We start from the raw sequence: 72,089 nt of genomic DNA, 5'->3' as shown, positions 1-72,089 counted from the left end.
GAGCCACTGAGGAGCAGAAGTCTCAGCCATTACTGCTGCTATCTGAGGCCTGATATAAGACTTGAGAGACAGTGCTGGGCTAGTGGACCAAGCTAATGTCTTGGTTGATGATGAAAGAGGGAAGATACGGTGGACTCAGGTCACTTTTTTTCCCCCCTGTGTGATGGTAGCAATGCCATTATGGAGGCCTTACGAAGCCAGAGAGATTGTTTTGTCTTAACAATCTGGACCAATCCTAAGGAATCATCAGTGTCCCTGTTTATTCAATCTAGTATCGCAGAGCTGTGATGAAACATTGATGTGAATTATCAACAATGAGCTTGGCTAATACTGAAACAGTTTGGCAAATGTCAACTCCTGTGACATTTGCCAGGATATGATGACAATCTCTTTCAAACTATTGCAGAGATGGTATTTATTTTAATTGCACTGTTCATTGTAATCTGCCTAAATCCTCCAACTCAACTAATAGCGAACGACAAAAAAGGCTACCTGGCATAAAACTCTAGAATACTTTGCCCAAAACAACAGTTCACCCTTTCATGTTGATCATGAAGAGACTTGTAAGAAGTAAAGTCTCTCCTGACTCTTGGTAATATATTTGAGTTGGGTGAGGACCAGAGAAAATAAAAGGGTGAGGACCAGATAAAATAAAAGACTGTGGCGATTTCCCATCGAATGTGTCAGTTGGATTTCCAAGCCAATGGTTTTACATCATCACACACACACACACACACACACACACACACACACACACACACACACACACACACACACACACACACACACACACACACACACACACACACACACACACACACACACCATACTTTTGTGGCATGACCTTCTGATCTCAAGCGATTTGACATTTGACTCCTGACCAGAGAATGTGTTTGTTCCTCAGAGAGAGGTCATCCTCTCCAGTGGTGGCTGGAGAAACAAGTCTTCACCAAAAATTAAATAAATAAATATAATCTTCTTTTGGGGGGACTCTTACAGAGAGGTCAGGGGTGTGAGACAGAGAGGGCTTCCTGTTGACGCTCAGAGGGTTGAAATGGAAATAATAATTTCTGCATGGGCGTTGCTAAAGAAAGTGTATGAACGTCTCGAAAGTGTTTTGTATGTGCATACACTGTGTGTACAAAACGTTAGGAACACCTGCTCTTTCCATGACATAGACTGACCAGGTGAATCCAGAAGAAAGCCCTTATCCCTGTTACATCCAATTCAATCAGTGTAGATGAAGGGGAGGAGATTTTAAGACAATTTAGACATGGATCGTGTATATGTGCCATAGAGAGGGTGAATGGGCAAGACAAAAGATTTAAGTGCCTTTGAACGGGGTATTATAGCATGTTCCAGGTACACCAGTTTTTAGAGTGTCAAGAACTGCAATGCTGTTGTTTTTTTTCTCAATATCAACAGTTTCCCTCATGTATCAAAAATAATCCACCATCCAAAGGACATCCAGCCAACTTGACACAACTATGGGAAGCATTTTTATTGTTATTTCACCTTTATTTAACCAAGTAGGCCAGTTGAACTGTGACCTGGCCAAGATAAAGCAAAGCACAAACAACAACATGGAGTTACACATGGAATAAACAAATGTACAGTCAATCACACAATAGAAAAAAATATATATACAGTGTGTGCAAATGAGGTAAGATTAGGGAGGTCAGACATTGGAGTCAACATGGGCCAGCATCCCTGTGGAAGGCTTTCAACACCTTGTAGAGTCCATGCCCTGACAAATTGAGGCTGTTCTGAAGGCAAAGGGGGGTGAAACTCAATATTAGGAAGGTGTTCCTAATGTTGTCAACATTAATTTTGTCTTCACTTTCATGATCCATTCCAATGGTGAGTCTAGCAAGAGCCTCTTCATAATAGAAAACATCATTGATGTTTTTGTATCCAATATGTTATGTGATAATGATGATTGTCCTCTGACAGGCCTATTATAATTAGATGAATCAAAGTGGCGAGGTAATTTCATTCACAACAAGTGCTGTTTTGAAGGTAGTTACACACTAGTGGAGAACTTGGGTTTCCAGGATCGTCTAATGTGTTGCTCTCCAACAAACGCTAGACCCAGGGTGGTGGTTCCCTGATGTCTTTGTTTTTATACGACCACTGTGGCAGTTAAAATCTATGGCCTGTTTATACTTAATTGCATGTTTAGAAACCACAGTGGAGAAGTGGAGAATGAAGCTTTGAGCCTGTCAGAGACAGATAGAGAAAGTGGTGTACTGTATGAGCCAGCTGGCTAGGTCTTGGTAACCGTCTTGCTTCAAGAACATGTTCCAATGTATAAAAGTCACAGCCCAGAGGTTATAGTAATTCGGCAGAATATATCAGGCCTCTTCATCTTTCCACAGTCCTTCGGTTTCTGGATTCTTGCATTATCATTTACTCTGGAGTTGACCACAGACACAAAACAGAAAACAACTACCCACAAAACACAGGTGGGAAAAAGCTGCCTAAGTATGATTCTCAATCAGAGAAAATGATAGACAGGTGCCTCTGATTGAGAACCACACCCGGCCAAACACAAAGAAATAGAAAACATAGAAATAAAGAAACTATAATTCCCACCCTAGTCACACCATGGCCTAACCAAAATAGATAATAAAAGCCTCACTATGGCCAGGGCGTGACAGTACCCCCCCCCCAAAGGTGCGGGCTCAGGCCGTAAAACCTGACTCTAAAGGGGAGGGTCCGGGTGGGCCTCCTTTACAGCGGTGGCTCTGGTGCGGGACGTAGAGCCCCCTCTGCCTCTGGCTCCCCCCACCCTCTCCGACGGCCCTGGACTGGGGACCCTCGTTGCGGGCCCCGGACTGGGAACCCTCATAGCGGGCTCCGGACTGGAGGCCGTCTCTGGAGGCTCCGGACTGGAGGCCGTCGCTGGAGTGGAGAGACACACAGGAGGCCTGGCTCTGGGAGCAGGCACAGGATAGAGATTTACTGGAGGCCTGGCCCATGGAGGAGGCACAGGATAGACCGGGTTGTGGGGGGAGCACTGGAGATCTGGTGCGTAGCCTTGGCACCACTCTTCCAGGCTGAATGCCCACTCTAGCCCGGCACCCCTAGAGCGCAGGCACAGGTTGATCCGGGCTGTGGGCGAGCACTGGAGCTCTGTTGCTTAGCACTTGCACCGCTCCTCTTGGCTGCATGCCCACTTTAGCCCGGAACAGGCCGCACTGGGTTCTCCTGGCGAACTGGGGAAACCGTGCCTAAAGCCGGCGCAGGACTCCCCGGGCCGTGGAGGCGCACTGGAGGTCTGGAGCGCCAAGCTGGCACAAGACGTGCAAGGCTGGGGAGGCGTACAGGAGGCCTGGTGCATGGGGCTGGCACAGTCTTCACCAGAAGGCTAGCACACACCTCAGGACGAGTGTGGAGAGCTGACTCAGGTGACATCAAATCGAGGACACACTCCGTAGGGCGAATGTCGTACCTCATGCATCAACACAGCAGCTCTCTCAAAGCTCTCTCCTCCAATCTCCCCATCAACTCCTTCACTGTCTCTGCTTCCCTCCCTTCGCTCCACTCCAATTTCACCCCGACTGGCTCTGGTTCCATCCTCGGTTCCGCCGACCGTCCCGTGTGCCCCCTCCAAAACATTTTTGGGTGATGCCTCTCCTGGCCACGCTGCCTGGTCCTTTGGTGGTGGATCGTTCTGTAACACTCATCGTATGAAGTAGAAGGAGACCAAGGTGCAGCGTGGTAAGCGTTCATGATATTTAATCAAACTGACCACTGAAACAAAGTAGAACAAAACAAAACAGTTCTGTCAGGTGCAGAAACTAAACAGAAAACAACTACCCACAAAACACAGGTTGGAAAAAGCTGCCTAAGTATGATTCTCAATCAGAGAGAACGATAGACAGCTGCCTCTGATTGAAAACCACACCCGACCAAACACAAAGAAATAGAAAACATAGAAATAAAGAAACTAGAATGCCCACCCTAGTCACACTCTGGCCTAACCAAAAGAGAGAATAAAAGCCTCTCTCTGGCCAGGGTGTGACAATATGACATCTCACTCTTGAACTTATTGAACCTAGCTAATGGCTTCTGAAATTACATCAAGCTTTTTCATAACCGCACATGATTATCCAAATTAACAATGAATTTAGCCTTATGATGCTTTTGGGAAACTGGCCCAGATCAATTAAAGAAAATTGATGGGTGGATTTGGGGGAACTTAACCCATGCACATTATTTGCATTGATACATGGACCCATTGACAGAAGAGATCAGAGAAAAATGCTGTTCGTTTGCAGACAGGCAATATTTCAGATTTGAAGTGGAGAACGTTGAGAATCTAACAATAATTTAAAAAAATAATCATCCTCTAATATCTAAACCACCTGTTCCATGAACTGAAGCGACATTGATTGGTAGCCACATGTAGAGAATGCACCCCAAGGTGCTATATCACCAGTTCAGCACAGACATGGACATAAAACATGAGCTTTCTAGAAGGGCTACAGTCCACCACACTGTGATACAGTGAGCTCCAAATGTATTGGGACAGTGCATGTTTTGATGTTGTTTTGGCTCTGTACTCCAGGGATTTAGATTTGAAATGATACAATGAATATGCCGTTAAAGTGGAGTCTGTCAGCTTTCATTTAAGAGTATATTCATCCATATCGGGTGAAACATTTTGAAATTACGGCACAAATACAATACCCTCAAGACATACTAACCTCTCACCATTACAATAAAAGGGGAGGTTAGAATTTTTGGGACGGGTATGATATTTGTGTTTCTAACTTTCTCACTCATTATTCACAATTCACTCTGGATTATCGGTAATCATGGTAGCATCCACATTCATGTAGAAGAGTTTAGAAACATTCTATTCATATTTACAATAAATGTGACACCAACATTACACAATACATTATTTACCATTAATTTCTACTGTGCACAAAATAATCTGAAATACAAATACAAACAGCAAATGTATCCAACAAATTTGTAGTCACAGGCTTGATGTAATCATTGCATGCTATGAATATGGGACCAACTATATGCTAAAGGTCAAAGGTTTTAGAACACCTACTCTTTCAAGGGTTTTTCTTTAATTTGACTATTTTCTACATTCTAGAATAGTAGTGAAGATGTCAAAACTATAAAATAACTATCAGGGATCAAGGTAAGACCCACATGCAGACTGTGAAGTAACAATGTTTATTGTAACAACAGGGGCAGGCAAAAGACAGGTCAAGGCAGGCAGGGATCGATAATCCAGAGTAGAGGCCAGAGTACAGGACGACAGGAAAGCTTAGGGTCAGGTCAGGCAGAGGTCGGTAATCCAGAGGTGGAGCAAAGGTACAGGACAGCAGGCAGGGTCAGGGACAGGCATAGTAGTCAGGAGGGCAGGTACAGGGTCAGGACAGGCAAGGGTCAAAAAGGAAGACGAGACTGTGGAAAACAAGGAGTTGAGTCAATCTGCTGGTAGGCTTTCACAAACAAGACGAACAGGCACAGACAGACAGAAAACACAGGTATAAATACCCAGAGGATAAGTGGGGAAGATGGGCGACACCTGGATGGGGTGGAGACAAGCACAAGGACAAGTGAAACAGATCAGGGCGTGACAATAACCTATAGGGAATAATGTAGCAACCACAAAAGTGTTTAACAAATCAAAATATATTTTATAAGTGAGATTCTTCAAATAGCCACCCTTTGCCTTGATGACAGCTTTGCAACGTCTTGGCATTCTCTCAACCAGCTTCACCTGGAATGATTTTCCAACAGTCAGCACTTGTTAGCTGCTTTTACTTCACTCTGCGGTCCGACGCATCCCAAACCATCCCAATTTGGTTGAGGTCCGGGGATTGTGGAGGCCAGGTCATCTGATGCAGTACTCCATCGCACTCCTTCTTGGTAAAATAGCCCTTACACGGACTGGAGGTGTGTTGGTTCATTGTCCTGTTGAAAAACAAATCATAGTCCCACTAAGCCAAAACCAGATGGAATGGTGTATAGCTGCAGGATGTTCTGGTAGCCATGCTGGTTAAGTGTACCTTGAATTCTAAATAAATCACAGTGTCACCAGCAAAGCACCATCACACCTCCTCCTCTATGCTTTACGGTGGGAAATACACATGCTGAGATCATCCGTTCACCCACACCATGTCTCACAAAGAAACAACGGTTGGAACCAAAAACCTCCCATTTGGCCTCCAGATTCAAAGTTGATCCAAAGTTGATGTTGAACGTTTATTTTGAGATGTGTCTGTTACTTGAACTCTGTAAAGCATTTATTTGGGCTGCAATTTCTGAAGCTGGTAACTCTAATGAACTTATCCTCTGCAGCAGAAGTAACTCTGGGTCTTCCATTCCTGTGGCGGTCCTCATGTGAGCCAGTTTCATAACAGCGCTTGATGGTTTTTGCCACTGCACTTGAAGAAACTTCAAAAATTCTTGAACTTTTCCATATTGACTAACCTTCATGTCTTAAAGTAATGATGGTCGGTTGTTTCTCTTTGCTTATTTGAGCTATTCTTGCCATAATATGGGCATGGTCTTTTACCAAATAGGGATATCTGTCACGCCCTGACCTTAGTTATCTTTGTTTTCTTTATTATTTTGGTTAGGTCAGGGTGTGACGAGGGTGGTATGTGTGTTTTCCATGTCTAGGGTTTTTGTACATCTATGGGGTTTTTGTATATCTAGGTCAAATGTAGGTCTATGGTGGCCTGAATTTGTTCCCAATCAGAGGCAGCAGTTTATCGTTGTCTCTGATTGGGGATCCTATTTAGGTTGCCATTTTCCAATTTGGGTTTTGTGGGTTATTGTCTATGTGTAGTTGCCTGTCAGCACTCGTGTCGTATAGAGTCACGGTTGTTTTGTTAGTTTGTTTAGTGGTCTTCGTGTAAATAAAGAATAATGTTTTCTTATCCGCTGTGCCTTGGTCTACTCGTTATGACCACCGTGACACTATTGTCTGTATCCCCCCCCACCTTGTCAAAACACAATTTATTGGCTCAACGCATGAAGAAGAAAATAAATTCCACATGAAGAAGTTAACATTTTATTTGTATTTTTTTAACCTTTATTTAACTAGGCAAGTCGGTTAAGAACAACTTATTTTCAATGACGGCCTAGGAACAGTGGGTTAACTGCCTTTTCAGGGGCAGAATGACAGATTGGAACCTGTTAACTGAAATGCATTCCAGGTGAATACCTCATGAAGCTTGTTGAGAGAATGCCAAGAGTGTGCCAAGTTGTCATCAATGCAAAGGGTGGCTATTTGAAAAATATATATAATATAAAATATATTTTTATTTGTTTAACACTTTTTTGGTTACTACATGATTCCATATGTGTAATTTCATAGTTTTGATGTCTTCACTATTATTCTGGAATGTAGAAAATAGTAAATATTAAGAACCATTGAGTAGGTGTTCTAAAACTTTTGACCAGTAGTACTGTAGTAGTAATACTGTTTTACTACTTTAATACACATATAAGTGAATTTGTCCCAAATCTTTTGGTACCCTAAAATGGAGGGACCATGTACAAAAACGGTTCACCAGGTATGGATGAAAATACATTCAAATTAAATTTGACAGACTGAACTTTAACCTCACAGTCATTGTATAATTTTAAATCCAAAGTCCTGAAGTACAGAGCCAAAAATAATAATAATTGTCACTGTCCCAATACTTTCAGGGGGCTCTCTGTATGTACAACTCAGATCAATCATGCCAATTCAGCTCTGTGGGAGTTAGTATCTAAATGAGCTTTTAAGTTAGTAGTTACACAATTGGATCAACAGAGACCTACTATATCTGCAAGGGGTGATGGTTGCACAACAATAGGGGAGATGCCCAGTTCTTCACATAACACAGTCACAAGTCCTGGTTTCAATTGAAAGAGGGTGGGTGGTTGGGACCCATTGTGTTGTCAGTGTTTTGTTACGCCAAGGGTTGTGCGTTCATTGTGTCAGTGCCATATCCGTTGGATTGGAGAGAGACTGGAGATGTGTGGGGGGAAAGCAAACATCTCACATCTCGGAAAACCATCTCGTTAATAAAAACTAGATGACATTGAATTGCTTTTGACTTATTGCTCATTGTGGATGACAATTTGGAATGCTGCACTTCAATGATTGTTCTTATTGAGTTCATAAGTTTCACTGTTTACACTAACATTTCACAGAACAGTTCAAATGTCTCTAAATATCAGCGTTACCTATTGAAAAACACGAAGCTTGTGGTATTATGTTTCCGTAAGATATCTGTTTTTTTAGGTGAACTTAATGGACATTATTTATCAATGTGTTGTGTAAAAAGGGACTATTGTTTAGCTTCCAAGAGAAAAGGCCTGGACTGAAGTGACCTCTTTCTGCCAAAGCTCTACAAAAAATAGCTTGGAAAAGAGGGGACTTGGACACTGAAAGTGTGGAAAGCAGAGGGCCATGGGGCATGTGTCTCTAGAGACCTATGCTCATCTCTCTCTCCCACCTGTGGAACTTTCAAAATGGTATGAATGTCTTTCCTATTATGACGGTCCAGTTGGCAATTGGGTTGGGTCAAAATGGAAAATATGATTGGATGGCACGAATAAACATCCAGTCATCCATAACACTCTGGCAGCTACTTGGTCATTTGAGGCACTGTGTTGAGGACACAGTGCTCCCACACTGCTCTCTGTAAGCTTAAAGTTCTTACATTTGACTAGTAATTGTTCTGTCATGAGACTTGGTTTACACACCCTGAAAACCCGAGCGCTGTAGCTTCGGCTTGTCCAACTGTGTTCCAAGGGGATAATGATATCCTATTATTTTTGTCATGACGGAATGATCTCTTCAATCTGTCTCTTCTGCTGTTGCAGTTTGAGGAATGAATTATGATGCTAATCAAATTACGTCACCAACCTCTAGTTAGCAATCAGAGTTGTGTCAAATAGTAGATTAGCTTTGTCTCATGGACAAAAGACCAGTCATTGGTTGTGCTGCCCTGTTAGCATGTCAGTGTCACATGCTGCCGCTCCTTGTTTTTCCACTAATTGGAGACCAGCCCTTGTGTGTATGTATTATTCATTTTGCATTTGCTGTGACTTTTAACTGAGTGTGTGCCCTAATATACTTTTTTTATGGTTTTCTGGTTGTCTTTGTATGTCCCTCCTTTTGTGTGTATAATTGATTAATTGCAGACTCCTCCTTGGCTGGTCTCCTTGGAGACAGGAGTTTGCCTGATTGACATACCGAGCTACCACACTACTGAAAAGGGAGCTTTCAGCTCCGCTTTGGGGTCTGTTGATGGTGTTGAAACACTACTGCCGTATTGCAGCGGACTGCTGTCACCGCTGCCTCTACTGGGACCACATCACACTCCCCTGCCGATGACCTTGCAACCAGAGGGGGCCCATACATTTGAGTTTTGTTGTATGCTTCTGTTCAGATTGGCTGCCTTTATCTATATCACTCGACTATCTGACAGCCTTGAGTCAACCCAGTGAGCACTGTCTGACAGTGATGTTAAAATTTGGTCTGGCCGTGACTTCAACGTCCACAGTAGTCGTTTTCATGAGCGGCCTTTATTTCAATGTCCACAGACGTCCAGACTGGACAAAAATACTTCTATGATTGGTTCAGACTTGGTCCAAGTTTAGACGGTACAGTATAATGTTTTGTATTCTACTGTACTATATTATACTGTGTTGTCCATACTTGTGAAACAGACGCATGATTGTTTTGGATTTGGTCCAGACAGATCATGTTTGTGCTCAGACCTGATTGGAATAATACCTAGCATGCGTTGTAAGTGTTCATATTTCCACTTCTATCATTTAGTAGATGTTCTTATCCAGAGGGACTTAGTCAGTGCATTCAATTAAGGTAGCTAAACAGTCCACAGTCATGGCAGGAAACGTTTCTGTAACGTTACTTAGACTTTTACAATATTTGACGTTTTCTGTTGTAAGAAACGTTGAACAAGAAAATTATATAGCTATAATTTATGCAATTATGTAGCACAGCTGAAAACTGTTGTTCTCATTAAAGAAGCAGTACAACTGGAATTCTTTGGACTAGTTGAGTATCTGGGGCATCAGCATTCGTGGGTTCGATTAAAGGCTCAAAATGGCCAGAAACAACGCACTTTCTTCTGATACAGTCATGGCCGTCGTCGGAATGAGACCAAGGTGCAGCATGGCGACCGTGCAGCTTACAAAGGCAATAGTGCCCCTAACAAATGCAACTTCCCACAATCACAACAGGGAAAAAAGGCTGCCTAAGTATGATTCCCAATCAGAGACAACGATAGACAGCTGTCCCTGATTGAGAACCATACCCGGCCAAGCACAAAGAAATAGAAGACATAGAAATCCGAACATAGAATGCCCACCCAAATCACACCCTGACCAAAAATGCCATGCGAGAAATTGCCAAGAAACTGAAGATCTCGTACAACGATGTGTACTACTCCCTTCACAGAACAGAGCAATCTGGCTCTAACCAGTATAGAAAGAGGACAGAGAGGCCCCGGTGCACAACTGAGCAAGAGGACAAGTACATTAGTGAATAGTTTGAGAAACATACGCCTCAACAAGTCCTCAACTGGCAGCTTCATCAAATAGTTCCACAAAACACCAGTCTCAACGTCAACAGTGAAGAGGCGTCTCCAGGATGTTGGCCATCTAGGCAGAGTTGCAAATAAAAAGTAATATCTCAGACTGGCCATTAAAAATAAAAGATTAAGATGGGCAGAAGAACACAGACACTGGACAGAGGAAGATTGGAAAAAAGTATAGTCCGGGTAGCCAATGTGCGGGGGGGGCACCGGTTAGTCGGGCTAATTGAGGTAGTGTGTACATGAATGTATAGTTAAAGTGACTACACATAGATGATAACCAGAGACTAGCAGCAGAGTAAAAAAAAAAATTGGGAGGGGTAGGCGGAAGGGTGGACAATGCAAACAGTCCGGGTAGCCATTTGATTACTTGTTCAGGAGTCTTATGGCTTGGGGGTAAAAACTGTTGAAGCCTTTTGGTCCTAGACTGGCGCTCTGATACCGCTTGCCATGCGGTAGTAGAGAGAACATCCTATGACTGGGGTGGCTGGGGATTTTGACAATTTTTAGGGTCTTCCTCTGACACCCCCTGGTGTAGTAGAGGTCCTGGATGGCAGGCAGCTTATCCCCAGTGATGTACTGGGCCGTACGCATTACACTCTGTAGTGCCTTGCATTCGGAGGCCAGGCAGATGCCATACCAGGCAGTGATGCAACTAGTCAGGATGCTGTCAATGTTTCAGATGTAGAACCTTTTGAGGATCTGAGGACCCACGCCAAAACTTTTTAGTTCCTGAGAGGGAATAGGATTTGTCGTGCCCTTTTCATGACTGTCTTGGTGTGTTTGGACCATTCTAGTTAGTTGGTGATGTGACACCAAGGAACTTGAAGCTCTCAACCTGTTCCACTACAGCCCTGTTGATGAGCACTGGGGCATGCTCGGTCCTCCTTTTCCTGTAGTCGACAATCATCTCCTTTGTCTTGATTATGTTGAGGGATAGGATGTTATTCTGGCACCACCCGGCCAAGTTTCTGACCTCCTTCCTACAGGCTGTTTTGTTGGTGATCAAGCCTACCACCGTTGTGTCGTCTGCAAACTTAATGATGGTTTTGGAGTCGCGCCTGGCCACGCAGTAGTGGGTGAACAGGGAATAGAGGAGGGGACTCAGCATGCACCCCTGAGGGGCTCCAGTGTTGAGGATCAGCGTGACAGATGTTGTTACCTACCCGTCAGGAAGTCCAGGATCCAGGTGCAGAGGGAGGTGTTCAGTCCCAGGGTCCTTAGCTTAGTGATGAGCTTTGAGGGTACTATGGTATGGAACACTCACCTGTAGTCAATGAGTAGCATTCCCACATAGTTCCTTTTGACCAGGTGGGAAAGGGCAGTGTGGAGTGCAATAGAAATTGCATCATCTGTGGATCTGTTTGGGTGGTATGCAAAGTGCTACGGGTCTGTAGTCATTTAGGCAGGTTGCCTTACTGTTCTTGGGCACAGGCACTATGGTGGTCTGCTTAAAACATGCTGGCATTATAGACTCAATCAGAGAAGGTGAAGTCAGTAAAAACACTTGCCTGTTGGTCAGCACATGCCCTGAGCACACGTCCTGGTAATCCGTCTGGCCCTGCAGCCTTGTTGACCTGTTTAAAGGTCTTACTCACGTTGGCTACGGAGAGCATGATCACACAGTCGTCCGGAACAGGTTATTCTCTCAAGCATAACTCAGTGTTGCTTGCCTCGATGCGAGCATAGAAGTGATTTAAATCGTCTGGTAGGCTTGTGTCACTGGGCAGCTCGCGGCCGTGCTTCCCATTGTAATCTGTAATAGTTTGCAATCCCTGCCACATAAGACGATCGTCAGGGCCGGTGTAGTACGATTCAATCTTAGCCCTGTATTGGCGCTTTGCCTGTTTGATGGTTCGTCGGAGGGCATAGCAGGATTTCTTATAAGCTTCCTGGTTAGTCCCGCACCTTGAAAGCGGCAACTCTACCCTTTAGCTCAGTGCGAATGTTGCCTGTAATCAATAGATTGGGGATGATGTCCTGAATGCACTTATTGATAAAGCCAGTGACTGATGTGGTGTACTCCTCAATGCCACTGGATGAATCCCAAATTACATGTTATGTTGATATGATTTTCAGTTTTCTTCCATATTGTAACAATCTTCGTCTTCATCGGATGAGGAGTAGGAAGGATTGGACCAAAACGCAGCGTGGTAAGTGTCCATGATTATTTATTATAACAGAACACGAAAATACAAAATAAAGTGAATGTAAGAAATGAAAATCGAAACCGTCCTGAAAGGTGAAAACACTAAACAGGAAATGACTACCCACAAACACCAGGTGGGAAAAGGCTACCTAAGTATGGTTCTCAATCAGAGACAACGATAGACAGCTGCCTCTGATTGGGAACCATACCAGGCCAAACACATAGAAAAGAAAACATAGAAAAACAACATAGAATGCCCACCCCAACTCACACCCTGACCAAACCAAAAGAGACATAAAAAGGGAACTAAGGTCAGGGCGTGATACATATTATTGGTTTCACACTTGTCTCCAAGGATCATAAGGAAAAATCATCTATTTACAAATCCCATTTCCAAACAGATTGCTCATTGACCTAGCGCAAATCAATGTATAAATTACAATGCATGGGGAATGCTTTTATTCTATAGAAACAATAAAGTAAATGCTTTTTCCACCGAATTTGCTCAAACTTATTCATGATTTCCTCATGCGTAAAGGTGGTGGAATTATGAGTGAATTAAATCAAGGTCAGAATATGGAATATCTGTAGACGCATCCCCGCAAAACCTTAATTTCTTTGATCTGCACCCCAAATGAATAGCGGGCGAATAGCATGATATTCTCAAGCTTAAGTTCAAGGTCAGAATATGTGCAGAGAGAAGTGAATAAAAAGGGAATTAGGTTCCATTTACTTGCGCTTAACTCGGTCAGAATTGCCTCCACAGTGAGAGGGGGAAGGCCAGGGGAGCCTAGTGGGTCCAGTCTACAGTGCTTTGACATCCAGCCACCAATCAACAACATTCAACAACATTCAGCCCACAACAGAGGCCAAGCAATTTTGCTGCATATTTGAGCTCTAGACATGTGAATGAACCACAGTTCGATGCAAACTACAGGCTGAAACCCTTGTCCCTAAATATGTAAATGGGATATTCTGGGATCTTATGTCACAGGTCGGACATGGAGTGATGTCAGTTATGGACCAACTAAACCCCAATGACAGAGGTCAGGATACCCTGGGAAATAGGTTGGGAATATGTGATACAGTACAGTACAAGAATTCAGTTACTCACTTCAAGCTTGTTGTTTTCTTTGTCTGAGAACAGTGAAGGCTCTGAGTGAGTGTTGTGTAATGAAATTAGCTTTAGGGCTTGTCTCTTTCACTTTACCCATAAGAAATGAGGGAATTCCCACTGCGATAATGAAATTGGGTTTTTGATGGATTGTGCTGGTTGTGCTTGTATTTGAGAGTAATACGCTAATATACAGAAAATATTTTCTGTTGGGGATAAACACTACTTTGATTAAAATCCTGACGCTTTGACCTTTACAACATCTTCTACACTAATTTGATAGTTTAGTATCACACTGTCACACTGTTAATTCAATTACATTTTGTTTGTCAACATGAAGCATCTTTATTGCTCGGCTGAATCCCACAAACTACCATCCATGCCCATGGGTGGGGCTGGTATGTGACATGGTGAGGAGAGAGTGGTTCAGGAGGAATTCTGTCCCCCAGAAAGTGGTGAGCAACACTGGTGAGCAACACACTGCAGTTTTAATATGCGATACATTTCCAGAAAAGCTGCGTTAGACAGGGTGAACTAGACATAGTGACCAGCTCCAATAGACAGAAGCGTGCGCTATATGGCAGACCAGTCCAAACTCATCTCTCGCCATGTCCAGCCCACTAATTATCTTAGCCAATCACAGCTAGCGGGAAGATTGGTGTCTTTTTATGTGGCTAAACCAACTTAGCTCGTAATTTAACAATATTATTCTTATTTACAGATGGCATACAAGTTTGTTATTAAGGCTTATGAAAGTTCACATGTTCGAGAAGGTATTTCTGTACAAGAAAACACAGTCTGATTAAAAAACAGTTTGCATTCAAATGGCTCTACTGTGAAGTAGTGTGAATACACCTATTTTCCTGAAACTGAAGGTATTATCACTGGGATAGGGCCTGGCCTGTGTTAAGTGTTTTAAAGTAGCAAATGTTTTTTAGGTGTTAAGCCTGTGTTAAAATATGCTTCAAATGATTAAAATACAAAACAATTATTGCGATTGTGTTAAATTGTGTTTGGGAAATAAAGATGCTTTTAAAAAGCTAGTGGTAGTATTTAATTTAGTACAGAAATTTGGCGGTGACTTAAGTTACTGTGTCCAGTGGCTAAATTTGTCCCATAAATTGTGCCAAGTGATCACTTTTTTTTGGACAAGCTATGTTTTCAAAACGAATGTTTGCATGGATTCTAATTATTATCATGGATACACAACATCCTGAAATGTATGCAGATATCTTTGTTGGAAAAAAATACTATTTCCCTTGATGGTGATGCTGTGTGTAAAAACAATGGCTCAACTTACCCCACTCTCCCTTACATTCTACTCTGAGCCTTCTCACATATGACATATATATAGACTATCCTTGATGAGGACAGGTTAACACATGAAAAGCTCATTCCTTTACATTAGTGCTGATGTTTGAGGAGTGCCTCCTCAGATGTGTACTGTTTGCAGGCTCACTGAGGTATAAAAGTTTCCTCCCAGCCTCTCAGACACGACTCAGAACAGCTGAGTGTGACGTATCTTACTGAAGGGCCTCCCTCGCTCCACGTCTCCTACTAAAGAACCTCTGATAGCTTTGAGAGAATTATCTTTATGTAATATCAATAATTATTGCAATAATGAAACCGTCGACCCAACAGATGGCACTGGAGGGTAGGGCTAACGTCTTATCGGTTCTTAACCAAACATGCTATTTTGTTTGTCTTTTCGTGTTGTTCGTAACTTGTTTGTACATAATGTTGCTGTTACCGTCTCTTATGACCGAAAAGAGCTTCTGGACATCAGAACTGGAATTACTCACCTCAAATTGGACAAGGAGTTCTTCTTCAATGAGTCAGACAATAGGGATATACTACAGACACCAGACCAGGCTCCGATCCCCATGATTCGCTGGAAAAGGAAACGCAGGTTTCGCGGAAAGAGATCAAGATGCCTTGCGACGATCAGGTCGACGAGTGGCTAATCTGCCCTTGCCTTCCATTCTGCTAGCTAATGATCAAACACTGGGGAAAAAAATGTGACGAACTGTAAGTGCATATATCCTACCAACGAGACATTCAAAACTGTAATATCTTATGTTTCACAGAGTCGTGGCTGAACGGCGACATTAGGAATATACAGCAGGCGGGTTATACATGGCAGGACAGAAGAGCAGCATCTGGTAAGACACAGGGTGTGAGTCTATGCATTTATGTAAACAACAGCTGGTGCATGATATCTAAGGAAGTCTCAAAGTGTTGCTCGCCTGAGGTAGAGTATCTCATTATAAGCTGTAGACTACACTATCTACCTAGAGAGGTTTTATCTGTATTTTTCATAGCTGTCTACATACCGCCACAGACAGAGGCTGGCACTAAAACCGCATTCAATGAGCTGTATTCCGCCATAAGCAAACAGGAAAATGCTCATCCAGAGGCTGTGCTCCTAGTGGCCAGTGACTTTAATACAGGGGAAACTTGAATCAGCTTTACCTAATTAAATGTGCAACCAGAGGGAAAACAAACTCTAGACCACCTTTACTGCTCACAGAGAGAAGCGTACAAAGCTCTCCCTCACCCTCCATTTGACAAATCATAACTCTATCCTCCTGATTCCTGCTTACAAGCTAAAAATTAAAGCAGGAAGCACCAGTGACTCGGTCTATAAAAAAGTGATCAGATGAAGCAGATGCTAAACTACAGGACTGTTTTGCTATCACAGACTGGAATATGTTGAATTCTTCCGATGGCATTGGGGAGTACAGCATCAGTCACTGGCTTCATCAACATGTGCATCAAGGGCGTCGTCCCCGCGGTTACTGTACGTACGTACCTCGACTAGAAGACATGGACTACAGACAACATTTGCACTGAGCTAAAGGGCCGCTGGTTTCAAGGAGCGGGACTCTAACCCAGAAGCTTATAAGAAATCCCGATATGCCCTCTGAAGAAAAATCAAAAAGGCAAAGCGTCAATACAGGAATAAGATTGAATCGTACTACACCGGCTCCGCCGCTCATTGTACGTGGCAGGGCTTGCAAACTATTACAGACTACACAGCCAAGAGATGCCCAGTGACACGAGCCTACCAGATGAGCTAACACTGAAACATGCATGAGAACATCAGCTAACCCGGACGTCTGTGACCACGCTGTCAGCAGCCGATGTGAGTAAGACCTTTAAACAGGTCAACATTCACAAGGCCGCAGGGACAGAGGGATTACCAGGCTGTCTACTCCGAGCATGCGCTGTCTTCACTGATATTTTCAAAGAAGATAATTGTGGACTACAGTAAAAGGAGGACCGAGCACACCCCCATTCTCATCGACGGGGCTGTAGTGGTACAGGTTGAGAGCTTCAAGTTCCTAGGCGTCCACATAACCAACAAACTAACATGGTCCAAGCACACCAAGATGGTCGTGAAGAGAGCACAGCAACACTTATTCCCACTCAGGAGACTGAAAAGATTTTGGCATTGGTCCTCAGACCCTCAAAAGGTTTTACAGCTGCACCATCGAGAGCATCCTGACGGGTTGCATCACTGTCTGGTATGGCAACTGCTCGGCCTACGAACGCAAGGCACTACAGAGGGTTGTGCGTACAGCCCAGTATATCACCGGGGCCAAGCTTCCTGCCATCCAGGACCTCTATACCAGGTGGTGTCAGGGGATGGCCCTTTAGAATTGTCAATGACTCCAGCCACCCTAGTCATAAACTGTTCTCTCTGCTACCACACAGCAAGCGGTATCAGAGTGCCAAGTCTTGGTCACTTTAATAACTCTACCTATATGTACATATTAATTACCTCGACACCGGTACCTGTAGCCCCTGTATAGAGTGAGGGAAAAAAGTATTTGATCCCCTGCTGATTTTTCACGTTTGCCCACTGACAAAGAAATTATCAGTCTATAATTTTAATGGTAAGTTTATTTGAACAGTGAGAGACAGAATATCAACAAAAAAATCCTGAAAAACGCATGTCAAAAATGTTATAAATTGATTTGCATTTTAATGATGGAAATAAGTATTTGACCCCTCTGCAAAACATTACTTAGTACATGGTAGCAAAACCCTTGTGGCAATCACATAGTTCAGACATTTCTTGTAGTTGGCCACCAGGTTTGCACACATCTCAGGAGGGATTTTGTCCCACTCCTCTTTGCAGATCTCCAAGTCATGAAGGTTTCGAGACTGACGTTTGGCAACTCGAACCTTCAGCTCCCTCCACGGATTTTCTATGGGATTAAGGTCTGGAGACTGGCTAGGCCACTCCAGGAACTTAATGTGCTTCTTCTTGAGCCACTCCTTTGTTGCCTTGGCCATGCGTTTTATCAAAATAGTTCACATGTTCAGTTAAAACTCAGAAAATAAAAACTCCATGTGTGTGTGTGCCCCTTTAAGATACCTCAGCAGTGGGCCTCCCGGGTGGCGCAGTGGCTAAGGGTACTGCTGTACTGCAGCGCCAGCTGTGCCACCAGAGACTCTGGGTTCGCGACCAGGCTCTGTCGTAACCAGCTGTGACCGGGAGGTCTGTGGGGTGACGCACAATTGGCATAGCATCGTCTGGCTTAGGGAGGGTTTGGCCGGTAGGGATATCCTTGTCTCATTGCTGTATCACCGCCTGGTACGGCAACTGCTCCGCCCTCAACCATAAGGCTCTCCAGAGGGTAGTGAGATCTGCACAACGCATCACCGGGGGCAAACTACCTGCCCTCCAGGACACCTACACCACCCGATGTTACAGGAAGGCCATCAAGGACATCAACCACCCGAGCCACTGCCTGTTCACCCCGCTATCATCCAGAAGGCGAGGTCAGTACAGGTGCATCAAAGCTGGGACCGAGAGACTGAAAAACAGCTTCTATCTCAAGGCCATCAGACTGTTAAACAGCCCCCACTAACATTGAGTGGCCGCTGCCAACACACTGACACTGACTCAACTCCAGCCACTTTAATAATGGGAATTGATGGGAATGATGTAAATATATCACTAGCCACTTTAAACAATGCTACCTTATATAATGTTACTTACCCTACATTATTCATCTCATATGCATACGTATATACTGTACACTATATCATCGACTGCATCCTTATAATAATACATGTATCACTAGCCACTTTAACTATGCCACTTTGTTTACATACTTATCTTCTATGTATATACTGTACTTGATACCATCTACTGTATCCTGCCTATGCTGCTCTGTACCATCACTCATTCATATATCCTTATGTACATATTCATATCCCCTTACACTGTGTATAAGACAGTAGTTTAGGAATTGTTAGTTAGATTACTTGTTGGTTATTACTGCATTGTCGGAACTAGAAGCACAAGCATTTCGCTACACTCGCATTAACATCTGCTAACCATGTGTATGTGACAAATAATAATTTGATTTGATTTGATTTTCATTGCGCACCAGCGACTCCTGTGGCGGGCCGGGTGCAGTCCACGCTAAACCAAGGTTGCTAGGTGCACGGTATTTCCTCCGACACATTGGTGCGGCTGCCTTTCGGGTTGGATGCGCGCTGTGTTAGGAAGCAGTGCGGCTTGGTTGGGTTGTGTATCGGAGGACTTTCAACCGTCAACGACGCTGGGACAATTGTGTGCCGCCCTATGGGACTCCCAATTACATCCGGATGTGGCCTGGATTTGAACCAGGGACTGCAGTGATGCCTCTTGCAGTGTTTTAGAGTGATGCTCCACTATTGTTTTAAGTGACATTACCTTCCTGCTTCATTTTACTGGTGTTACCTAAACTACAAAACCAAGCAACAACAATCAGAAACTGTCAAAAAAATGTTTATCATACCTCTACTTCAAATCTCCCACTGCCTGCTCGCTTTCAACCACAGCTAATCTTTTTTACAATCTCAAGGCTCAATCCCTCTACTCATCATTTAACCTTGTATTTAAACCTCAGTTTTTCAAAATACTAAAATATCCTATCATTAGAGTGCTATCAAGAAAAAACACAGACAACATATTACCATTCACATACTGTCAACACTCACCAAGTTTACATCAATCCTCCTTATCAATGTCTTCGTCACTGTCACCCATCATAAGGTTTAGAAAATAAAAGAAACCAAACCATGATCATTCACTCCTTACTAGAAGACAATGCACCATATGTATAAAATACATCAGACAATTCTTAAGGAAAAAACACATTTACTACCCACAACTTCCATCCATTGCTGTTGTAGCCTTGTTTTATCCTAATCATGGTCACAGCTCTATCACAATTGCCTATCCGCTATTATTAGAATTCATTAGATTTAGGCAACTGTCTCTTCTGAGTAGGCTACATGTAAGAAAACAAACACTTGCAATTGTATACAAGCATACATTCAGTTCATGATTCACTGATTCAAATAAGACTCCATTCTCACGAGGTTATTCCAGCTGGAATAGGCCACACAGTGTATTACATCGAAATCGCCTCGCTATTGATGTTGAATACATTTTCCTTTCAATTTGAAGTAAGCAAGCTGTTAAAACGTTCAGATTGCATCTTAAAACCAACACTGGCTGCTATATCTATCTAAGAACAAACATGGCAATAGTTTTAAATTACAGTCAAAACAAACATAGTAACTAACTTCTGTTCACAGGGAGGCCACTTTAATTACTCCTCCTTTTCGTCAATTCTATATATCTATTTTAGAATCAAATGAAATAGTGTCTCACAAGATTAAAACCCCTAGGGTTTTCCTGAGTTGTATTGTTCTCGAAACCCCCAAATCTTGTTTCTCCGGTTGCACTTTACCATATAATGCCTTGTGACCCTGCTCTACCACATAGTTTGCCAATGTGGACATGTTTGGCATATGAGTTTCTTCATATTTTTACACTAATAACAAATTCACTACATATTGTAACAACACAGAACCCACAACAAATTACTGTTGTGCCGAGAGCCTAACTGATAATGAAAAAAAATATGTTATATGTTATATAGGCACTAAATAATGCTTAGTCAGTCATTTCTAACCCATAAACCCACTTGGTTCATGTTCTGGTTATCTGCACTGGATGTTGTTTTACTTCCAACCCGGCATAGTTTCCCAGATGCCAACGAGGCATTGTTCTAAACTTCCAGGCTATCTCTATCAAGAGTCACACACACCACATCTTGTCTATGAAATGCCAACTTTAGGTTTTCATCACCAAGCCATTGTCAGCTCAAGCTATCTCTAGCAAAACCCATTTATCCTTGACCATATGCCCAGACTATCTGCAGGAATCTAGAGTGGAAACCCTCTCTTTAACAGTTGCCAGCCCAAGCTTCAAAATACTCCTCTCAGTTAACTCAGAAAGGAAGTCAGAGAGCCCTAAGAACCTTACTCTATTTCATAAAACAGCCATCTGGTGCATAAACATAACATCTTGTAATTATGCTACCACATCTCCCTCCCACCAACAGTTCAAGACACAATCTCACTGTGCAGGGGTGACTTTGTAACCACCTATCTCTACTCGAATTGAATGTAACCCACCACTTTTGAAAAACCTCAACCATTTAGGTTAGGTGAAGGGGTGAAGGTGAAGTGAAGAATGATGTCCCTTTTCAGTACTAATTGACGACTATTTGTGTTCCACATGACATTGAAATTGCTAAATTACTAATTGAAATGATTGTATTCGTACAATGGGGACATTATAACATTGTATTTGGGTTGTGTGTTTTCAGCCCCACCTGCCTGCTGTGACCTCTGACCCCAGAGTACATTCCTGACTGTCCCCAAATAGAGGCATCAGTATGTGGAACAATCAAATATACATGATAGAATACAGTACATTAACAGAATTAAGGTAATTGACTTCTCAAAATCCTTTCATGTTTCACTCAATGATGTCAAACTTTTGTTCTCTGCCCTGTGTTTTTTATCCTTATCAATATTCAAAGAGGTCTGATGTATCAAGTACTATAAACACACTTAAAATTGTCTTACTCCTCTGTGCAACAAGATCCTGCAATGGACCTGAACACCAGATTATTAAAGGCTAGAAACCCCATGGTAATTTACAGTAAATATAGACTTTAAACCGTATTTCCATAAGCCATAAACAAATGACCGCACAGGATGACCAATAAACCGTCTAAATCACCACACTGCATTACAAGTTTCTCATTTGACAAGTTTTGCACAACAGCAGATTTTTTGACTTGGTGCATGTAACGTATAGGATATGTATCATTTGATATCCTTAAAGGATTAAAAGAGAACAAACTCAGGTGACACTTCCACATTATTAGAAAACAAGGGTCCCAAAAGGGTTCTTTGGCGGTCCCCATATAATAACATTTTTTGGTTCCATGTAGAATCCCTCTGGGGTCTACATACATGAAATCCAAAATGATTCTACACTGAACCAAAACACTTCTACCTGGAACCAAAAAGGGTTATCGAAAGGGTCCTCCTATGGGGACAGCCGAAGACCCTTTTAGGTTCTAGATGCACACTTTTATTTATATATACAGTATATATAAATATATATATATATATACAGTTGAAGTCGTAAGTTTACATACACTTAGGTTGGAGTCATTAAAACTCATTTTTCAACAACTCCACAAATTTCTTGTTAAAACTATCGTTTTGGCAAGTGGGTTAGGACATCTACTTTTGCATGACACAAGTAATTTTTCCAACAATTGTTTACAGACAGATTATTTCACTTATAAATCACTGTATCACAATTCCAGTGGGTCAGAAGTTTACACACACTAAATTGACTGTGCCTTTAAACAGCTTGGAAAATTCCAGAAAACGATGTCATGGCTTTAGCAGCTTCTGATAGTCTAATTGATATGATTTGTGTCAATTGGAGGTGTACCTGTAGATGTATTTCAATGCCTAACTTCAAACTTAGTGCCTCTTTGATTGAAATCATGGGAAAATCAAAAGAAATCAGCCAAAACCTCAGAAAAAAATTGTAGACATCCACAAGTCTGGTTCATCCTTGGGAGCAACTTCTAAACGCCTGAAGGTATCACATTCATCTGTACAAACAATAGTACCCAAGTATAAACACCATGGAATCACGTAGCCATCATACCGCTCAGTAAGGAGACGCGTCTATCTCCTACAGATGAGCATACTTTGGTGCGAAAATTGTAAATGAATCTCAGAACAACAGCAAAGGTCCTTGTGAAGATGCTGGAGGAAAAAGCTACAAAAGTATCTATATCCACAGTAAAATGAATCCTGTATTGACAGAACCTGAAAGGCCGCTCAGTAAGGAAGAAGCTACTGCTTCAAAACTGCCACAAAAAAGCCACGCTATGGTTTTCAATTGCACATGGGGACAAAGATTGTACTTTTTGGAGAAATGTCCTCTGGTCTGATGAAACAAAAATAGAGCTGTTTGGACATAATGACCATCGTTATGTTTGGAGGAAAAAGGGGGAGGCTTGAAAGTGGAAGAACACCATCCCAACTGTGAAGCACGGGGGTGGCAGCATCATTTTGTGGGGGTGCTTTGCTGCAGGAGGGACTGGTGCACTTCACAAAATAGATCGCATCATGAGGTGGGAAAATAATGTGGAAATGTTGAAGCAACATCTCAAGACATCAGTCAGGAAGTTAAAGCTTGGTCACAAATTGTTCTTCCAAATGGACAATGACCCCAAGCATACTTACAAAGTTGTGGCAAAATGGCTTAAGGACAAAGTCAAGGTATTGGAGTAGCCATCACAAAGCCTTGACCTCACTCCTATTGAACATTTTGGGGCAGAACTGAAAAAGCGTGTGCAAGCAAGGAGGCCTACAAACCTGACTCAGTTACACCAGCTCTATCTGGAGGAATGGGCTAGAACTTACCCAATTTATTGTGGGAATCTTGTGGAAGGCTACCCAAAACGCTTGACCCAAGTTAAACAATTGAAAGGCAATGCTACCAAATACTAATTGAGTGTATGTAACCTTCTGACCCACTGGGAATGTGATGAAAGAAATAAAAGCTGCAATAAATCATTCTCTCTACTATTATTCTGACATTTTACATTCTTAAAATAAAGTGGTGATCCTAACTGACCTAAGACAGGGACATTTTACTAGGATTAAATGTCAGGAATTGTGAAAAACAGAGTTTAAATGTATTTGGCTAAAATGTACAGTATGTAAACTTCCGACTTCAACTGTATATATATATATATATATAAGAGTGTAAGTCTCTCCTACAGCAGAAATAGCCTTTCAGCTATTTATGGTTCTTGTATGCTAGTCCCCATTTGACCTCCCTCGTGGGAAGAAAAAAGACATGCAAAATGCAGGTTGTTTAGTCTTATAGGAGGGATCAAATAAATCTCCTCAATGACAAACAGCCTCTACCCACCTCTTACCCAATGGAAGTCTTGTTTGACATGTGTTTGAAATAAATACAGCATTGCACACCATCTTCGACAGGGGACTTTCCCGTAATGTGACCAGATGTATAATTCAAGCTGTAAACCTCTCTCTCTCTCTCTTTAAAACAGGATGTCAGCAAATCGGTTCATTTGTTTATTGAGGACATTATGGACTGTTTAGCTTGACATTTACAAATCTGTCCATTAGTTTACTCGATTGAGGTGAGTCATGTTTACCTTGAGTACTTTGTCATGAGATCTGGCGAAGATTTCGAACACTGATGGAGGTTTGTATATTACATCTTTGTTTTGTTATGATTTAATTCAAGGTGTTTCAATACTCACACACTGCATCCCACCCATACACAGTCCCCAAATTAAATATGTTTGATCAGATAGATCAGCATTATGCTTTTGGAGAGAACTGTAACTCACAGATTGGGCCAGTAGCTCTTTGTTGACGGTGTCTTCCCATGTCGCTCTGGGACATATATTGTGCACAAGCCCATGGGACAGTACCAAGGTCCATATGGGGTCACTTCCTCCTGGGGGGGTGGGGGGAGGTGGTAAGTGTTAACAGGATGACATCGGAAGGAAGCCGAGAGAGAGGGATCATATCATTTGAAGTAGAATCCCTCAAATATGCTCACAAATCAAGACCCTTTGCCGAATTCAAAGGTGCCTGTCACTACCACTAGAAACTACTAGATACGTGTTTCATGTGAAGTGATTTTAGCTTGCTTATCTTTTCATTACTTTTCTATGGTGTAGGGCTAGATTCAATCCGTAATGCAGAAGATCTGTGCTGTAGCATGGTTTACAGTTTAAAGGTCATTTCCGGTTGAGCCGACGTACGCAGCATTTACGATGGATGCACAAATGCAGAAACATTGCCTTGAAATGTTAATCGCGCTATAACCACTGATCTTCTGTGCTATGGATTGAATCAACTCCTAACACTTTATTTTTATTTTGATCACTAACACGATCAGAAGCATTTCAGAAAAAGAAATTACAAATCTACAATTGGACTGTTGGATCGGTGGGTGTGTAGGAGAGTGGTGGATATGAACGTTTCTCCTCGATCATAACCTAAGTGAACCCTCATTAATAGACAGCACAGTATTGCTAATGAAGTATCAGAGTTTGGGCTGGTCATGCTACCTTGCCCCTTCGTCCAAGTCCTCCCAAACTCGATCTGGTCCAATCTGAAATGGGGAATTCTTTGTTCAGAGATTTTCCATCAAATGGTCGAAAAAGGCAGCATAATCAGAAAAGGTCACATTAAGTACTCCCTAAGTAATGTTGTGTCTCACAATAACCATTCCTATAAAAGGTGAGGAAAACGGTCACTGATAAAGGCCATGTTGAGGTTTCTTGCTGATTCAAAGTAGGCCAATCTGTAAATGAGCAACTTGTGGATAATTAGTTTTTATCTGTGAGTCAGTCAACCTAAAATAGCTAGGCTTGCGATGCTTCACCTTGGCAAAACAAGGCCATGAGGGTTTTAATAGAATATGTGACCGACCGGCTCAAATCGCTATTATGTATAAAAATTTGAAATTGTGTTTTTTACATTGGATAAAAGTAGAGACTCATGTTATATTGTACACTACAGTTGAGGAACAATGGGAAAGTAATTCTGCTTTTGAGAAAGAGGCCTTTTGAATGTTTTGGTACTACTGCTGGAGAGCTTTAGCCACACCCATCTCTTTAAGGGTTGATCTGATCGTTCTGTACTAAAAACAGCAGTCAAGCACCACTTGCTAGCTACTTCCAGACACACATTTGTAATATATTTTTTATTTTTACTTAAACTGTTTTTAACTAGCCAAGTCAGTTAAAGAACAAACGTCAAAAGGCCTCCTGTGGGGACGGGGGCTGTGATAAAAAAAATCAAAATAAATAAATAAAGGACAAAACACACATCACGACAAAAGAGACACCACAACACTACATAAAGGGATAGCTAAGACAACAACATAGTATGGCAGCAACACATGACAACACAGCGTGGTAGCAACACAACATGACAACAACATGGTAGGAACACAACATGGTAGCAGCATAAAACATGGTACCAACATTATTGGGCACAGACAACATCACAAAGGGCAAGAAGGTAAGAGAACAATACATCACGCAAAGCAGCCACAACTATCAGTAAGAGTGTCCATGATTGCGTCTTTGAATGAAGAGAGAGGGAACTGTCCAGTTTGAGTATGTGTTGCAGCTCGTTCCCGTCGCTAGCTGCAGCAAACGGAACAGAGGAGCGACCCAGGGATGTGTGTGCTTTGGGACCTTTAACAGAATGTGACTGGCAAACTGGGTGTTGGATGTGAAGGATGAGGGCTGCAGTAGGTACAGTTGAAGTCGGAAGTGTACATACATACACCTTAACCAAATTCATCTAAACTCAGTTTTTCACAATTCCTGACATTTAATCCTTGTGAAAATTCTCTGTCTTAGGTCAGTTAGGATCACCACTTTATTTTAAGAATGTGAAATGCCAGAATAATAGTAGAGAGAATGATTAATTTCATCACATTCCCAGTGGGTCAGAACTTTACATACAACCAATTAGTGTTTGGTAGCATTGCCTTTAAATTGTTTAACTTGGGTCAAACGTTTTGGGTAGCCTTCCACAAGCTTCCAACAATAAGTTGGGTGAATTTTGGCTCGGTGTGACTGAGTCAGGTTTGTAGGCCTCATTGCTTGCACACACTTTTTCAGATCTGCCCACAAATGTTCAATAGGATTTAGTTTAGAGGTTTGTGATGGCCACTCAAATACCTTGACTTTGTTGCGCTTAAGCCATTATGCCACAAATTTGGAAGTATTCTTGGAGTCATTGTTCAGTTGGAAGACCCATTTGCGACCAAGTTTTAACTTCCTGACTGATGTCTTGAGATGTTGCTTCAAAATATCCACATAATTTTCCTTTGATCATGACGCTATCTATTTTGTGAATGGCACCAGTCCCTCCTGCAGCAAAGCACCCCCACAACATGATGCTGCCACCCCCGTGCTTCACAGTTGGGATGGTGTTCTTTGGCTTGCAAGCCTCCCCTTTTTCCTGCAAACATAACGATGGTCATTATGGCCAAACAGTTCTATTTTGTTTCACCAGACCAGAGGACATTTCTCCAAAAAGTACGATCTTTGTCCCCATGTGCAGTTGCAAACCATAGTCTGGGGTTTTAACCTTTTAGGGATAGGGGAAAAAATTTCACTTTGGATGAATTGCGTGCCCATATAGAACTGCCTCCTACTCTGTCCCAGATGCTAATATATGCATAGTATTATTAATATTGGATAGAAAACATTCTGAAGTTTCTAAAACTGTTTGAATTATGTCTGTGAGTATAACAGAACTCATAGGGCAGGTCTGTTCGCACTTCCTACGCCTTCCACTAGATGTCAACAGTCAGTAGAACGTCAGTAGAACGTGGAATGAAGCCTCGAGTGTGATGTGGGACCAGATGGAAGCTATTTGAGTCACTGGTCTGGCAGAATGCAAGTTCCTGGTTATGCACAGTAGTCATTATATCGCCTTGCGTTTCATTACTCTGTAGACAAAAACAAATGCTCCGGTTGAAACGTTATTGGATATATATGATAATAACATCCTGAAGATTGATTCTCTACTTAGTTTGACCAGTTTATTCGACCTGTTGAAACTATTCGATATGTGAAACTATTCTAACTGAACATTTTCTTTCACAGTGACACTGACTCCGAATGGGAGTCTTATCCGGTGTCCTGTGTGAATTTAAGTATGCTCTCTCAAATTCTCTCTTTCTCTCTCTCGGAGGACCTGAGCCCTAGGACCATGCATCAGGACAACCTGGCATGTTGACTCCTTGCTGTCCCCAGTCCACCTGGCCTTGCCGCTGTTCCAGTTTCAACTGTTCTGCCTGCGGCTATGGAATCCTAAACTGTTCATTTTTACTCTTGAGGTGCTGTCCTATTGCACCCTCTACAACCACTGTGATCTCCACACGGCACAGCCAGAAGAGGACTGGCCACACCTCATAGCCTGGTTCCTCTTTAGGTTTCTTCCTAGATTTTTGCCTTTCTAGGGAGTTTTTCCTAGCCATCGTGCTTCTACACCTGCATTGCTTGCTGTTTGGGGTTTTAGGCTGGGGCTATATAAATAGATTTGATTTGATAGAGGACTGAGGGTCTTCCAAATATTGAAAGTGTGCAAATAGTTACCCATGCTATTTTGTAAATGTATTAAGTTTCATATTTTTTTATCAGTAATTATTTTTTTTTATTTTTTTTTTTTTTTCCTTTTTTTTCAATTTTCTTTTTTGGGGCGGGGTGTGTGTTAGAATACCATTTTGGTATTTTGTATATAGTTATTTGTTTCAAAATGTATACCTTGGCCACTTTGGGTACATTTGCTACTTGTGTGGGACACCTGGGTGACTTCATGATAAATGTCATGTAGCACACTAATTTTGGAAGTTATCATTCTGAAACTTTGCACAAGTACTGTTGCCCTCTTATATTTCTCACTGAAAGTGTCCCCATCATCTTATCTGAATGTTTGTTTTATCTTGTTAATTTTAAAGATCATACAAAAATAAAAATAAAATACGTATGTTTTTTTTCATTGTTTTATATAAACCAAATCTGCCTATAGCTCAGGCCTGAAGCAAGGATATGCATATTCTTGGTACCATTTGAAAGGAAATACTTTGAAGTTTATGGAAATGTGAAAGGAACATAGTAGAATATAACACAATTGATCTGGTAAAAGATCATACCAAAAAAACACCATTGTTTTTAATTTTTTGTGCCATCATCTTTGAAATGCAAGAGAAAGGCCATAATGTATTATTCCAGCCCAGTTGCAATTTAGATTTTGACCAGTAGAGATCGTCAGTGTATGTGCAAAGTTTTAGACTGATCCAATGAACCATTGCATTTCCAAATGTTGTGTCAAGACTACCCAAATGTGCCTAATTTGTTTATAGATAACTTTTCCTGTTCTAAATTGTGCACTTTCCTCAAACAGTAGCATGTATTATTTCACTGTAATAGCTAATGTGATTTGGACAGTGCAATTAGATTAACAAGAATTTAAACTTTCTGCCAATATCAGATATGTCTATATCCTTGGAAATGTTCTTGTTACTTACAACCTCATGCTAATCGCATTAGCCTATGTTAGCTCAACCGTCCATTGGAAGCGACACCGATCCTGAAGAAGTCCACATCTCAGTAATGACCAAAACATCTGGATTGGAGCTGTGAACCCACACTTTCAATTGATCCACTTTAGGTAATAAGCTTCCAGTGTTAACTTGCAGAAAACCCAGCCTTTTACGAAAGCAGAAATCAGTGAAGCAGATATCTGAGCACATATCAGAATTGTGGCTAGCAACAGGTGGGCCAGGGTGTACATGCACATTGCCAGATATCATCAGAAGTAATACAATTAGGGCACAGCAGAGGACAGGGAGAGCTCTGCAGTGTTGATTTATGACATTTGAATATGCATTAGATTGCAACTTGATCACATTGTACAGCAATTTCATCAGGTAACATGAAAACAAAGCCGGCGAGAGGTAGTTAGAATAGGATGGGAAGCCAAGAGTGTAACCAGTAGAGAGACTCCCAAGTGTGGGAACAAACCGTCTGTCCATTGGTTTGGTAAACAAGCAAGTTCAAAGTAAACTAAGCATGCAGGAGTCATGAGGCAAATAGCATAAATCACAAGAAAACAGTATAACGACTTGGGCCTAGCCATTGTAAGTTCAGAGTCACTCGCACCAGGCAAGCAAAAGCTTGGGAGTGTGGCGGGGGTACCTGTACCAGACGGGGGGAGACAGGCCAGGGAAGATGATGAACAGATCACCAGGTGAAATCCAAGAGGCAGGCATTAGGAGTAGGTGTTTGTTTTAGGCAGATTATTTGTAGAAAATGCCAGGGGATGGTCCTTGAACAGCGGGAGGGGGCTTCAAAGGACTCTGGATAGAACAGCTCATTGAACATTACTCGCCCAAGCAGAGTTGGTTAGGCTGTTATGTTATCCAGAACTGTGGTGACTGCAACTGTGCTGTCAGATTATCTGTTTGTAAATTCAGACTGTTTTGCTCTCAGAGCGCACACTGGACGTTCTGGACGATGAGTAGGGTTGATCCAAACGTTCTGACCTTACAACGGCAGTCAAGCACCCAAGCTAACTGGCTAACATTGGCTAGCTTGCTAGCTACTTCCAGAAACAAATGAGAGAACACTCCACTCTGACCATTTTACTTGCCCTAGCAGAGCTGGTTAGGCTGTTTTCCTGTTATCCAGAGCGTTGGTGACTTTAACTGTGTTTCTGGCAACAACTTAATTATGCTTTTTTTGCCAACGTTTACTGACACCAGCCATATTCAACGGGGGTTGAGCGTTCATTAATGTATCTGTTATACTGCACTCTGGCACACTCAGATGAAAGTATTTTGTTAAGACATGTAGCTAGATAGCTAATTAAACAATGAACCATAATCCCAACTCATGAAGTTACTACCCTGCATGAATCCGCAGGTAGCTAAACAGCCAGGGCCAATGTTAGCTAGCAAATGGCTCTGAAATACAAATATTAACATCATACACGTAATGTTAGCTAGCAGTACTATTTAACTTGAAATTAAAACACTCATATCTCATAACACACATATCTGAAAACGTAGCTAGCTAGACATCATGAATGGACATGTCTGCTGGAACACCTATGCAGTTTAATACGCGATACATAAAAAAAAATATTATTTGTTAGACAGGATTACCTAGACATACTGACCAGCTCAAATAGACAGAAGCGTACTATATGGCTGTAATGGTTTTCCTCCTCTTCGTCTGAAGAGGAGAGGCGAGAAGGATCGGAGGACCAATATGCGGCGTGGTAAGTGTCCATGGTTGTTTATTTAGACACATAAACTGAACACTCAATACAAAAACAATAAACGTAACGTGAATAACCAAAACCGAAAACAGTACCGTGTGGTGTAAAACACAGACACGGAAACAATCACCCACAAACAAACAGTGAATCTCAGGCTACCTAAGTATGATTCTCAATCAGAGACAACTAACGACACCTGCCTCTGATTGAGAACCATACTAGGCAGAACACAGAAAAAACAACCTAAACACACAAAACATAGAATGCCCACTCAACTCACGTCCTGACCAACTAAAACAAACAATTAACACAATAACTAGGGTCAGAACGTGACAATGGCAGACCAATCCAAAGTTCTCTCAACATGTCCAGCTCACTCATTATCTCAGCCAATCATCGCTAGCAGTAAGGTTGCTTACTTTTTCTGTGGCTAAACCAACTAGGCACATAATTTTAACAATTGTATTTGTATTTACAGATGCCATACATGTTCGTTATTAAGGCACCTGAAAGTTCACATGTTCGAGATGTCATAAGGTGAATGCACCAATTTGTAAGTCGCTCTGGATAAGAGCGTCTGCTAAATGACTTAAATGTAATGTAAATGTAAGGCATTTCTGCCAAAAAGAAATGCATTTCAATGTTTTTGAAAAAGTTTACATTCAAATGGCTTTCTAGTGAAGTAGTGACCTGAGACATTAGTTTCCTTAAACAGGCTATTTTGTAATAACTACCCACTTGGCACACACTGCTTGAATCAATGTTTCCACGTCATTTCAATGAAATTACGATGAACTAATGTGGAATAGAATTTGAATTGACATCTGTGCCCAGTGGGTAGTCATTACTTCCCAAGGAATTTGAAGGGGGGTTTCTGATTCATGTTTAAATATGGTGAACATTTAATTCTCAACATATACAGACATCATGTGAAGTGTGATTAAATCTCTTCCCCTTTCTTCCCACAGCTAACACTCTTGTCTATAAAATACAAGATACATTATTGTCTGAAACCATACCAGCCACAGCCATATGCATTATAATAATTGTCTATTGGTAATGTATTTTTGGGGTGTACACATCAGAATGCACTGGCGTCCAGGTTGCGTTCCTGCTTGGACCTTCCTAAAACTAAAAGAATCACAACTTTATCAAGAAAGGACAGAGTTAAGTTGAAAACCAAATAGACATGAAGCTTTTGTAGGATTCTTCTCAGCCAGCCCATTAGACGTACAGAGCTTTAGCTTTTTTACAGTGAATGTCAAATTAACATGCTAACAAATGACATTGGCAAATCATAAATATTTACCACCTGCCAAAATGTTAAGCACTCCAATAATACCGATGACCATGCACTCATAATCCAGTTGTTTGTTGGCTTTTCTTAGTTTCAACTCAATAGGACCAAATTAAAAAGCAACATGTGAACAATTTAAGAGACCTCATCATAAACTGACAATTCATTCAATAAAATTAGGGAAGAATTTTGCAGGGGGGGAATTAAATGAAGGATATATCTATATATATAGAGAGAGACAATAGCTATACTATGTTTTCAAATCTAAATCAACAAATATGTTCAAGTTTCCCATGCTGAATAATGTACACATATAGTAGATATTTTATTTGTTTACTACTGTCTGCTATGCTCAGACTGTTCTGGTCATAATAAACAGAATGTTCTGTATCGAGAAGCAGACAAATTAAACACCCCATACACTTTCACAATCCCCCACTGTCTTGTATTAGGGAGGGCTTTGTTGTGGGGTTGGTGACATGGGAATCTGTGGGGGAGTCTGGGAAGTGTTTGGTGTAACAACAAGCATCCCGATGAAGGCTATATGTGGAAACACAATGTTCTTTAATAATTACAATATATCATTACCACTGTCCTCTAAGAGTGACTGGATATCTTTCACATATCTAGTTTGCCCCTTTTAGTCAAGTACCATAGTTGGAGTCTGAGGTAGCATCAGAATACATTTTCCTCTGGTGTAATAACATAGAGGACCTCAGAAGTAGATGAGACCAAACCCCTTATGAAACTACTATTAGAGGAGGGATTTCGTCTCCGTTTCACTTGGGACTAGGTTTGCAAAGGGAGGGTACCAGAATGTATAACTATTGCTGCACTCATAACCACGTGTGAAAGTGGCATTCACCACAATGTTGGAGAAAATCCACTTGAATGCCCCAAATCAAAGTGCATTTGTCACGTGCACCTTACAATGAAATGCTTACTTACAAGCCCTTAACAACAGTGCAATTTTTAAAGTAAATAATAGGTATTAGATAAACAATAAGAGTAAAGAAATGAAAAACAAATAGTAAAATGACAGTGGAAATATCAGAGCGAGGCTATATACAGGTGGTAGCGGTACGATGTGCGGGGGCACCGGTTAGTCGGGCTAATTGAGGTAATATGTATGTACAGTTAAAGTGACTATGCATAGATGATTAACAGAAAGGAGGTGCTGGGACGTGCCGGGACAGACCATGTGATTATCTGGGTAGCCATTTGATTACCTTTACAGGAGTCTTAGGGCTTGGGGGTAAAAGCTGTTCGAGAAGCCTTTTGGATCTAGACTGGGGTGGCTGGGGTTGTTGATCATTTTAATAAGGGCCTTTCTCTGATACCGCCTGGTGTAGAGGTCTTGGATGGCAGGCAGCTTTGCCCCAGTGATGTACTGGGCGGTACGCACTACCCTCTGTAGTGCCTTGCGTTCGGAGTCCAAAGAGTTGCTGTACAAGGCAGTGATGCTCTCAATGTTTTTTTTTGTTTTTTGTTTTTTTTATTTCACCTTTATTTAACCAGGTAGGCTAGTTGAGAACAAGTTCTCATTTACAACTGCGACCTGGCCAATATAAAGCATAAGTGTAAACACACAACACAGAGTTACACATGGAGTAAACAATAAACAAGTCAATAACACAGTATATATATTTTTAAAGAGTCTATATACATTGTGTGCAAAAAGCATGAGGAGGTAGTCGAATAATTACAATTTATCAGATTAACGCTGGAGTGATAAATGATCAGATGGTCATGTGCAGATAGAGATACTGGTGTGCAAAAGAGAAGAAAGGTAAATAAATAAAAACAGTATGGGGATGAGGTAGGTAAATTGGGTGGGCTATTTACCGATGGACTATGTACAGCTGAAGAGCAACATCGTTGATATATACAGAGAAATGAGACGGCCCGAGATTGGAACCCTGTGGCACCCCCATCGAGACTGCCAGAGGACCGGACAACATGCCCTCCGATTTGACGAATTGATGATTGTGGCAGCTTTCCAATCCTTGGGGATCTCAGGCGATATGGTAGTAGGGGTTGCGACAATGGCGGCGGATAGTTTCAGAAATAGTGGGTCCAGATTGCCAAGCCCAGCTGATTTGTACTGGTCCAGGTTTTGTAGCTCTTTCAGAACACCTGCTATCTGGATTTGGGTAAAGGAGAAGCTGGGGAGGCTTGGGCGAGTAGCTGTGGGGGTGTGGAGCTGTTGGTCGAGGTTGGAGTAGCCAGGAGGAAGGCATGGCCAGCCGTTGAGAAATTATTGTTGAAGTTTTCGATTATCATGGATTTATCGGTGGTGACCGTGTTACCTAGCCTCAGTGCAGTGGGCAGCTGGGAGGAGGTGCTCTTGTTCTCCATGGACTTTACAGTGTCCCAGAACTTTTTGGAGTTAGAGCTACAGGATTAACATTTCTGCTTGAAAAAGCTGGCCTTTGCTTTCCTGACTGAATGCGTGTATTGGTTCCTGACTTCCCTGAACAGTTGCTTATCGCGGGGACTATTCGATGCTATTGCAGTCCGCCACAGGATGTTTTTGTGCTGGTCGAGGGAAGTCAGGTCTGGAGTGAACCAAGGGCTATATCTGTTCTTAGTTCTGCATTTTTGAACGGAGCATGCTTATCTAAGATGGTGAGGAGGTTACTTTTAAAGTATGACCAGGCATCCTCAACTGACGGGATGAGGTCAATATCCTTCCAGGATACCCGGGCCAGGTAGATTAGAAAGGCCTGCTCGCAGAAGTGTTTTAGGGAGCGTTTGACAGTGATGAGGGGTGGTAGTTTGTCTGCGGACCCGTAGCGGATACAGGCAATGAGTCAGTGATTGCTGAGATCCTGATTGAAGACAGCGGAGGTGTATCTGGAGGACCAGTTGGTCAGGATAACGTCTATGAGGGTACCCTTGTTTACAGATTTAGGGTTGTACCTGGTGGGTTCCTTGATGATTTATGTGAGATTGAGGGCATATAGCTTAGATTGTAGGACTGCCGGGGTGTTAAGCATATCCCAGTTTAGGTCACCTAACAGAACAAACTCTGAAGCTAGATAGGGGACGATCAATTCACAAATGGTGTCCAGGGCACAGCAGGGAGCTGAGGGGGGTCGTTAGCAGGCGGCAACAGTGAGAGACTTATTTCTGGAGACAGTAATTTTTAAAATTAGTAGTTTGAACTGTTTGGGTATGTACCTGGAAAGCATGACATTACTTTGCAGGCTATCTCTGCAGTAGACTGCAACTCCTCCCCCTTTGGCAGTTATATCTTGACGGAAAATGTTATAGTTGGGTATGGAAATCTCTTTGGTGGAATTTTTGGTGGCCTTCCTAAGCCAGGATTCAGACACGGCAAGGACATCAGGGTTGGCAGAGTGTGCTAAAGCAGTGAGTAAAACAAACTTAGGGAGGAGGCTTCTGATGTTGACATGCATGAAACCAAGGCTTTTTTGATCACAGAAATCAACAAATGAGCGAGCCTGAGGACTTGCAGGGCCTGGGTTTACCTCCACATCACCCGCGGAACAGAGGAGGAGTAGTATGAGGGTGAGGCTAAAGGCTATCAAAACTGGTCGCCTAGAGCATTGGGGACAAAGAATAAAAGGAGCAGATTTCTGGGCATGGTTGAATATATTCAGGGCATAATGTGCAGACAGAGGTATGGTGGGGTGCGGGTACAGTGGAGGTAAGCCCAGGCACTGGGTGATGATAAGAGAGGTTGTATCTCTGGACATGCTGGTTGTAATGGGTGAGGTCACCGCATGTGTGGGAGGTGGGACAAAGGAGGTATCAGAGGTATGAAGAGTGGAACTAGGGGCTCCATTGTAAACTAAAACAACGATAACTAACCTGAACAACAGTATACAAGGCATATTGACATTTGAGAGAGACATACAGCGAGGCATAAAGTAATCGCAGGTGTTGATTGGGAGAGCTAGCTAAAACAACAGGTGAGACAAAACAGCTAATCAGCTAACACAACAACAGCAGGTAAAATGGCGATGACTAGGCAGAGAGGGTCGGATTAACTACACACAGAGCCTGAGTTCGCGGCTGGGGCCGACAGATAAAAAATAAATAAACAAAATGGACATTGACTAGTACCTTGATTAATGGACAGTCCAGCAGGCATCAGCTATGTAGCCAAGTGATCATAGTGTGGGCGACACGGCGTTTAAAGTTAGTAGCCCGGGGCTTGCAGGAGCGTCTGCACCGCCGGAGGCCGGTTGAAGGCACAGCGGATGGAGTATTCGTCGGCAGACCAGTCATGGTTGTGCGGCGGCGCGCCGTTTCGACAGAGAATCCAAGCCAGATGGCGAAAGAGGTATTGTAGAATTTAGTTTGCTAGCCGGGAGATGCGCCTGGCTCACGGCTAACTGGTGCTAGCTTCGTGGCAGTGACGTCAGCCACTATAGCCAATCGGTAGCAGCGGTGATCCGGTGCCAAGGTCCAGAGTTTACAGCAAGGATCCGGTGGAGTATTGGGCTTTAGCAGTATATGAGTGGGGTTCGGGTGAACAGCTGAGTAGGCCGGGAGGTGGTCCTCAGGGATAGCTTCGGTACTGGGTGTCACGGTGAGTGCAAGCTAGCTGTGAGCTAGCTAGCTGTGAAGATCAGAATTGGTGGTCCAGGGATTACGGCAGGAATCCGGCATTGTTGTGGAGAGACAGTCTGATACTGGTAGACTGGCGAGTATTATGCAGGCTAAAAACAGGGCTGGTATCTGTGCAGAAGGTAAAAGCCGCTAGCAGTGGCTAACAATGACTAAATAGCTTGTAGCTAATTAGCTGGTTAGCTTCTTGAATGTGTTCTAAAAGTTAAAAAATTTAAATAATAGCGATTCCGTATCACATTGGGTGAGGCAAGTTAAAATCGAAAAGTCGAAATAAAATTTAAATATATATACAAAAAAATAAGAAAAATACATGAGAGGACGAACAACATACGTCTTCACTGCTACGCCATCTTGGAATGTTGTAGCTGTAGAACCTTTTGAGGATCTGAGGACCCATGCCAAATCTTTTCAGTCTCCTGAGGGGGAATAGGTTTTGTTGTGCCCTCTTCACGACTGTCTTGGTGTGTTTGGACCATTCTAGTTTGTTGTTGATGTGGACACCAAGGAACTTGAAGCTCTCAACCTGCTCCACTACAGCTCCGTCAATGAGAACGGGATCATGCTCGGTTCTCCTTTTCCTGTAGTCCACAATCAACTCCTTTGTCTTCATTATGTTGTGGGATAGGTTGTTATTCTGGAACCTCTCTGACAGGTCTCTGACCTCCTCCCTATAGGCTGTCTCGTCATTGTCTGTCATCAGGCCTACCAATGTTGTGTCATCTGCAAACGTAATGATGGTGTTGGAGTCTTGCCTGGCCATGCAGTCATTGGTGAACAGGGAGTACAGGAGGGGACAGAGCATGCACGAGTGGCTCCAGTCTTGAGGATCAGCGTGGCAGATAAGTTGCTACCTAACCTCACCACCTGGGGTGACCCGTCAGGAAGTTCAGGATCCAGCTGCAGAGGGAGGTGTTCAGTCCCAGGATCCTTAGCTTAGTGATGAGCTTTGAGGGCAGTATGGTGTTGAACACTGAGCTGTAGTCAATGAATAGCATTCTAACGTATTTTCTGAATCAAACGTGCCAAATAAATTGATATTTTGGGGATATAATGAAGGAATGTATCGAACAAAAAGGACCATTTGTGATGTTTCTGGGACATTTTGTAGTGCCAACAGAAGAAGATCTTCAAAGGTAAGGCATGAATTATACTGTTATTTCTGACTTTTGTGTCGCACCTGGCTGGTTGAAATCTGATATTCATGTGTTTGTATGCGTCCTCAGATAATCGCATGGTCTCTTTTCGCCGTAAAGCCTTTTTGAAATCTGACACTGTGGCTGGATTAATAAGAAGTTAAGTTTTATTTTGCTGTATTACACATCTATGTTTTGTGAGTCTTTCTGTTTTTGAATTCGGCGTGCTGTAATTTCACTGGATGTTGTCAAATCAATCCCGTGAACGGGATTTGAGCGGGAATGGGGGTGAAGGGATCCCTAACAGGATAATGGTGTTAATGTGGGCCACTACCAGCCTTTCAAAGCACTTCATGGCTACGAACATCATTTAGGCAGGTTACCATAGTGCTCTTGGGCACAGGGACTATGGTGGTCTGCTTGAAGCATGTTGGTATTACAGACTCAATAGATCAGTGAAGACACCTGCCAGTTAGTCAGCACATGCCCGGATAACACATCCTGGTAATCCGTCTTGCCCACGGCCTTGTGAATGTTGACCTGTTTAAAGGTCTTACTCACATCGTCTACGGAGAGCGTGGTCACACAGTCGTCCGGAGCTGCTGATTCTCTCATGCATGCCTCAGTGTTGCTTGCCTCGAAGTGAGCATAGAAGTAATTTAGCTCGTCTGGTAGGCTTGTGTCACTGGGCAGCTCGCGGCTGTGCTTGACTTTGTAGTTGGAAATAGTTTGCAGGCTCTGCCACATCGGACGAGTGTCTGAGCTGGTGTAGTATGATTCGATCTTAGTCCTGTGTTAGCCCTTTGGCTGTTTGATGGTTCATTGGAGGACATAGAAGGATTTCTTATCTTATATGCTTGTGGGTTAGAGTCCCGCACCTTGAAAGCGGCAGCTCTACCCTTTAGCTCAGTGCGAATGTTGCCTGTAATCCATGGCTTCTGGTTGGGGTATGTACGTACAGTCACTGTGGTGACGACGTCCTCGATGCACTTACTGATAAAGCCAGTAACTGAGGTGGTGTACTCCTCAATGCCATCGGAAGAATTCCGGAACATATTCCAGTCTGTGCTAGCAAAACAGTCCTGTAGTTTAGCACCTGCTTCATCTGACCACTTTTTTATAGACCGTGTCCCTTCAACTGGTAATTACTAGTGGGAAACTTGTCTATCCTCCCCGGTCTTCAACTTGTCCCACATGCTGACCTCTGACGTCACTTACTAAGGAAATTACCTCAATACAGCCTTATTGGCAGTTAAACGTTACAACAAAACATTATTTATAAAAAGCAATCTATTCATGTTTTTTTGACCGCTATAATTTGTTTACAAGCATGATAGCTGTGCTTTTAGTTTATGGTTAACGGAGCTTGCTGGCCATTACCCAATATGCGTTTCTCAATAAGTTCATAGCACCTGAATACATCCAACTGCTTTTTACAGCTTCACAAATGGTAATTACCACCTTCCAACTTGGTTATGAACACAGCATAACTCTGGCTGTCTGTGTGGCCTTATCACATCTAAAATCAAATGAGATCATTTTAAAATAACAAATTGAATGTCAAAGCTGTAAAATAGTATCCTAAATATAAACTGGCAACTTAGTGAATACCATTGGTGTTTTTGAGGGTTTCAGCATGAAATACACTTTCATGGGATTTACCCTGGCAATATGGCAATTTGTCAAAAGTTGGAAGAGTTGAAGAGTTAATAAACAATATTGTCACCGTTGATTTAGATGCTTTTTTCAAATGACCATAGATTAAGTGTTAATGACCAAAATTACAGACGATTCCAGTGATTTTGTCAATTACAACCCTACTTGGAACTGATTCACTGTAAAAACAAAACATTTTCTTAATTTCTTTATCAGAGGCGGGAGTTAATACAGCTCCTTGTTATCCTCAGTGGAGACATTCTGTTTGATCTTCAAATTGAAACAGGAAACTCACTCCTTCTTGTTCTTCACTCCTTGTTCTTGGATATCTTTTCCATAGATATCATCATCATTTTCCATTTAAAGATATCCTGTGGCGCATGATAAGCTGGCTACATTGATGGATGTAGAGTGGTTTTGTTTTGTCGGACACACTCTCAGAATTGAGGGGTTTTATTTTGTTAAGATAAACATTGAAAACATGTTAGATGTGGTTGACTATTCCACTTGATTCCAACTGGGTCATTGAGGAGCTTACCTTTACGTTCACACATAGTTGTTATCTGTTTTACATCATTGAGCTTCTACATCATTCCCATTCATAATACTCACAGTGAGAATCAATCAGGGTGTATCAAGCCTCATATTACACCTCATGGCATATTGCATTTCTAAAGCATGGGCCATGGGAAAGAGACCAGCTTTGACACAGTTTAGACCTTTATGAAAGTCTGCACATTCCCAATCTCCAAAATGGTGTGTGGCAAAGGAGATTAGCTGACAGTTTCCTGTTTCATCCCCATTCTCATGGATTTATACTAGTGAAGCATTTTGTATAGTGTCACACACACCCTCAACCCATGCCAACTACCACACGCATGCCACGCACACCAACGCATGTACACGCACAAACACACACACGCTTTCAATACAGTTAATATCACTTCAAGACAAAGTGGTACTTGGTTGCACCAGCTCCAAAAGACCACAACCACTTCCCTTCCCTTGTTCCTGAAAACGTAGTGTAGAATATTATTTGCCCACTTTCCCACTAGATCTTCCCTCTGTCTATTATTCCAGCCTCCTCTCTGTACTACATTGTCTAGTACTCTGGCACCAGAGGATGAGGATCACTATTCTCCAACAGGGAGAATAAAAGTGTGAGGGTTGTGTCCAAGGTGGCAAAGGGCCAGCTGAACTGGAGGACATAAAGTACCAGTCAAAGTTTAAGAACACCTACTCATTCAAGGGTTTTTCTTTATTTTTACTAATAATAGTGAAGATATCAAAACTCTGAAATAACACATATGGAATCCTGTAGTAACCAAAAAAGTGTTGAACAAATCAAAATATATTTGATATTTGAGATTCTTCAAATAGCCAACCTTTGCCATGATGACAGCTTTGCACACGCTTGGCATTCTCTCAACCAGCTTCAACTGGAATGCTTTTCCAAAAGTCCTGAAGGAGTTCCCACATATGCTGAGCATTTGTTGGCTGCTTTTCCTTCACTCTGCAGTCCGATTCATCCCAAACCATCTCAATTTGGTTGAGGCCGGGGAATTGTAGAGGCTAGGTCATCTGATACAGCACTTCATCACTCTCTTTCTTGATAAAATAGCCCTTACACACCCTGGAGGTGTGTTGGGTCATTGTCCTGCTGAAAAATAAATTATAGTCCCACTAAGCTCAAACCAGATGGGATGGCGTATTGGTAGAGAATGCTGTGGTAGCCATGCTGGTTAAGTGTGCCTTGAATTATAAATAAATCACAGACAGTGTCACCAGCAAAGTAATAATAATAATATAATATATGCCATTTAGCAGACGCTTTTATCCAAAGCGACTTACAGTCATGTGTGCATACATTCTACGTATGGGTGGTCCCAGGGATCGAACCCACTACCCTGGCGTTACAAGCGCCATGCTCTACCAACTGAGCTACAGAAGGACCACCACACCATAACACCTCCTCCTCCATTCTTTACGGTGGGAAATACACATGCGGAGATCATCCGTTCACCAACACCGCATCTCACATGGTGGTCGGAACCAAAAATCTCCAATTTGTACTCCAGACCAAAGGACAACATTTCCATTGCTTGGCCCAAATATGTATCTTATTCTTATTGTTGTCCTTAAGTAGTGTTTTTTTATTGTTGCAGCAATTTGACCATGAAGGCCTGATTCACAGTCTCCTATGAACAATTGATGTTGAGATGTGAAGAAACTTTCAAAGTTTTTCGAAATGTTCCATACTGACTGACCTTCATGTCTTAAAGTAATGATGGACTGTCATTTCTCTCTGCTTATTTGAGTTGTTCTTGTCATAATATGGACTTGGTTTTTACCAAATAGGGCTATATTTTGTATACCACCCCTACCTAGTCACAACACAACTGATTGGCTTAAACGCATTAAGAAGGAAAGGAATTCCACAAATTCACTTTTAAGAAGCCACACCTGCTAATTGAAATGCATTCCAGGTGAATACCTCATGAAGCTGACTGAGAGAATGCCAAGAGTGTGCAAAGCTGACATCAAGGCAAAGGCTGGCTATCTGAATAATCTCAAATGATTGATTTTTGTAACGCTTTTATGATTACTGCATGATTCCATGTTTTATTTCATAGTTTTGATGTATTCACGATTATTCTACAATGTGGGAAATAGTCAAAATAAAGAAAAACCTTTGAATGAGTAGGTGTTCAAAAACTTTTGACCAGTAGTGTATGTTAACATGGGTAATGGCATTTTAATTAGCCGTAATCTCCCAGTGGTTTTCTTTTTAGGCTGCATTTACTTATGGAGTCAGAGAGGAATTTAGGACAGCCTGCTAAGGCTGAGTCCAGGAAGAGAACAAAACAGCAGGAGAAACACGGAGCCTTTCTCTTCCCTTTAAGCCTTGAGACAAAAGAGACATGGATTGTGTACGTGTGCCATTCCTAGGGTGAATGGACAAGACAATATATTTAAGTGCCTTTTAACGGGGTACGGTGGTACGTGCCAGGCGCACCTACTACTTTGAGTGTGTCAAGAACTGCAATGGTGCTGGGTTTTTCACACTCCTGTGTGTATCAATAATGGTTCACCACTGAAAGGACATCCAGCCAACTTGACACAACTGTGGGAAACATTGGAGTCAACAGGGGCCAGAATTCCTGTGGAATACTTTCAACACTTTGTAGATTCCACACCCCGATTGAATTGAGGCTGTTGGGAAGGCAAAAGGGTGTGCAACTCAATATTAATATTTTGTACACTCACTGTATAATGCATTGTATGTAGCAATTTCTTTGCATTGAATTTCATTCAATTTCCTGAACAAAGGCAGCCCCTATGTGCTTCAGTTCAATATCTGTGAAACAGTGACAGAAATTAATAATGACCACAGTGTGACAACATGAAGATGCAAAGTCAAAAGGCTAATAGGGACAAATTGATCAGGCAACTAGGATTAGTCACTGGTCAGATCCTAGAAAAGCCACTTTGGCCCAGTCCATCACCAGAATGGCCATAATGTGAAACACATTTAAATAACAACAGTACTGCCACTATAGCATATTTTTCTTTTTTTTACCTTTATTTAACTAGGCAAATCCGTTAAGAACAAATTCTTATTTTCAATGGCGGCCTAGGAACAGTGGGTTAACTGCCTGTTCAGGGGCAGAACAACATATTTTGTACCTTGTCAGCTCATGGATTTGAACTTACATCTTTCCTGTTACTAGTCCAACGCTCTAACCACTAGGCTACCCTGCCGCCCCAAACTGTTGATTTGAGTTGCACTTGATATACATAATCAATATTCAGTCTGGGAGGCAGAACGAAATAGAGAGGAGAGGCTGTATCAACGATTCTCCGACTCAACTTCATGCTTTCTTCAGTCGGGAGTTGCATGTGTTTGTCTGGGCAGCAGCAACACAGGTAGTCTAAACCTTAACCGTCATATACTAAAATATCCACACAAGCCTCTAGCCAGCCATATATCAGTTAAAGGATAATATTTAAGGACTTAAGAGCATTGAAAATCACAATAGTTTTGAGCAGCTGCGCCCTGAAAGGTCTGTGTACAACCCTGGTCTGGACTGATACAAAAATCACCAGTCAACAAATGTCACATCTGACTGAGGAAATCAGAACACTTTACATAGGTATTTCAGAACTAAGTCTCACCCATACACTGACATTCTCTGTCATTAAACCTACATTTCTCCACCAGCTATTGTAAAACGAAGTCATTTTGACCAAAGTTTACCTCATGAAAGCCAATGATTTATCGCCATCCAGTGGTTTTGATGGGAACCTCAGTCTTTTCCCATCTCTATGTCAATGCAGTTGTGGACACTGCTATATCAAATATGGATTAGTAAGAAGATATGTAGAAACTGTTTTTAAGACGTCATACCAAGCATCAAATAGAGTGGGGAGAACAAGTATTTGATACACTGCCGATTTTGCAGGTTTTCCTACTTACAAAGCATGTAGAGGTCTGTAATTTTTATCATGGGTACACTTCAACTGTGAGAGACGGAATCTAAAACAAAAATCCAGAAAATCACATTTTCAATGACGGCCTGGGAACAGTGGGTTAACTGCCTGTTCAGGGGCAGAACGACAGATTTGTACCTTGTCAGCTCGGGGGTTACTAGTCCAACGCTCTAACCACTAGGCTACGCTGCCACCCCGCAATGCTTATTGAAATTTTCGATTATCATGGATTTATCAGTGGCGACCGTGTTACCTAGCCTCAGTGCAGTGGGCAGCTGGGAGGAGGTTCTCTTGTTCTCCATGGACTTCAGTGTCCCAAAACATTTTGGGGTTAGAGCTACAGGATGCGAATTTCTGCTTGAAAAAGCTAGCCTTTGCTTTCCTGACTGATTGCGTGTAGCAGCTACTATTCCTGGGGTCCAGCAAAATTAAGGCATTTCCCACAATTTTAAAAACATAATACATTCACATATTTCACAACACACCGTGTTCCCTCAGGCCCCTACTCCACTACTACCACATATCTACAGTACCAAATCCATCTGCGTCTGTGCCTATATTTGTGTTGCTTCACAGTCCCAGCTGTTCCATAAGGTGTATTTTTATCTGTTTTTAAAATCAAATTTTATTGTTTGCATCAGTTACTTGATGTGGTATAGAGTTCCGTAGTCATGGCTCTATGTAGTACTGTGCGCCTCCCATAGTCTGTTCTGGACTTGGGGACTGTGTAGAGACTTCTTGTGGGGTATGCATGGGTGTCCGAACTGTGCGTCAGCAGTTCAAACAGACAGCTCGGTACGTTCAACATGTCAGCACCTCTCATAAAAACATGTAGTTATGAAGTCACTCTCCTCCACTTTGAGCCAGGAGAGATTGACATGCATATTATTAATATTTGCTCTCTGTGTACATCCAAGGGCCGGCCGGAACAGTAGTCCAGAAGTCCAGAACAGTAGTCCAGGTGCAACAAAACTGGGCCTGTAGGACCTGCCTTGTTCATAGTGCTGTTAAGGGCAGTACTTTATTATTGATATACTACCCATTATAGCTACTGTTGTATCAATATGTTTTGACCATGACAGCTTACAATCCAGGGTTACTCCAAGTTGTTTAGTCATCTCAAATTGCTCAATTTCCACAATATTTCTTACACGATTTAGTTGAGGTTTAGGGTTTAGTGAAAGATTTGTCCCAAATACACTGCTTTTAGTTTTAGAAATATTTAGGACTAACTTATTCATTGCCACCCACTCTGAAACTAAATGCAATTCTTTGTTAAGTGTTGCAGTCATTTCAGTAGCTGTAGTAGCTGTACAGAGTTGAGTCATCATCATACATATAAACTATGGCTGTACTCAAAGCCAGTGGCATGTCATTAGTATAGATTGAAAAAAGTATTGGGTCTAGACAGCAGCCCTGGGGAATTCCTGATTCTACCTGGATTATGTTGGAAAGGCTTCCATTAAAGAACACCCTCTGTGTTCACTAATTAAAGAACACCCTCTGATCAGTATTGTCAAAAACAGCCCCCACAATCTTTTTATCTTCAATTTCTCTTAGCCTTTCATCAGTCATTTCTGTAAGTGCTGTGCTTGTTCAATGTCCTTCCCTATAAGCATGCTGAAGTTTGTTGTCAGTTTGGTTACTGTAAAATAGCATTGTATCTGGTAAAACACAATTTTCTCCAAAAGGGTTGGTAACAGGTTGATCGGTTGGCTATTTGAGCGAGTAAAGGTTTTTTGACTATTCTTGGGTTAGCGGAATGACTTTTTCTTTGCTCCTAGCCTGGTGGCACACACATTTTAGTGGTGGAGTGGCGATATCGTCCGCTATTATCCTCAGTAATTTTCCATCCAAGTTGTTAGACCAGACACTGGTAGCTTGTCAATGTTGATAGACACCAATCATTTTCTCACCTCTTCCACACTCACTTTCAGGAATGCAAAATTACAATGCTTGTCTTTCATAATTTGTCAGATATACTTGGATGTGTAGAGTCAGCGTTTGTTGCTGGCATGTCTAAGTTTGCTAACATTCCCAATGAAAAAATAATTGAAGTAGTTTGCAATATCATTGGGTTTTGTGATGAATGAGCCATCTGATTCAATGAACGATGGAGATGAGTTTTCCTTTAATCCCCAAATTTCATTTAAGGTGCTACAAAGCTTTTAAATATCATTCTTTATGTTATTTTTCTTTATTTCAATGTAGTTTCTTCTTCAGTTTAGTAACATGAACTCTCAATTTTCAGTATTTTTGCCAATCGATTGTGCAGCTAGACTTATCTGCCAGTCCTTTTGCCTCATCACTCTCAACCATACATTTTTTAAGTTCCTCATCAATCCACTGGAATTAAACCGTTTTTACAGCAATTTCTTAATGGATGCATGTGTATTAGTAACTGGAATAAGCTATTTAATAAATGTGTCTAGTGTATTGTCTGTTTGCTCCTCTTTGCACACCATGGACCAACAAATATTCTTTACATCAACAACATAGGAATCATTACAAAACATGTATGAACTCTTATCCACTATTGTCGCGGCTCTCGTCGTAATGAGGATCGGACCAGCGCAACGTGGTAAGTGTTCATGATTTTATTTGATCACAAAACACAATAAACAAGAGGGAAAACCGAAATAGTTCTGTAAGGTGCATAAACTATACAGAAAACAACTACCCACAAAACACAGGTGGGGAAAGGCTGCATGAAGGCTGTATGAATCCCAATCAGAGACAACGATAGACAGGTGTCCCTGATTGAGAACCATACCCGGCCGAAACATAGAAATAAAGAAACTAGAATGCTCACCCTAGTCACACCCTGGCCTAACCAAAATAGAGAATAAAAGCCTCTCTATGGCCAGGTCGTGGCAGTACCCCCCACCCCCAAAGGTGCGGACTCCGGCCGCAAAACCTGACTCTATAAGGGAGGGTCCGGGTGGGCATCTACTTCGGTGGCGGCTTCGGTGCGGGACGCAGACTCCGCTCCACCTCTGGCTCCCCCCACTTTGGTGGCACCTCTGGACTGGGGACCCTCGTTGCAGGCCCCGGACTTGGGACCCTCGTTGCAGGACCCCGGACTGGGGACCATCGCTGCAGGCCCCGGACTTGGGACCCTCGTTGCAGGACCCCGGACTGGGGACCCTCACTGCAGGCCCAGGACTGGGGACCCTCGCTGGAGGCCCCGGACTGGGGACTCTCGCTGGTTGATTTCAAATTAATGATATTTAGTGTTGTTTACATACACTTAGGTTGGAGTCATAAAAACTCATTTTTCAACCCCTCCACAAATGTCTTGTTATCTTCTTGGATAAAGGGGGCGCTATTTTAATTTTTGCATGAAAAACGTTCCCGTTTTAAACAAGATATTTTGTCACGAAAAGATGCTCGACTATGCATATAATTGACAGCTTTGGAAAGAAAACACGGACGTTTCCAAAACTGCAAAGATATTGTCTGTGAGTGCCACAGAACTGATGTTACAGAAAAAAACCCAGATAGAAATACAATCAGGAAGTGCCGCATTTTTTAAAACCGCCTCATGGCAATGACTCCTTATATGGCTGTGGAGGAGCTAGGAGTCAGCTTACCTTTTCCAAGTTTTCCCCAAGGTGTCTGCAGCATTGTGATGTATTTGTAGGCATATCATTGGAAGATTGACCATAAGACACTACATTTACCAGGTGGTCGCTTGGTGTCTGTTCGCTATTATTGCGTAATCTCCAGCTGCAGTATTTTTCCGTTTGTCTCGGATGAGAAACCGACTGCCAGGAATGATTTTTCATCGAATAGAATTGTGAAAAACACCTTGAGGATTGATTCTAAACAACGTTTGCCATGTTTCTGTCGATGTTATGGAGCTAATTTGGAAAAAAGTTTGGCGTTGCGTTGACTGCATTTGTTTTTTTTTTCTTAGCCAAACGTGATGAACAAAATGGAGCTATTTCTCTTACACAAATAATCTTTTGGGAAAAAATTAACATTTGCTATCTAACTGAGAGTCTCGTCATTGAAAACATCCGAAGTTCTTCAAAGGTAAATTATTTTATTTGAATGCTTTTCTTGTTTTTGTGAAAATGTTGCCTGCTGAATGCTAGGCTTACAATACTCTTACACAAATGCTTGTGTAGCTTGGTTAAAGCATATTTTGAAAATCTGAGATGACAGTGTTGTTAACAAAAGGCTAAGCTTGTGTTTCAATATATTTATTTAATTTAATTTGCGATTTTCATGAATAGGAAACGTTGCGTTATGGTAATGAGCTTGAGGCTATGATTACGCTCCCGGATAAGGGATTGCTCGACGCTAGAGGTTAACAAACCCAGCGGGAGCGGGCAGCGATTAGTTGAAGAGCATGCATTTAGTTTTACTGGCATTTAAGAGCAGTTGGAGGCCACGGGAGGAGAGTTGTATGGCATTGAAGCTCGTCTGGAGGTTAGGTAACACAGTGTCCAACGAAGGCCCAGAAGTATACAGATTGGTGTCATCTGCGTCGAGGTGGATCAGAGAATCACCAGCAGCAAGAGCAACATCATTGATGTATACAGAGCAAAGAGTCGGCCCGAGAATTGAACGCTGTGGCAACCCCATAGAGACTGCCAGAGGTCCGGACAATTTGACACACTGAACTCTTTCTGAGAAGTAGTTGGTGAACCAGGCGAGGCAGTCATTTGAGAAACCAAGGTTGTTGAGTCTGCCGATAAGTGGTCGCTGGCCAGGTCGATAAATACGGCTGCACATTATTGTCTTTTATCGATGGCGATTATGATATTGTTTAGGAGCTTGATTGTGGCTGAGGTGCACCCATCATCAGCTCTGAAACCAGATTGCATAGCAGAGAAGATACGGTGGGATTTGAAATGGTCAGTCATCTGTTTTTAAACTTGGCTTTCGAAGACCTTAGAAAGGCAGGGTAGGATAGATATAGGTCTTTAACAGTTTGGGTCTAGAGTGTCTCCCCCTTTGAATAGGGGGATGACTGTGGCAGCTTTCCAATCTTTGGGGATCTCAGACGATACGAAAGAGAGGTTGAACAGGCTAGTCATAGTTGTTGCAACAATAGCGGCGGATAATTTCAGAAAGAGAGGGTCCAGATTGTCTAGCCCAGCTGATTTGTAGTGGTCCAGATTTTGCAACTCTTTCAGAACATCAGCTATTTGGATTTGGAGGAAGGAGAAATGTGGGAGTTTTGGTCAAATTGCTGTGGGGGGTGCAAGGCTGTTGACCGAGGTAGGGGTAGCCTGGTGGAAAGCATGGCCAGCCGTAGAAAAATGCTTATTGAAAATCTCAATTATCTTAAATTTATCGGTGGTGACAGTGTTTCCGAGCCTCAGTGCAGTAGGCAGCTGGGAGGAGGTGCTCTTATTCTCTATGGACTTTACAGTGTCCCAGAACATTTTTGAGTTTGTGCGACAGGATGCACATTTCTGTTTGAAAAAGCTAGCCTTTGCTTTCCTAACTGCCTGTGTATATTGGTTCCTAACTTCCCTGAAAAGTTGCATATCGCGGGGGCTATTCGATGCAAATGTTTTATTTATTTAACCTTTATTTAACCAGGTAAGATAGCTGAGAACAAGTTCTCATTTGCAACTGCGACCTGGCCAAGATAAAGCATAGCATTTCAACACAAAACAACACAGAGTTACACATGGAATGAACAAAACATACAGTCAATAATACAGTAGAAAAAAAAGAAAATAAATTATATATACAGTGAGTGCAAATAAGGTCAAACAAGGAAGTTAAGGCAAAATAGGCCATGGTGGCAAAGTAATTACAATATGGCAATTAAACACTGGAATGGTAGATGTGCGAAAGATGGATGTGCAAGTGAGATACTGTGGTGCAAAAGGAGCAAAATAAATAAATAAAGTATGGGAATGAGGTAGATAGATGGGCTGTATACAGATGGGCTATAAACAGGTGCAGTGATCTGTGAGCTGCTCTGACAGCTGGTTCTTAAAGCTAGTGAGGGAGATGGGAATCTCCAGCTTCAGTGATTTTTGCAGTTCGTTCAGGTCAGTGGCAGAAGAGAACTGTAAGGAAAGGCAACCAAAGGAGGAATTGGCTTTGGGGGTGACCAGTGAGATATACCTGCTGGAGCATGTGCTACGAGTGGGTGCTGCTATGGTGACCAGCGAGCTGAGATAGGTCGGGGCTTTACCTAGCAGAGACTTGTAGATAACCTGTAGCCAGTGGGTTTGGCGACGAATGCAGAATGCCACAGGATGTTTTTGTAATGGTCGAGGGCAGTCAGGTTTGGAATGAACCAAGGGCTATACCTGTTCCTGGTTCTACACTTTTTTGAAAGGGTCATGCTTATTTAAGATGGTGAAGTAAGCACTTTTAAAGAATAACCAGGCATCCTCTACTGACGGAATGAGGTCAATATCCTTCCAGAATACCCAGGCCAGGGCAATTAGAAATGGCCTGCACGCTGAAGTGTTTTAGGGAGCGTTTGACAGTGATGAGTGTGGTCGTTTGACCGCAGACCCATTACGGACGCAGGCAATGAGGCAGTGATCGCTGAGATCCTGGTTGAAGACAGCAGAGATGTATTTAGAAGGCAGGTTGGTCAGGATGATATCTATGAGGTTGCCCGTGTTTACAGATTTGGGGTTGTACCTGGTAGGTTCATTGATAATTTGTGTGAGATTGAGGGCATCTAGTTTAGATTGTAGGATGGCCGGGGTGATAAGCATGTCCCAGTTTAGGTGACCTAATAGTACAAGCTCTGAAGATAGATGGGGGGGCAATTAATTCACATATAGTATCCAGGGCACAGCTAGGGGCAGACGTTGGTCTATAACAAGCGGCAACGGTGAGAGACTTGTTTCTGGAAAGATGGATTATTAGAAGTAGAAGCTCAAATTGTTTAGGCACAGATCTTGTCGGGAAATGTCATAGTTAGGGATGGAAATGTCAGGATTGTTGGTGGTCTTCCTAAGCCAGGATTCAGACACGGCTAGGACATTTGGGTTGGCAGACTGTGCTAAAGCAGTGAGTAAACATACTCAGGGAGGTGGCTTCTAATGTTAACATGCATGAAACCAAGGCTTTTATGTTTACAGAAGTTTTAAAAAATGAGAGCGCCTGGGGAATGGGAGTGGAGCTAGGCGCTGCAGGGCCTGGATTAACCTCTACATCATAGGAGGAGTAGGATAAGGGTAAGGATAAAGTCTATAAGAACGGGTTGTCTACTGCTTTCAGAACAGAGAGTAAAAGGAACAGATTTCTGGCATAATATACAGAAAGGGGTATGGTAGGATGTGAATACAGTGGCAGTAAACCTAGGCATTGAGTAATGATGAGATGTTTTGTCTCTAAAGACATCATTTAGACCAGGTGAGGTCACCGCATGTGTGGGAGGTGAAACAAATGGGCTAGCTAAGGCATATTGAGTGAAATAAGACAATAATCACTAACCAACAGCAATGGACAAGACATATTGACATTAGGGGAGGCATGCGTAGCCAAGTGATTATTGGGAACAGTTGGAGGCTAGGCGAGCTGGAGACACGGCGATTCAGACAGCTAGTGGGCCAGGGCTAGAAGGCTAGCAGAAGGGCATTAGGGGGGACGTTACGACGGAAGAAATCTGTTGTTGTAGCCCCCTCGTGCGGTTACGTCGGCAGACCAGTTGTGTTGGATTGGCAGGGCTCCGTGTAGGCTGTAAAAGGGTCCAGGCCAATTGCAAAATAGGTATTGTAGCCCAAGAAATTGGCTGATGGTCCTCTACAGCTAACAGTCTGAAAGGCTCTGGACAGTTAGCGGGCCACGGCTAGCAGGCTAGCGGATGGGCCTTCAGGGGACGTCGCGACGGAGGAGAACGTTGAAACCCCTCGGGCGGATTGTGTCGGTAGACCAGTCGTGGTGGAATGGGCTCGGCTCCGTGTCGGCAATAGAAGGGGTCCAGGCCAATTGGCAAAATAGATATTGTAGCCCAAGAAATTGGCTGATGGTAGTCCACAGTTAACTGCCTGAAAGGCTCTGGACAGTTAGCGGGCCACGGATAGCAGGCTAGCGGCCAATTGGCAAAATAGGTTTTGTAGCCCAAGGAGTGGCTGATGGACATCTTCAGCTAGCCGGGAGATGGGCCTAGCACGAGGCTAATTCCAGGCCCACTGGCGCTTGCTTTGGGACAGAGACGTTAGCCAGGAGGTAACCACTCGGATAGGAGCTAGCTAGCTGCAATGATCCAGGTGAAAAGGTCCAGAGCTTGCGGTAGGAAACCGGAGATGTGGAGAAAGAGCAGTCTGGCATGCTCTGGGATGAAACGTGCTGTCCAGACTGAGGAGTTGACCAGGCTAAGATTAGCTGATTACCACAAGCAGTGGCTAACTGACTATTAGCTAGTAGCTAGTTAGCTGGATAGCCTCTGTTGGGGATCTGGTTCTAAGGTATAGAAAATAGCAGATACATAGCACATTGGGTGAATCGGGTTGCAGGAGAGTATGTTGAATCTGAGGTTTAAAATATTTTTTTTAATTCATGAAATATATTCAAAGGGAATTAAAGAAATATACACGGGACACGACAAGACAAAGACAAGGGCGTCTGAACTGCTATGCCATCTTGGAACTCTATGATGTCAGAACTGTCATAAGGGCTAGTCCTTTCTCTTTCCTTCTGTATAGCTGATTGTTATTGGTCCAGATGTTCTGATATTGTTATGACTTTAAAGTGGATGAATCCACGTTTTTTCAGTGCTGTGTGATTTACTATGTTGTTTCTTCCCATGTGGTTGTCATCCTGTCCCTTCTGATTCAATTGACATACTGTGCTGTGGCATAGTCTGCTGCTCCAGTTTCAACTGACCTGAGCCCTAGGACCATGCCCCAGGACTACCTGACATGATGACTCCTTGCTGTCCCCAGTCCACCTGGCCATGCTGCTGCTCCAGTTTCAACTGTTCTGCCTTACTATTATTCGACCATGCTGGTCATTTATGAACATTTGAACATCTTGGCCATGTTCTGTTATAATCTCCACCCGGCACAGCCAGAAGAGGACTGGCCACCCCACATAGCCTGGTTCCTCTCTAGGTTTCTTCCTAGGTTTTGGCCTTTCTAGGGAGTTTTTCCTAGCCACCGTGCTTCTACACCTACATTGCTTGCTGTTTGGGGTTTTAGGCTGGGTTTCTGTACAGCACTTTGAGATATCAGCTGATGTACGAAGGGCTATATAAATAAATTTGATTTGATTTGATATTCAATAAAAGCAAAAACTAAATTACAGGTTGAAGAAACATTTCAAACTAAGTACAGAATCAATCATTGGGATGTTTTTAACTTCAATAAAGTTCCAAATGCAGTATTCCGTTGTGTCTTGATGAGCAATGGAACGCAAGTGGATACCATGAGGAATGCGCGTATCAGAAAATGGCTGACTGCCAGACACCTGATACATTGTGCTTTCATTCAGTCCCACAACACAGTAGAAGTCTCATTCAAATTTCTATTGATGGTTGACATCTAGTGGAAGCCCTAGGAAGTGCAACATCATTAATATCTCAAGTGGATTTCAATGGGAACTGTCTTGAATACATACCAGCCTCAGATTTCTCACTTCCTGTTTTGATTTCTGCCTGCCAAATGAGTTCTGTTATACTCACAGACATCATATGCATATATTAGCAACTGAGACTGAGGAGCAGGCCGTTTACTTTGGGCACCTTATTCATCCAAGCTACTCAATACTGCCCCCAGCCATAAACCATTGACGTATGGTTAAGATTTCAATATGATCTATGGCCTAAGTAATAGGTTTGAGCTTTCTTGGAACAATACTACCCTGCACATTTTGAGTGATTGTTAACCTAACTGATCCAGATTTGCAAATCTACAGTTTCTCTTCCTTTCTGGTTAGAATTTCCACCACAGTGGTCTGAATGGGCAGGGGAAAACATCAGCTTTGCCATTTATTGGCAGAGAGGTTCGTAACTCTTTCTTATTGGTCTATTAAATATTTTACCCCCTGGTTATGTCACCAGGCAGGCCAAAATTAAATATGTTCATATACACATTTCCAGTTATGGTGTACCTGTTTTTGAATGTGTGTGTGTGCGTGTGTGTGTGTGTGTGTGTGTGTGTGTGTGTGTGTGTGTGTGTGTGTGTGTGTGTGTGTGTGTGTGTGTGTGTGTGTGTGTGTGTGTGTGTGTGTGTGTGTGTGTGTGTGTGTGTGTGTGTGTGTTGGCATGTGGGCATGTTCTAAGACTGTGTTATCATATACAGTTGAAGTCAGAAGTTTACATACACTTATGTTTTTCAACCACTACACACATTTCTTGTTAACAACTATAGTTTTGGCAAGTCGGTTAGGACAACTACTTTCTGCATGACACAAGTAATTTTTCCAACAATTGTTTACAGACAGATTATTTCACTTGTAATTCACTGTATCACAATTCCAATGGGTCAGAAGTTTACATACAAAGTTTACTGTGCCTTTAAACAGCTTGGAAAATTCCAGAAAATGATGTCATGGCTTTAGAAGCATCTGATAGGCTAATTGACATCATTTGATTCAATTGGAGATGTACCTGTGGATGTATTTCAAGGCCTACCTTCAAACTCAGTGCCTCTTTGCTTGACATCATGGGAAAATAAAAAAAAATAAGTCAAGACCTCTGAAAATTGTGGACCTCCACAAGTCTGATTCATCCTTGGGAGCAATTTCCAAATGCCTGAAGGTACCACGTTCATCTGTACAAACAATAGTACGCATGTATAAACACCATGGGACCACGCAGCAGTCATACCGCTCAGGAAGGAGACTCATTCTGTCTCCTAGAGATTAACATACTTTGGTGCAAAAAGTGAAAATGAATCCCAGAACAACAGCAAAGGACCTTGTAAAGATGCTGGAGGAAACAGATACAAAAGTATCTATATCCACAGTAAAACGAGTCCTATATCGACATAACCTGAAAGGCAGCTCAACAAGGAAGAAGCCACTGCTCCAAAACCTCCATAAAAAAGCCAGAGTATGGTTCACAACTGCACACGGGACAAAGATCACACTTTTTGGAGAAATGTCCTCTGGTCTGATGAAACAAAAATGGAACTGTTTGGCTATAATGACCATCGTTATGTTTGGAGGAAAAAGGGGAGGCTTGCAAGCCGAAGAACACCATCCCAACCCTGAAGCACGGGGGTGTCAGCATCATGTTGTAGGGATGCTTTGCTGCAGGAGGGACTGCTGCACTTCACAAAATAAGTGGCATCATGAGGAATGACAATTGTGTATATATTGAAGCAACATCTCAAGACATCAGTCAGGAAGTTAACGCTTGGTCACAAATGAGTCTTCTAAATGGACAATGACCCCGAGCATACTTCCAAAGTTGTGACAAAATGGCTTAAGGACAACAAAGTCAAGGTATTGGAGTGGCCATCAAAAAGCCCTGACCTCAATCCCATAGAAAATGTGTTGTCAGAACTGAAAAAGCATCTGCGAGCAAGGCCTACAAAACTGACTCAGTTACACCAGCTCTGTCACGAGGAATGGTCCAAAATTCACCCAACTTATTGTGGGAAGCTTTTGGAAGGCTACCTGAAACATTTGACCCAAGTAAAACCATTTAAAGGCAGTGCTACCAAATACTAAGTGAGTGTATGTAAACTTCTGACCCACTGGGAATGTGATGAAAGAAATAAAAGCTGAAATAAATCATTTTCTCTCCTATTTTTATGACATTTCACATTCTTCAAATAATGTGGGGATCCTACCTGACCTAAGACAGGGAATTTTTACGAGGATTAAATGTCAGGAATTGTGAAAAACTGAGTTTAAATGTATTTGGCTACGGTGTATGTAATCTTCCAACTTCAACTGTATTTACTATGGCATATCCAGTTGTTCCTAGTCTCGCCATTGTCGAACATACCTTCACTTGCATTTATTGGAAATACGATTGTCACGAACAACATCATGGAGAATATTGATGATGAACAGTTTCAGCAGTAAAAAGAGTAATATTAAAATGTATAACGCTTTAGACTCTAGTAGAACCGTGAAAAGTAACTGTCAAATCACTAAAAAGTTTGAGCTTACTTGGAACAATACTATTTTCATTTCACCCCCAGTCTTGCAAACTGAAAACATAAGATTAGGCTTGAAGATTAGACATGATTTGAAAACATGGAAGTGTCCTGGTTTTGTAGCACAAATGTTCTCAATAGATATTTGCTGCTAGAACGCTTTCTCTTTGTCTACGGTTTCGTTTGCTTTAGAAACAGTTTCTGTACATTTGTGTCACCACCCAATGTTTCCTCAGAGTTATTGGTTGTCACACCACCCAAAGGGGGTTGTATCATTGGGCTCTTAACTCTTTTTTTGAGTGATTGTTAACTGTTCCTGATTTGCAAATCTTACAATAAAATAAGTTGTTTTGAAGAGACTGCAGTTTCTCTTCCTTTCTGGTTAGAATTTCCATGACAGTGGTCTGAGTGGGGAGGGGATAACGTAAACTTTGCTGTTATTGGCAGCGAGGTTTGGAACTCTTTCTTATTGGTCTATTAACAATTTTACTGCCTGGTGATGTTACCGGACAGGCCAAATTTAAATGTGATCATAAGCACATTTCCAGTTATTGGTGTACTTGTTTTTGAACTGTGTGTGTGTGTGTGTGTGTGTGTGTGTGTGTGTGTGTGTGTGTGTGTGTGTGTGTGTGTGTGTGTGTGTGTGTGTGTGTGTGTGTGTGTGTGTGTGTGTGTGTGTGTGTGTGTGTGTGTGTTGGCATGTGGGCATGTTCTAAGACTGTGTTATCATATACAGTTGAAGTCAGAAGTTTACATACACTTATGTTGGAGTCATTAAACTCGTTTTTCAACCACTACACACATTTCTTGTTAACAACTATAGTTTTGGCAAGTCGGTTAGGACAACTACTTTCTGCATGACACAAGTAATTTTTCCAACAATTGTTTACAGACAGATTATTTCACGTGTAATTCACTGTATCACAATTCCAATGGGTCAGAAGTTTACATACAAAGTTTCCTGTGCCTTTAAACAGCTTGGAAAATTCCAGAAAATGATGTCATGGCTTTAGAAGCATCCGATAGGCTAATTGACATCATTTGATTCAATTGGAGATGTACCTGTGGATGTATTTCAAGGCCTACCTTCAAACTCAGTGCCTCTTTGCTTGACATCATGGGAAAATAAAAAAAAATAAGTCAAGACCTCTGAAAATTGTGGACCTCCACAAGTCTGATTCATCCTTGGGAGCAATTTCCAAATGCCTGAAGGTACCACGTTCATCTGTACAAACAATAGTACGCATGTATAAACACCATGGGACCACGCAGCAGTCATACCGCTCAGGAAGGAGACTCATTCTGTCTCCTAGAGATTAACATACTTTGGTGCAAAAAGTGAAAATGAATCCCAGAACAACAGCAAAGGACCTTGTAAAGATGCTGGAGGAAACAGATACAAAAGTATCTATATCCACAGTAAAACGAGTCCTATATCGACATAACCTGAAAGGCAGCTCAACAAGGAAGAAGCCACTGCTCCAAAACCTCCATAAAAAAGCCAGAGTATGGTTCACAACTGCACACGGGACAAAGATCACACTTTTTGGAGAAATGTCCTCTGGTCTGATGAAACAAAAATGGAACTGTTTGGCTATAATGACCATCGTTATGTTTGGAGGAAAAAGGGAGGCTTGCAAGCCGAAGAACACCATCCCAACCCTGAAGCACGGGGGTGTCAGCATCATGTTGTAGGGATGCTTTGCTGCAGGAGGGACTGCTGCACTTCACAAAATAAGTGGCATCATGAGGAATGAAAATTGTGTATATATTGAAGCAACATCTCAAGACATCAGTCAGGAAGTTAACGCTTGGTCACAAATGAGTCTTCTAAATGGACAATGACCCCGAGCATACTTCCAAAGTTGTGACAAAATGGCTTAAGGACAACAAAGTCAAGGTATTGGAGTGGCCATCACAAAGCCCTGACCTCAATCCCATAGAAAATGTGTTGTCAGAACTGAAAAAGCATCTGCGAGCAAGGCCTACAAAACTGACTCAGTTACACCAGCTCTGTCACGAGGAATGGTCCAAAATTCACCCAACTTATTGTGGGAAGCTTTTGGAAGGCTACCTGAAACATTTGACCCAAGTAAAACCATTTAAAGGCAGTGCTACCAAATACTAAGTGAGTGTATGTAAACTTCTGACCCACTGGGAATGTGATGAAAGAAATAAAAGCTGAAATAAATCATTTTCTCTCCTATTTTTATGACATTTCACATTCTTCAAATAATGTGGGGATCCTACCTGACCTAAGACAGGGAATTTTTACGAGGATTAAATGTCAGGAATTGTGAAAAACTGAGTTTAAATGTATTTGGCTAAGGTGTATGTAATCTTCCAACTTCAACTGTATTTACTATGGCATATCCAGTTGTTCCTAGTCTCGCCATTGTCGAACATACCTTCACTTGCATTTATTGGAAATACGATTGTCACGAACAACATCATGGAGAATATTGATGATGAACAGTTTCAGCAGTAAAAAGAGTAATATTAAAATGTATAACGCTTTAGACTCTAGTAGAACCGTGAAAAGTAACTGTCAAATCACTAAAAAGTTTGAGCTTACTTGGAACAATACTATTTTCATTTCACCCCCAGTCTTGCAAACTGAAAACATAAGATTAGGCTTGAAGATTAGACATGATTTGAAAACATGGAAGTGTCCTGGTTTTGTAGCACAAATGTTCTCAATAGATATTTGCTGCTAGAACGCTTTCTCTTTGTCTACGGTTTCGGTTGCTTTAGAAACAGTTTCTGTACATTTGTGTCACCACCCAATGTTTCCTCAGAGTTATTGGTTGTCACACCACCCAAAGGGGGTTGTATCATTGGGCTCTTAACTCTGCACATTTTGAGTGATTGTTAACTGTTCCTGATTTGCAAATCTTACAATAAAATAAGTTGTTTTGAAGAGACTGCAGTTTCTCTTCCTTTCTGGTTAGAATTTCCATGACAGTGGTCTGAGTGGGGAGGGGATAACGTAAACTTTGCTGTTATTGGCAGCGAGGTTTGGAACTCTTTCTTATTGGTCTATTAACAATTTTACTGCCTGGTGATGTTACCGGACAGGCCAAATTTAAATGTGATCATAAGCACATTTCCAGTTAATGGTGTACTTGTTTTTGAACTGTGTGTGTGTGTGTGTGTGTGTGTGTGTGTGTGTGTGTGTGTGTGTGTGTGTGTGTGTGTGTGTGTGTGTGTGTGTGTGTGTGTGTGTGTGTGTGTGTGTGTGTGTGTGTGTGTGTGTGTGTGTGTGTGTGTGTGTGTGTGTGTGTGTGTGTGTGTGTGTGTGTGTGTGTGTGTGTGTGTGTGTGTGTGCGTGTTCTAAGATTGCGTTATCATATATATATTGTTGCATATCCTGTTGTTCCTAGTCTCGCCTTTGTCAAACATACATTCACTTGCATTTATTGGAAATACGATTGCCATGAATACCATTTTGGAGAATAACGAAGACACAAAACTTTCAGCAGTAAAAAGAGAGATTAAAGAAGCAGTGAAGAACAACAGCTTGACCACAGCTGCATTCAAGATTCAAGAGTATTTGGAGGAGATTAATAATGTGGAGCTGAATATTGCTGTCACAGGTGAGACAGGCTCGGGTAAATCTACCTTTGTCAATGCGTTCAGAGGCATGAGGTATAATGATGACGGCGCTGCTCCAACTGGTGTGGTGGAAACCACCATGGAGGCAAAGGCTTATCCCCACCCAAAATACCCAAATATGAATGTTTGGGATCTCCCTGGCATCGGCACCGCTAACTTCAAACCAGAAGAGTACCTTCAGAAAGTTGAATTCGATCGCTTTGATTTCTTCATCATAGTCTCATCAGAGCGATTCAGAGCCAATGACATTACTCTGGCCAAGGAGATCCAGAAGATGAAGAAGAAGTTCTACTTTGTTCGCTCCAAGATAGATAACGACGTGAAGGCTGAGGGGAGAAAAGAGATGTTTGACCAGGATAAGACACTGGAAACAATCAGACAATATTGCATCAAAGGTTTGTCTACACACTGACAATGTACAGTATGCACAGTACCAGTAAAAAGTTTGGAAACATACATATTCAAGGGGTTTTCTTTATTTTTACTATTTTCTACATTGTAGAATAATGTTGAAGATATCAAAACTATGAAATAACACAGAATCATGTAGTAACCAAAAAAGTGTTCAATCAAAATATATTTTCAATTTGAGATTCTTCAAAGTAGCCACCCTTTGCGTTGATAACAGCTTTGCACACTCTTGGCATTCTCTCAACCAGCTTCATGAGGTAGTCACCTGGATTGCATTTCAACTAACAGGTGTGCCTTGTTAAATGTATATTTGTGGAATTTCTTTCCTTCTTAATGTGTTTGAGCAATCAGTTGTGTTGTGACAAGGTAGGGGCGGTATACAAAAGATAGCCCTATTTGGTAAAAGATGGCAAGGACAGGTAAAATAAGCAAAGAGAAATGACAGTATATCATTACTTTAAGACATGGTTGGTCAAAACAGAACATTTTAAGAACTTTGCAATTTTCTTCAAGTGCAGTCGCAAAAAACGTCAAGCTCTATGATGAAACTGGCTCTCATGAGGACCGCCACAGGAAAGGAAGACCCAGAGTTACCCCTGCTGCAGGGAAGTTCATTAGAGTTACCAGCCTCAGAAATTGATGCCCAAATAAATGCTTCACAGAGTTCAAGAAACAGACAGATCCCAACATCAACTGTTCAGAGGAGACTGCGTGAATCAGGTCTTCATGGTTGAATTTCTGCAAAGAAACCATCACTAAAGGACACCAATAATAAGAAGTGACTTGCTTGGGCCAAAAAACACGAGCAATGGACATTAGACCGGTGGAAATCTGTCTTTTTGGTCTGGAGTCCAAATTGGAGATTTTTGGTGTCTTTCTGGAATGCAGAGTATGTGAACGGATGGTTTCTACATGTGTGGTTCCCACCGTGAAGCATGGAGGAGGAGGTGTGATGGTGTGGAGGTGCTTTGCTGATGACACTGTCTGTGATTTATTTAGAATTCAAGGCACACTTAAAACCTCTTTGGGCTTGGCATCCCACTACTTCAAGTGAAACTGAAGGGTGCGCAATTCAAATAAATAATCATAAAAATGATGGATATTAAACATTTCTTTACATGCAAGTTTCTTATATTGGTTGAAAGTTTAAAGTCATGTTAATCTAACTGCACTGTCCGATTTACGGTAGGCTTTACAGAGAAAGCATGCCATTTAATTGTTTGAGTACGGCGCCCCACATCAAAATATTTTTCCACCGGCACAGTTTTCATAAATTCACAGCGATTAAAAATTCACTTACTTTTTGAAAATATTCCTCTGATTTGTCATCCAAAGGGTCCCAGCAAAAACATGTAGTGTCGTTTTGTTAGATAAAATCCTTCTTTATATCCCAAAAAGTATGTTAAGTTGGCGCCATCGATTTGAGTAATCCACTCGTTCAACAGAATCCAAAAATCTACCCATGAACTTTGCTTCAATAAGTCAAAATACATTTCTATATAGTCCTCAGATACCCAAAAATGTAATTAAACTATAATATTTCATACGGAAAAAAGTATGTTCAATAGGAAAACGATATCAGCAGGTGCGTGTCCTCTTCGTCACTCGCACATACACGAATTTCCAAGTCTGTGTCCCTGTGGTAAAACTCATAGTTCTTACTCGTTTTGGAAGAAACAAGCCTGAAACCTTGAACAAAGACTACTGACATCGGTTGGTGTTTCCGGTGTTTTTTCTTTGGATTTTCTCCTACCATGTCTATTGTGTTATAGTCTCCTACATTATTGTAATATTTATACAAACTTCAAAGTGTCTTCTTTCCAATGGTACCAATTTTATGCATATCCTGGCTTCAGGGCCTGAGCAACAGGCAGTTTACTTTGGGCACATTAGTCTGGCGGAAATTGAGAAAAAAGGACCCTAGCCCGAACAAAATTAACTAGCATGGCTACCACAGTATTTTGCAGCGATACGCCATCCCATCTGGTTTGCACTTAGTCGGACTATCATTTGTTTTTCAACAGGACAATGACTCAACACACCTCCAGGCTGTCTATTTGCCAAGAAGGAAGAGTGAATTAAAATGGCCCCCAAACAATTGTGTTTTTTTGTTTGTTTATAACTTATTTTTTTACTATTTTTTTGTACATAATGTTGCCGCTACCATCTCTTATGACCGAAAATAACTTCTAGACATCAGGAATGCGATTACTCACCACAGACCATCAGAATCCTTTTTCTTCTTTCACGACTCTGACGAGCCCGAGGCGGAGGATGTACAGCTCCCTCGGGAACAGGCCCCCGACCCCAGTGATCTGCGTGAAGAGGAGGAGGAGAAAGAGAGGCCGGATGGTGGGCTGCATTCTGAAAAGTAGGCAGCGATCGAATAAACCCCCATTCCCCCCAATTCTGCTCATAAACATGCAACCGTTGGACAAGAAATGGACAAGTTCTTGGGAAGAATAAACTACCAATGGGACATTAAAAACTGTAACATCTTATGATTCCCGGAGTCGTGGCTGAATGACGACAATATCAATATACAGCTGGCTAGTTATATGATGTACCAGCAGGATAGAACAGCAGCGTCTGGTAAGACAAGGGGCAGCGGTCTGTTTATTTTGTAAACAACAGCTGGTGCACGATATTTAAGGAAGTTTCGCGCCATTGCTCACCCGAGGTAGTGTTTCTCATGATAAGCTGAAGACAACATTACCTACGGAGAGAGTTCTCATCTATATTCTTCGAAGCTGTTTACATAAAACCACAGTCAGAGGCTGGCATCAAGATAGCATTGAATGAGCTGTATTCCGCCATTAGCAAACAAGAAAATGCTCACCCAGAGGCGGCACTCCTAGTAGCCAAGGACTTTAATGCAGCTAAACTTAAATCAGTTTTACCTCATTTCTATCAACATGTTGAATGTGCAACCTGAGGGAAAATAACTCAGGACCACCTATACTTCACACACAGAGATGCATACAAAGCTCTCCCTCGCCCTCCATTTGGCAAATCTGACCATAATTATATCCTCCTGATTCCTGCTTACAAGTAAAAATTAAAGCAGGAAGCACCCGTGACTAGATCAATAAAAGAGCGGTCAGATGAAGCAGATGCTAAACTACAGTAGTGTTTTGCTAGCACAGACTGGAATATGTTCCAAGATTCCTCCAATGGTATTGAGGAGTACACCACATCTGCCATTGGCTTCATCAATAAGTGCATCGATGACGTCGTCCCCACAGTGACCGTACTTTTGTGTCTTTACTAAAATTAAATTGAAGACTTTGTTTTTTTATCAAAGATTCTCTGTAATTAGTATTACACGATCAAACTGTTTAATCATGTAACTGTATTTAAAATGATGTATTGAAATGATAGGAGAATGTGCCCTAGTGGGCTAAACCGGCATGTTAGACAAAAGGGGGAGTCATCTGAGAAGTCACTACAGAGTGAAAATTATAACAATTGAAATGCTAATAATTGCACATGAACGCTCAGTCATTCGGGAACAATTGCAATCAATATATATTTACGCTCAGTGTTGAAGTCTCTCTCTCTCTCTCTCTCTCATATACCGAATTCCTAGCGGCAGACTAGTAATTCATATCAAAGACTTGTTCTTATTCTGTCAGTATCGATAGTCTAAGAGTTTAACCACGTGGTATGGTTAAAATATTCAACAATGGTCTGAGTTTCCTTCATTGACCTCTTGACGCTACCCATCCCATTACCGGGATAATTGTCATCAACAACCGCTGAATTGCAGAGCGCCACATTCAAATAATATTACTAAAAATATTTATATTCATAAAATCACAAGTGCAATATAGCAAAACACAGCTTAGCTCTTTGTTAATCCACCTGTCATGTCAGATTTTGAAAATATGCTTTACAGCAAAAGCAATCTAAGCGTTTGTGTAAGTTTATCGATCACTAGACAAAACATCATGAGCATCAAAGTAGCTTGGTCACGAAAATCAGAAACGCAATAAAATGAATCGCTTACCTTTGATGAACTTCGGATGTTTTCACTCACGAGACTCCCAGTTACACAATAAATGTTCCTTTTGTTCCATAGAGATTATTTTATATCCAAAATACCTCTGTTTGTTTGGCACGTTATGTTCAGAAATCCACAGGCTTGAGCGGCCACGACAACGCAGACGAAAATTCCAAATAGTATCCGTAATGTCCACAGAAGCATGTCAAACGTTTTTTTTATAATCAGTCCTCGATAATTTTTCAAGCGGCACTGTCTCTTTTTCAGTAGGAGTGGGAGAGAAAATGGCTGCCCAAGCTCTGTTGCGCAAGCAAAACTCATGCAAACACGTGATGCGATGTTATCTTTCTCGCTCATTTTTCTAAATAAAAGCCTGAAACTATGTCTAAAGACTGTTGACACCTTGAGGAAGCGATAGGAAAAGGAAGCTGGTTGATATCCCTTTAAATGGACCGAAGGCAGGCTATGGAACATGGAGCGTTCAAAATAGAAGCCACTTCCTGGTTTCTGTTATGCTCACAGACAATAATTTGACAGTTTTGGAAACTTTAGAGTGTTTTCTATCCTAATCTGTCAATTATATTCATAGTCTAACATATGGGCCTGAGGAATAGGCCGTTTACATTGGGAATCATAAAAATAGTGCCCCCTAGCTGAAAGCGGTTAAACTGTCCAAAATCACATTACACAGTATCATACTCACTCATTCATCTTATACAACAATTAGATGTAAACCTCATATCTGAGGCTATTATATAAACAGTGTTATGGTAATGTGGCCGCACCGTCTCCTATGAGCTTCCCCAAGTTGTAACAAACGGACCAGTTCGTAGCAGGATTCTTCACCGATCTTTTATACCTTCTCCACGTAAACATTGTTCGAACCTCAAGTTCTGGTGGAAGCAATTCCTTTGTTCTCTATGAAACTTCACTCTATCTCCATACTGTGTGGCCATATGGCAAAGTGTTCCCTAGGAATTTACGACCTCACTCTAACCACAGCAGTCTGGTTGTAGAAGCAGAGAGCGGGGGATGGTGCTCGCTGTACCCAAAGAGGGCAACGTCATGAGATAACGTACATAACCCATCCAGAAATCATGGATTACAGGCAGCATCCGCACTGAGATAAAGGCTAGAGCTGCCTCTTTCAAGGAGCGGGACTCTAACCCAGAAGCTTATAAGAAATCCCGCTATGCCCTCCAACGAACCATCAAACAGGCAAAGAATCAATACAGGACTAAGACTGAGTCTTACTACACCGGCTCTGACGCTCGTCGGATGTGGCAGGGCATGCAAACCATTACAGACTACAAAGTGAAGCACAACAGCCCCAACAGATCCACAGATTATGCAGTCTCTATGGCACTCCACACTGCCCTTTCCCACCAGGACAGAAGGAACATCTATGTGAGAATGCTGTTCATTGACAACAGCTCAGCGTTCAACACCACAGTGCCCTCAAAGCTCATCATTAAGCTAAGGACTAAACATCTCCCTCTGCAACCAGATCTTGTGCTTCCTGAATGGCCGCCCCCAGGTGGTAAGGGTAGGTAACAACACATCCGCCACGCTGATCCTCAACACAGGTGCCCCTCAGGGGTACGTGCTCAGCCCCCTCCTGTACCCCCTGTTCACTCAAGACAGCACGGCCAGGCACAACTCCAACACCATTATTAAATTTGCCGATGACACAACAGTGGATGGCCTGATCGCCGACAACAACGAGACAGCCTATAGGGAGGAGGTCAGAGACCTCGCTGTGTGGTGCCAGGACAACAACCTCTCACTCAACGTGATCAAGACAAAAGTGAATAATTGTGGACTACAGGAAAAAGAGGACCGAGCACGCGCCCATTCTCATCGACGGGGCTGCAGTGGAGCAAGTTGAGAGCTTCATGTTCCTTGGTGTCCACATCACCAACAAACTAACATGGTCCAAGCACAACCATGAGTCGTGAAGCGGGCATGACAAAAACATTTCCCCCTCAAAAGACTGAAACTATTTCACATGGGTCCTCAGATCCTCAAAAGGTTCTACAGCTGCACCATTGATAGCATCCTGACTGGTTGCATCACTGCCTCTATACCAGGTAGTGTCAGGGGAAGGCCCTGAAAAATGTCAAAGACTCCAGCCTCCCTAGTCATAGACTGTTTTCTCTGCTACCACACGTCAAGCAGTACCGGAGCGCCAAGTCTAGGTCCAATCGGCTTCTAAACATCTACCACCAAGCCATAAGACTCCTGAACAACTAGTCAAAATGGCTACCCAGACTATTCACATTGCCCCCTTCCCTACCCTCTCCACACCACAGCCACTCTCTGTTGTCATGCATAAATAGTCACTTTAATTGAATCTACATACAGTTGAAGTCAAACGTTTACACACACCTTAGCCAAGTACATTTAAACTCCGTTTTTCACAATTCCTGGCATCTAAACCTAGTTAAAATTCCCTGTCTTAGGTCAGGTAGGATCACAACTTTATTTTAAGAATATGAAATGTCAGAAAAATAAGAGAAAATTATTTATTTCAGCTTTTATTTCTTTCATCACATTCCCATTGCAAAAAGTTTACATACACTCAATTAGTATTTGGTTGCATTGCATTTAAATTGTTTAACTTGGGTCAAATGTTTCGGGTATCTTTCCACAAGCTTCCCACAATCAGTTGGGGGTATTTTGACCCATTTTTCCTGACAGAGCTTGTGTAACTAAGTCAGGTTTGTAGGCCTGTAGGCCTCCTTGCTCTTGCAAACACTTTTTAAATTCTTGGTAAAATAACTGCACTGTCCAATTTCCAGTAGCTATTACTGTGAAAAAAATGCAATGCTATTGTTTTAAGAGAGCTCCTAACAACAAAACACTTTTTTCTCCGTGATGGGTTTGATAAATTCACCTCTGAAGGTGACATGTGTACTTACAATCTCAAATCTTGCTCTGACTTATCATCCAAAGGGTCCCAGAGATAACATGAAGTTTAATTTTGTTAGATAGACCTTTTTAGGATATGAAAAAGGATTTTATGTCAACATAGACGATGCACGATCGATGTTGTATTTCCACCCGTTCAATTTGTAAAGAAAGGAATCTGTGAAAATCTAACCCTAAATGTTATGTTTCAACCAGTCAAATCACATTTGTATGTATTCCTCAGAGATCCTAGAACGTAAGACTTCACTACATCATTAGGGGTGTAGTATATTCTATAGGACACCAAATTTGGTCAGAGAGTGACACCTTCATTGCATGCCAATTACTCGGGCAGTCTTTACTTGACCACCAATCGGGGTCAAACACCAATTGGGGTCAAACAAAGCTAGCTAGATAGCCAATGAGCTGGGCTTTATGGCAGTGTCGGGTAACCCCATATCTGTCACAAAATGTAGCTGCTAACCTTGTGCGACAGAAAACCTTTTCCTTTTGGACAAAAATGATATGAATAGGGAGAGTTATGAGGTTACAAAAACTGGGTGTATTGCAAATGTTGAACTTATAATATGGCTATTAGTACTGGAAAAGCTAAGTCAAAATCCAAGTATACAGATTTGATGATATTCTTGCAGAAAAATGAAATGTGAATATGAATGTCTACTTCACGATTTGCCCAAATGTACCTAGGTGACTTTACACTAAATGTCATGTATTTGGCTCATACTTCAAGTTATCAGTCTGAAATGTTGCACATACACTGCTGCCATCTTGTGGACACCATCAGAATGACAAACAGAGTGATGGCTCAATGTGGGACCTTTCTGTTGAATTTCAAAGAAGGTGGTAAAAAACTGTTTTTTTTCTTTGTATTTTCTTCTCCCAGATCTATTGTGTTATATTCTCCTACATTGAATTCACATTTGCACAAACGTCATTGTGTTTCCTTTCAAATGGTACCAAAAATATGCATATCCTTGCTTCAGGGCCAGAGCTACAGGCAGTTAGATGTGGGTGTCATTTTAGGAGAAAATTGAAAAAAAATGGGGCTATCCCAAGAATACAACACCTGTTGTGTTCGGTGCATGTCAAATCAAATCAAAGTTTACTTGTCACGTGCGCTGAATACAACAGGTGTAGTAGACCTTACAGTGAAATTCTTACTTACAGACTAACCAATAGTGCAAAAAAGGTATTAGGTGAACAATAGGTAAGTAAAGAAATAAAAACACCAGTAAAAAGACAGTGAAAATGTGTCACCCGCAGAGCCTTGCTAGAAAAATGTGATTTGATTTGATGGAGTGCTGCATTAGATGACCGGGCCTCCACAATCACCCGAACAAATTGAGATGGTTTGGGATGAGTCGGACTGCAGAGTGAAGGAAAAGCATCCAACAGGTGCTCAGCATATGTGGGAATTCCTTCAAGAAAGGATTCCAGTTGAAGCTGGTTGAGAGAATGCCAAGAGTGTGCAACGCTGTCATCAAGGCAAAGGGTGGCTACTTTGAAGAATCTCAAATAGAAAATATATTTTGATTTGTTTAATTAACATTTTTTTGGTTACTATATGATTCTATATGTATTATTTCATAGTTTTGATGTATTCACTATTATTCTACAATGTAGAAAATAGTAAAAATAAAGAAAAACCCTTGAATGAGTAGGTGTGTCCAATCTTTTGACTGGTACTGTCTATTAGTGTATTCTACTGCTAACAAATACAAACATCATTTGTTTTTCATATTAGTTACTGTGTTTGTATTTGACGATACTTTGTTTTGCTCCTCAGGGCTTCAGGATCAGGGTCTGGGCTCTCCTAAGATCTTTCTCATCTCCAGTTTTGACCTTGGTCTCTACGATTTCCCTGACCTGGAGGAGACAATGGAGAAAGAGCTTCCTGACCACAAGAGGCATGTACTACTGTTGTCCATCCCTAATTTAACCCTGAAAATCAACCAGAGGAAGAAGGAGGCTTTCAAAGCCAACATGTGGAGGCTAGCTTTTGTATCTGGCTTAGTGGCAGCAATACCTATCCCAGGCCTTTCCATTGTTGTAGATGTAAGCATCTTGGTAATTGAGGTCCAGAGGTATTATCACGCTTTCGGTCTTGATGATGAGTCCCTGCAGAGCCTTGGTAACAGAATGAATGTGTCGGTGGAGGAGCTGAAAGCAGTCCTCAAGTCACCTCTGAACCAAAAAAAAATAAACAAAGATGTGATTGTCAAGTTGCTTCAAAGTGCAGCTCTATCAGCGGTGACGATGGCTGAGTACCTGTTAAGTAACATTCCTGCTGTCGGCAGCATTGCTGCAGCAGCGATTTCCTTTAGTACAACCTACTACATGTTGGAGAAATGTCTGAATGAGCTGGCTGATGATGCACACAATGTTCTGATGAAGGCACTGATGGCCAATGAGTGAGATAATGTTCAAGATTGAATTGCAATCTAGATCTGTGTTTGCGTTCTTTCTTGAACACTATCTTCAAACAAGGAAATGCAATCAAGGAAATACAGTTAAAAGTAGATAACTAAATTATGCAGCTTGAAGATAAATGTACAAATAAAATTTAATTGATCAAAGGGACATTAAGTTCACAATAGTGTTAATATAGGCAAGCATGATATAATGGCGTGGGGTTGTCTTCGCTGCATTCTGCTACCTACTGACTTCCACACTTAACAGCCTGAGCCAAGACGCAGAGAGATTGGTGGGAGTAGCACTTGAGACACCTGTCACTGAGTAGACTGATGGTCAGCCAGTAAATGTACAAATCAAATGTAATTGATCAATGGGACAGTATGGTCACAATAGTTTTAATATAGGCTAGCATGATATACCGTAATCTTACTGCATTAGATGGGAAATTCATATTGGGATATTTTTACCCATAGTAAATTACTCAGTATATACTCCAAAAATATACATCAGACTTACCATTTAACTTCAGTATAATCTTTGTAATCCTAGACTTTTGAGAACCAAATCGGATGCGATTTGAAACTATAACATGATATTTAAACGTTGCTCCCTCTAGAAAGTGGATTTGAAAATAATCCTAGTTTAGAATGAATCAATGTTAATTGTACAAAATATTGTACAAGTTCTGGTTCTACATGGTAACATAAAAAAAAAAAAAGAAATGATTGTCCAGTTCCCTAGGTGGCATCTCCTGAAACTCAGCTTTTTCTTTATTTAAGATGTATTCTGTAATCTCAGTGAATGCACATTGTAAATGTAATTACATTATCATGACATTCTCTCATAATGATCAAAATAAACTTTTATAATGTACAACAAAGGTGCTTGATTTTAGTCCTGTATTGATGCTTTGCCTGTTTAATGGTTCATCCGATGGCATAGCGAAATTTCTTATAAGCGTCTGGCTTAGTATCCCACTCCTTGAAAGCAGCAGGTCTGTTTGGGATATGTACATAGAGTCACTGCGGGGACAACGATGTGGATGCAGTTATTGATGAAACTGGTGGCTAACTAATTTTACCTTCAGATGTGAATGTGTCAAAACTGTCATGGCGGAAAATGTTTGTTGTTGTTGATTGCTCTTCTCAAACAAAAGAATGGCATTTGTTCTCTGTAATAGCTTTTTTAGAATCGGAAAACGTAGTTTCTAATATTTTGAAGGATGTAAGGATGTAAGACACTTGCATATTCAAGAATGTTTAATGTTACGACGCTGTATTTTTAGTTAGTCACTCTGAAATTTCCCCGGATGTTGATCCCTGTACGGGGATCGCAGCCATAAGAGGTTTTTAATACATACGAGCAGCTGCAAGTTAGATTCATCTCTGAGCTCAGTCACGGAAGGAGCTCCAAGAGTAAGTGGTTACATGTCCTTTATATAGTGGGACGTAATAAAACAATAATCATGTTCACACAAGTTATTTTACTGTGTTAGGTTGCAGACATAACATGAGTCTATGAAATGCATAACATCACAGTCCAACCCAATTCTGCCACAATTCCCCCTTTGATGCCATGGATACCATAAGCATCGCCATACATGACATTTCTGACATGACATGACATTTCTGAGCTGTTGTCAGACAGAACTTAAAATCTTCTGGTTTCTGGGAAATTGGCATTTTACACCGAAAGGGGGGATCCGAATGGAACTTCTGAAAATTAACGTAACAATTATTGAGGTTCATAGGTATCGGGGTAATTTCCAATAAGGCAATCTGGATCCCCGAAGGAAGGGGGAGACAGTGGCGAGCACTTCTGTTGTCATCACAACCTGGCGGGGAGGAGATAATGCAGTTTCTCCTCACAAATGTCATCAGGCATGAGAACAGAGAGATTATTCTTGACCCACCAGCGCACAGGTGCCTCCATTAGATGCTAGGAGAATATCCAAAGCCAATCTATTCTGTAAAACCATAGTACACTTAGCCACAAGTTAAGCAGTTAATTCTTCAATAGCAGTAGCATTACCCATGCTTTCTACTTAATTTGCTCGTTCGCTAATAGAATCAAGATAAATTGTCGTGCCGTAACTGGTAATTAATGCAGAGAATATTTTTTTTGCTGGGCATTGGTCCTCCTATACAAGTGGGAGAAAGAAAGGGTGATTCACGGGTACTGGGGTAGCACGCACAGCAGGAACAACATAGGCAACATTTGTAGACAGATAATAGTAGGATTTTTCCCAACACACATAGTTCCACATACTGAGGAAGTAGGGTTAGCATACACACTAGCATACACACTCCAATGTCATTTTAGAGACTTTTGCAGTACGTCCAACCGGCCACACAAACGCAGACCACATGTAACCATGCAAGCCATG

The 72,089-nt window shown here is 41.9% G+C and overlaps 1 protein-coding gene across 1 annotated transcript; it reads left to right on the top strand.

Annotated features, from left to right (window-relative positions):
- The first annotated feature begins 59,675 nt into the window (after positions 1-59,675).
- LOC118358025 (interferon-inducible GTPase 5-like) lies at positions 59,676-70,583 on the top strand. The gene is made up of 2 exons (XM_035735391.2): positions 59,676-60,338; positions 69,075-70,583. Exons 1-2 carry the CDS (start codon positions 59,765-59,767, stop codon positions 69,701-69,703), a joined length of 1,203 nt encoding a protein of 400 aa, XP_035591284.1. The 5' UTR covers positions 59,676-59,764; the 3' UTR covers positions 69,704-70,583.
- The last annotated feature ends 1,506 nt before the right edge of the window (positions 70,584-72,089 follow it).

Source organism: Oncorhynchus keta, chromosome 25 (assembly GCF_023373465.1).
Source record: "Oncorhynchus keta strain PuntledgeMale-10-30-2019 chromosome 25, Oket_V2, whole genome shotgun sequence".
Classification (NCBI taxonomy): domain Eukaryota; kingdom Metazoa; phylum Chordata; class Actinopteri; order Salmoniformes; family Salmonidae; genus Oncorhynchus; species Oncorhynchus keta.
Note: the sequence above shows the minus strand (reverse complement) of the source record. Positions and strands in the feature narration are given on the sequence as shown.

Coding starts and splice junctions, on each gene's coding strand:
- LOC118358025 (XM_035735391.2), top strand. CDS start 59,765: ATGAATACCATTTTGGAGAATAACGAAGACACAAAACTTTCAGCAGTA. Junction 60,339..69,074: donor CAGACAATATTGCATCAAAG/GTTTGTCTACAC, acceptor TTTGCTCCTCAG/GGCTTCAGGATCAGGGTCTG.